Source organism: Lolium rigidum, chromosome 3 (genome assembly GCF_022539505.1).
Source record: "Lolium rigidum isolate FL_2022 chromosome 3, APGP_CSIRO_Lrig_0.1, whole genome shotgun sequence".
Taxonomy (NCBI): Eukaryota; Viridiplantae; Streptophyta; class Magnoliopsida; order Poales; family Poaceae; genus Lolium; species Lolium rigidum.
In genome coordinates this window covers 312,570,078-312,641,702 of record NC_061510.1, presented here as the reverse complement: position 1 = coordinate 312,641,702, position 71,625 = coordinate 312,570,078, and the positions used below count along the sequence as shown (strand labels likewise).

At 45.1% G+C, this 71,625-nt stretch overlaps 3 protein-coding genes across 4 annotated transcripts; all 3 read left to right on the top strand.

Moving 5' to 3' along the window:
• Positions 1-11,415: 11,415 nt before the first annotated feature.
• Positions 11,416-16,781, top strand: LOC124703724 (E3 ubiquitin protein ligase DRIP2). The gene is made up of 7 exons (XM_047235949.1): positions 11,416-11,544; positions 12,921-13,020; positions 13,988-14,321; positions 14,466-14,893; positions 15,005-15,055; positions 15,845-15,917; positions 16,208-16,781. The coding sequence occupies exons 1-7, from the start codon at positions 11,448-11,450 to the stop codon at positions 16,379-16,381; spliced, it is 1,257 nt and encodes a 418-aa protein (XP_047091905.1). The 5' UTR covers positions 11,416-11,447; the 3' UTR covers positions 16,382-16,781.
• Positions 16,782-20,346: 3,565 nt separating this feature from the next.
• LOC124699876 (probable prefoldin subunit 4) lies at positions 20,347-22,543 on the top strand. Its single transcript, XM_047232104.1, has 3 exons — positions 20,347-20,369; positions 20,506-20,616; positions 22,263-22,543. The coding sequence occupies exons 1-3, from the start codon at positions 20,361-20,363 to the stop codon at positions 22,521-22,523; spliced, it is 381 nt and encodes a 126-aa protein (XP_047088060.1). The 5' UTR covers positions 20,347-20,360; the 3' UTR covers positions 22,524-22,543.
• A 30,087-nt stretch (positions 22,544-52,630) lies between these two features.
• Positions 52,631-55,617, top strand: LOC124703723 (protein WRKY1-like). 2 transcript variants are annotated; one of them, XM_047235947.1, is made up of 4 exons: positions 52,631-52,771; positions 53,182-54,034; positions 54,125-54,253; positions 55,005-55,617. In XM_047235947.1, the coding sequence occupies exons 2-4, from the start codon at positions 53,283-53,285 to the stop codon at positions 55,147-55,149; spliced, it is 1,026 nt and encodes a 341-aa protein (XP_047091903.1). In that variant the 5' UTR covers positions 52,631-52,771; positions 53,182-53,282; the 3' UTR covers positions 55,150-55,617. The 2 variants fall into 2 exon arrangements, with proteins under 2 accessions (XP_047091903.1, XP_047091904.1); XM_047235948.1 differs by lacking the exon at positions 52,631-52,771 and having other exon boundaries at positions 53,019-54,034.
• The last annotated feature ends 16,008 nt before the right edge of the window (positions 55,618-71,625 follow it).

Sequence of the window (71,625 nt, the reverse complement as noted above, 5' to 3'; positions counted from 1 at the left end):
ACGTAACGTAGCAACCGATGATAGATTTGTCGAGGTCGCGCAGATTGAACAGCCGGAACAATTCACTCGTGAGGAATTTGTACCCAAGAACGTTTGAAGTGATGCACATATTTAACTTCCGCATAGATATAGTCTTTGGCGTTTTCATGTTTTATGTAACCCTTGTACCAATTTAGAAGACCTTTCATTTGTCGAGGTAGATCCTCTTTCCTGCGAAGCTCGATGAGAGGGCCATTCTTCACATATGTAAATACTACGTCCTTCATTGGCGCCTCATCAAGGCCTAGCAAGTGCACGAAGAGTGATACCCAACTCGGCCGCTTGTTCTCTCGGCACTCGTTACAAGTCAATCCATGAAGCTGCCGGCAGCTGCTATGATATCGGGGGCATCCGGACCGGCGGCTTGCACTATGAGCGGGGCGATCGATTGTTTACTTTGTTCCCCGAGCTGGGCAACTTCTTTCCCCTTTCTAATTTTGACTCGGCCTCGTCCTTCAAGGCTTTCTTCTCCGCCAACTCTTTCCTCGTTCTTGAACGCGAGTGCTTGCCTACGAAGTTCACGTAAATAGTCGTCAGCAGATTCTTCGCGGCTTGGGACGGTGTGTTCAAAAATGACTTAGCCCATCGCTTTTCCTTGTCAGAATATACCGGCTTGGGCTCGCCCTCTATTTTCTTCTTGACGCTCGCCTTCCATTTCTCTAAATCAGCATCCGCGCCCGCCTCGACTTTCTGGCACTACTTTCCCAAGACCTCCTCGGGGAGAGGCTTCGATGGATACCTCCGGTACCTTTGTTTTCTTAGGTACGTAAGGGTCCGGGCTAATAACCCGGGACTGCTTCTGCTTCTTCGCCGGAGGTGGATTGGGGGCGGTGTCCGCTGATCACCCGCCGGACGAGGACTAGGGGCGGCGTCTCGCTACCCGCCGGACGAGGATCGGGGGCGGCGGTCGGGCCGACGTGAAGGAGGTGTATTAGGTGAAGCACCACCACCACCGCCGCCACCGCCACCATCACCGCCACCGCCACCGCCACCACCACCACCGTACGGGGGTGGACTTGTTGGCGCCTCGCCTGGAAACTTGATAAACTTCTTCTGCCATAGAATGAACTGGCGCTTGACATCTCCAAGTCTTTTCACCCCTTCAGGTGTAGCAATGTCAATGTCCAGGTCCTCAAACCCTTGGACTATCTCCTCCACCGTCACACGAGCATAGCCATCTTGAATGGGGTTGTTGTGGTGGAGTGCCCGTGTGGCAAAGCACCGCCGATGGCTACCTTCATGGACATGTTCCCGATAGGATAATACGGATGACATGCTTTCATCTCCTTTATATCGTCCACGGGGTAGCGAGGAGGCTCCGGTGCAGTAATCTCGACCACCGCAGGCTCCGGTGCAGTAATTTCTATCGCTCGGTGCACCAGCCCGGTGAGGCCTCCGTGGAAGCCACGCCGCTTCTTCTCCGCCGCTGGCTTCCGAGATCCATTGGATGATCTTCAGCATGCTGCGCCCGAGCCGCATCTCTTTCGGCTGACTAGTACACTCACGGTTTTCTTCATCACATCCATTTCCGTTACCAACTTCGCCACAACATCCGCATCCCGATCCATCTTTCTCTTACGGCTTCTGTAACCGTACGGGTCATCGTTCTGGGGGAACCCTATTTTCCACGGAATGGGCCCCATGCCTCGTATACGTCCTCCGTGTTCAGGATTCCCGAGGGCTTTTGTCAGGGCGTCGTTCTCTCTGTTGAACCTGATCCTCCCCTCTTGAGCCTCCCTCATTGCCTCAATAAGCTTTTTGGTGGGTGTAATTATTTTGCCCCGATAAACACACTCCCCTGTCTCCGGGTTCGACGATCCCCATGCCCGTACCACCAGCTTTTGGCCCTTGGGTCCCATCCCTCCGTACTCGGACGGATTCCTCGCGCCCTCGGCTCGTTCTCCGTCTTCTCCCACTTAGGCTGCCAAAAGCGATACCCTCCCGGCCCCATTTTATGATTGTACTCCTTCTTGGCCGCATTTTCCTTATTTTTTTTCGATAGTTCAAGGAACCGCTCCGATTTCTTTTGCTTCACAAATTCTGGCCAATCATGTTGCAGCTTCTCATATTGTCCTTTGAAATTCGGAGTCTTGCCCTGGTTGACAAAGTCATGGGCTAGATTTTGCTTGTATTTCCGGAATGCGTTGGCCATCCTAGAAAGAGCGAATCGTTTGACTAGCTTGCGCCTCTTCTTGTTTTCCGCAATCTTGTTACCCTCCTCATCGTATTTGCGGTATTCCGGAGGTAGAACGAAATGTTCCATAAGCTTGTTGAAGCAATCTTTTTTTCTCTTATCGACAAAAGTGAAACCAACACGTGCCTTCTTTGGCTCATTCCACTCTCGGCGGGTGATCGAGACGTTGTCTCTAACAACGGCTCCGCATTGGCCGACAAACTTGGTGGCGTTCTTGTCGGGCTCCAGCGGCCTCGCCGGCTGCTTCGTCGACAACATCGATGGTGCATGTTTCTCCTGCTTTCATCGTCTTGGTTGCGCCACGCTTTGACGACGACGTACTCGATTTTTTCGACGATCCGGCCGAGGGCTAAAATAAGAAAGAGAGTCTCGCGCGCGTTAGTACACACACATTTATTCAAATCAGTTAGTTGTATCACCAGACGCTCAATATGTATATATATATACCTCGGCGCCGGAGGTGGTTGCTACTTCCAACTGAAGATTATCGTCGTTTATCGACGTTCCTTCGGCACCATCTTGCCGACCATGCCCTTCATCTTCACCCTCAAAGTTCGGATAAGAATCGATATCATCTTCTTCTTGTCCGGTCGGCACATATAGAACATCGCCTTTTATGATGCCGAAGATTTGTTCTTCAGCTTTCGGATCATAGTTGTCCATAATCGGGTCAGCTCTATCGTCCGCCATATGTCAGTCCTGAAAACATGTAGTCAAAACAAATTAATTGTGTATATGCATTATCACATCTCTTCTACATATAAAGAGAGAAGACGACGAGGGAGGCGAGAGGGGGACGCAGTGACCGCGTGACCGAGAGACCGGTGGCGGTGGCGAAAGGGCGGTGGCGGTGCCGAGGACACATATATAACCCTCGCGGTGGCGGTGCCCCCTCCGTATACGCGTGGTGGTTAAGTTATTTTTGTTATTTTAAAAGTGAGGCGAGGACGAGCGCGTTGGCGCGTTGACGGCGTTGGCGTTGGCGCGTTGAATAGAGGTAGCGTGTTGACGGCGTTACATTTTTATGAATAGAGGTAGCGTTGGCGCGTTGACGGCGCGTTGGTATTGGCGCGTTGGCACGTTGACGGCATCGCCGTTCAAATATAAAACAAAGTGAAATTTTAGTTCATTTTTTTATTAAGTCAAAATTTTAGTTCATTTTTTATTAAGTCAATTTTTATTAAGTCAAAATTTTAGTCATTTTTATTAAGTCAAAATTTTAGTTCATTTTTATTAAGTCAAATTTTTTAAGTTGTAGTTGTAGTTGCATTTTTACTAGTTTTTAATTAAAAAACTTATAGTTACAAAGTAAAAAACAAAAAAACAAAAAAAAAATGGGCCGGCCGAGCGCCCGGCGCCGGCCCGGCCCTTTCTCTCTTCATCTCTCTCGTTCTCTCCGTGGGCAACGGCGCGACGGAGACGCACGGTAGGCGCGCGGCGACGGCGGGAGACTCGTAGGCGGCGACGGCGGCGGACGACGGCGACGCACGGCGCGCGTGCAGCCGGGCGTCGAGCGGCAGCGGAGCGTCGAGCGGGAGGGGCGTAGGGCGGCGTCTCCGCGGCGGTGGGGAAGAACGGCGCCGGCGGCCGTGCGCGCGACGCACAGTGGTAGGGGCGGGGCGCGGCGACATACGGGATGGTGGCGCGACGAGAGGGCGGCGGCGACGGCGAGACGGAGGCGACGGAGAGACGGAGGCGACGGCGAGACGGAGGCGACGGCGAGACGATCCGCAAAGACGGCGCGCGGAGAAGACGATGTGCGGGGGCGACGGTTCGGGCGAAATATTTATAGCCCCCCCTTTAGTCGCGGTTGGGAGGCGAACCGCGACTAAAGGGCACCCTTTAGTCGCGGCTGGCCAGACCAACCGCGACTAAAGGCTTTTTTCGCCGGGTTTTTCGTTCCCGCGCGCACAGACCTTTAGTCGCGGCCAACCGCGACTAAAGGTGTTTTTCAAATTACTTTTTGATTTTCAAAATGTTAAAAATACAGAAATACTCAGAAAATTAAAACTAATTCATTTCAAAATCATAAAATACAAATAATATATCAAAAAATTCAGAAAAATAAAACTAATTTATTTCAAAATCATAAAATACAAATAATATATCAAAAAATTCAGAAAAACAAAACTAATTCAATTCAAAATGTTAAAAATACAAATAATATATCAAAAAATTCAGAAAAATAAAACTAATTCATTTCAAAATCATAAAATACAAATAATATATCAAATAATTCAGAAAAACAAAACTAATTCAATTCAAAATGTTAAAAATACAAATAATATATCAAAAAACTCAGAAAAATAAAACTAATTCATTTCCCGCCACTTTCTTCCCGCCGGCTCTTTCCCCGCCTCTTTCTTCCCGCCTCTTTCTTTCTCGCCACTTTCTTCCCGCCTCTTTCTTCCCGCCAATTTCTTCCCGCCTCTTTCTTCCCGCCTCTTTCTTCCCGCCAATTTCTTCGCGCCACTTTCTTCCCGCCTCCTCGTCTTCCCGCTCCCATTTTTCCCGCCATTTCTCACTACATATAATGTAGCCCGGCTTGGTCGATATGCTACAATCTCTCATCACTCTCTCATGGCTTCCACCGCACCCACTCTAACCTACCAGCAGGTGGAGGAGCTTTGCGCCTCGAACTACCCTTGCCCTCCGGCTACCGCGTCCTCGCCGGCCGGAGCCTCAGCGCCGGCGGCGTGCCGGTCCCTCCCGTCCCTCGTGGTACCGCGCGCCGGCGGCCATCACGAACCACTACTACCTCGACCTCACGCCGGAGCAGCGGATGAATCCCCGCCGGCATCCCGATAACCAAGCATACTTGGGACGCCTTCTTCATCAATCGGCGTGAGAGGGCGCTCGCCGTGTATGAGGAGGACGGTCCGCCTCCCGGAAACTTCCACGAGGCCGGCCGTCGGCTATGGTGGTACGGCCGGACTCCGTAGAGCGTCATGGACTACATCACGGCCGGCGATATCCCTCGCCCGCGCTACCCTCGGCTCGAGCCACGAGCGCCGCCCGACGACAGCCGACGACAAGCAGCGACGACGACGCCGGCAACTTAGAAGGCGATGACTACCGAGTACAACGGCGGCGGCTATGAAGACTACGAGTATGCATATTATACGCCTAGGCAGGAGTATGACTAAATCACTCCAAAATTCATGTATGCAGGAGTATGACTTAGTCGTCACTCCAAATTTCCTATATGCAGGAGTATGACTTAGTCACTCCAAATTTCATGTATGCATGGAGTATGACTTAGTCACTCCAAATTTCATGTATCATCGGTGCTATCTCGAGTCAATTGAATCATTCGAAAATGGACACCAAACACATCACGGGTAATATAATTCACATGATTCATTCAACAAAGTTTGGTACAATAAATTATTACACATCATTTCTTCCCTTGTGTCCCCGCTTGCTTACGATTGTGCCGTATCCATGGAGCATCCTCATCATTTAACTTAATGCTTGGGTCGGTGTTCACTTTGAAGGGCGGAATTTCAGCAAACATATTATAATCTTCTCGACATGTCCGTCTTGTCCTCCACTCCCACGATGTTTCTTTTCCCCGAAAGAACAATGTGGCGCTTTGGATCATCGCATGATGTACCGATCGTTTTCTTATCTTTCCGTTTCCTCGGTTTGCTACTCATGTCCTTCACATAGAAAACCCGAGCGACATCTTTCGCTAGGACGAATGGTTCGTCAAGATAACCAAGATTGTTGAAATCCACCATTGTCATTCCGTATTGCTGGTCCACCTTTACCCCACCTCCTGTTAGCTTGAACCATTTGCACCGGAACAAAGGGACCCTAAAGGAGGGTCCATAGTCAAGTTCCCATATCTCCTCTATGTAACCATAATATGTGACCTTTTGCCCATTCTCGGTTGCTCGCATCAAAGCGGACACCACTGTTTTGGTTGGTGCTCTTTTTATCTTGGGCGATCGTGTAAAATGTATTCCCATTTATCTCGTACCCTTGGAAAGTCGTTATAGTCGAAGATGGTGTCTTGGCCAACATGTACAGCTGATCTACAACCTTATTGTCACTCATTAAATGTTTTCTCAACCAACCGCCGAAAGTCTCCATGTGGGCCTTCCTAATCCAGGATTCGAAGCTTCCCACGGTTGTCCGAGCGTAAAATATTCTTGTGTTTCTCAAAGTACGGAGCCACCAAGCTGGAATTGGTCGAACCGTGTGGTGTGCTTCAGCCGAGAATGGCCGTCCATACATATCATTGATTTCCTTCCGATCGTGCCTTTTCCACTTAGTCTCCCCTCGTGCCGCGATTGAGGAAGACCAATCGGCTTAAGGTCGGGAACAAAGTCAACACAAAACTCAATTACCTCCTCATTTCCATAGCCCTTGGCGATGCTTCCTTCCGGCCTAGCACGGTTACGAACATATTTCTTTAATACTCCCATGAACCTCTCGAAGGGGAACATATTGTGTAGAAATACAGGACCGAGAATGGAAATCTCATCGACTAGGTGAACCAGGAGGTGCGTCATAATATTGAAGAAGGATGGCGGGAACACCAACTCGAAACTAACAAGACATTGGATCACATCGTTCCGTAACCGTGGTAGAACTTCCGGATTGATTACCTTCTCGAGAGATTGCATTGAGGAATGCACATAGCTTCACAATGGCTACTCGAACATTTTCCGGCAGAGCCCCTCAAAGCAATCGGAAGCAATTGCGTCATAATCACGTGGCAGTCGTGAGACTTCAGGTTTTGGAACTTTTTCTCCGCAATGTTTATTATTCCCTTTATATTGGACGAGAATCCTCACGGGACCTTCATACTGCTCAGGCATTCAAAAAAGATGACCTTCTCTTCTTTGGTCAGAGCGTAGCTGGCACGACCTTGAAACCGTTCCGGATGCCGGTCATCGTGGTCTTTCAAACTTTGCCGGTCCCGCCGTGCTTCCTTTGTATCATTTGACTTCCCATACACGCCCAAGAAGCTTAGGATGTTCACGCAAATATTCTTCGTAACGTGCATCACGTCGATTGCGCAGCGGACTTCTAGGACTTTCCAATATTCTAGCTCCCGTAATATAGATTTCTTCTTCCACATGGCTACGTGCCCGTCAGCTCCCTTCGGAACCGATTGTCCGCCGAGACCCTTTCCAAAGATGACTTTCAAACCCTTGACCATATCAAATACCTCAGCACCGAGTAGTGTTCCGCAGGCTTCGGCCGGTGATCTGCCTTGCCGTTGTAATGCTTGCCTTTCTTTCTTACTCGGATGACCTTTCTGAAGAAATCGACGATGCCCAAGGTACACGTTCTTCTTACAATTTGGCAAATGTACACTTTCGAGCCTCATGTAAGCAGTGCGTGCATGCATTGTATCCCTTATTTGACAGTCCCGAAAGGTTACTAAGAGCAGGCCAATCGTTGATGGTTACGAAAAGCAACGCTCGTAGGTCAAATTCCTCTTCTTTGTGCTCATCCCACACACGGACACCAGGTCTGCCCCACAGTACTGTAAAAGTTCATCAACTAATGGCCTTAGGTACACATCGATGTCGTTGCCGGGTTGCTTCGGACCTTGGATGAGCACCGGCATCATAATGAACTTCCGCTTCATGCACAACCAAGGAGGAAGGTTGTAGATGCATAGAGTCACGGGCCAGGTACTATGGCCGGAGCTCGCTCGCCAAAAGGATTCATGCCATCCGTACTTAGACCAAATCTTATGTTCCTTGCGTCAGCCGCAAAATCTTTGAACTCTCTGTCGATCTTTCTCCATTGCGTTCCATCCGCGGGGTGTCTCAACTCCCCGTCCGACTTACGGTCCTCTTTGTGCCATCGCAACAACTTGGCATGCTCTTTGTTCCCGAACGGACGTTTCAACCGTGGTATTATAGGAGCATACCACATCACCTTGGCGGGAACCCTCTTCCCGGGTTTCCGGCCCTCAACATCGTCACCGGGGTCATCGCCTCGATCTTATAACGCAATGCGAGTGCATACCGGCATTCATTCAAATTCTCGTATTCACCGCGGTAGAGGATGCGATCGTTGATGCATGCATGTATCTTCGTAACCTCTAAACCTAGAGGGCGGACAACCTTCTTTGCTTCGTACGTAGTGGCGGGCAACTCGTTATTCTTTGGAAACATATTCTTCAACATTTTCAGCAAGTTTTCAAATGCCGAGTCAGCTACACCTGCCTCGTGCCTTCCATCTCAAGCAAATCCAGTGTGCAGCCCAGCTTTTTCGTACCATCATCGCATCCGGGGTACAGCCGCCTTCCCGTGATCCTCTAACATGCGATCCAAATTCTCCCTCTCTTTTTCGGTCTCGCAGCGTCTCCGTGCATCAGCAATGGTCCGACCAAGATCATCAACGGGATCATCACGTGCCTCTTCTTCACCTTCCCCTTCACCTTCAAGCATCCTCCATGAAAGTATCACCGAAATGAGAAAGATAGCTTTCATCATTGAAATCATCCCCTTCTTCATCTTCTTCCATTATAACCCCTCTTTCTCCATGCTTGGTCCAATAATTATAGCTTGGCATGAAACCGTGCCGAAGCAGTGCATGTGAACATCTCTTGAGGAAGAGTAACCCTTCCGATTCTTACACTTAACACATGGACAGATAACAAAACCCCCTGCTTGTTCGCATTAGCCACTACGAGGAAATCTTTCAAACCCGTATCGAACTCGCCGGAGAGTCGGTTACCGTACATCCATTGCCGATTCATCTCGCATTATTATAATATAAAATATATAATTAACCATCATGCATTTGTTAAACTAACTAGCTACAAACAATATAAATTAAACAATGAACTACACACACATGCATATTTTATCAATGACACATCAAAGGTTCAAGTTGCTAACCGCGATCGAGGAGGAAAAAATAAATGAGAAAGCTCAAGTGTGACTCCAACACTTCATATCATGTTTGTTTCATGCTCTTGGGGCATTTCATCAAACACCTTATGTGCATAAGAGGAACCAAAAGCAAACCTAACACTCACTTGTGAAGTTTGTGAAGAGAATGGCTCCAAATGGCTAAGTGTTGGCTCGCTGGATGGGTATATATAGGGGAGGGGCTTTAGTCCCGGCTGGCCCGGCCAACCGCGACTAAAGGCCTTCGGCACCTTTAGTCGCGGTTGGGCTGGCCAACCGCGACTAAAGCCCCCCACGTGCACCAGCCGGCCACCGTGCGCCCGGGCCCAGGCCTTTGGTCGCGGTTCGCCACACGAACCGCGACTAAAGACCCCATTAGTCGCGGTTCCTTTACCTTCGCGACTTATGGGGCTTCCCGGAAGCCTGTTTTTCCACCAGTGAACGGAGGTCCGCACACAGATATTTAGTGTTCGTTGTTATTCGCGTAGTCTAATGGTGAGACGACCTCAAAAACAAGCTTTGTCGCTGCCGCCCAAGAAAGGGCAGATGCACGGGCAGTCGCCGCCCAAGTTTTTTTTTTACCAATGGGTAGGAGCTCTGCCTTTTCATTAAGAAGAGGAAAAATGATAAACTGGCAGAAAAACGAACAACACAACACAACGGTCCCGAGACCGCGCACCACATGAGCCGACGACTCTACCGCTCTAGCGGCAAAGGCGACACCCTAAAGCAAGACAACCAACCGGAGCCACCGCTCCGATATCCAACCTCTGCAACACACACACCGGTCCCAAGACATCCCCCCAACGAGGCCGAAGACACCGCCACCCAAGCGGCCAGTATCAACACCTCAGAACGTCGACGAAGGCCCCACAAGCAACAAGTTCAGGCCCGCACTAACACCCCGAGGATATGACCACCCAAGCTGCGCTCATCATCAAAGGCCAGGCCCTGACCGACGCACTGGCAACAAGCTCGCACTCTTCTGCAAACAAGCCCCCGCGTGTCCCGGTTCTCGAGGGACACATCGCAGGATGTCGACGAGTCTTTCCCGGACGTGCCAACATGTCCAACCATAGACCCCAACACCCCAGCGAGCGGCTTGTCGCGGAGGGCTAAGGAAGCCCGCAAACCGCTTGTCACCAGACAACGCCGCCTTTCCCCGCAACTTCTTTCAAGGAGTGCCGACGCGACCCGGTTTGCCCTGTGACATGGTATGAATCTCTTTTGCTTCCATCTTTGCCTCCATAGATTTACCATGCTTGCGTTTGACTTGACAGCATATGTACCAGCGAACTTTGAACTACCATGTAGTGCTACTTAATTTGCTATCATATTCGCAAGATCGAAATGCAGACTTTATAAATCGATGAACATGACCATTACGAGTAGAAAGGCACATGTCGCTATGGCACGTGGATCGAGGGGCGTCATCTATCCACCACCTCTAGACTAACATCCTTGCCATCTAGTTTGTCTGGCCCCAGCGCACCGTAGATAACTATGACCTCAGGCTCCGCGCAGAGAAACTAGTATCCCTAGATTTGAAGAACAACGAAAGACCAAACTACCGATCTAGAGGGTCGATGGGCACACAGACAGGATGCCATCAAATCCCATACGTTGCCCTTTAAACGTATCCAAAGCTACCCCACAGAAAACACTTGTCACGTGTGGAAAACAAGCTCGTCGGTCACTCTTGTCGGGAAAGAGAGCATATTGTTTACACGTAAACCCGTCGCACAGTTGCATGCCCATTATTAATGGCACTGGCTAGACCTTCAATCTTCAGCAGCAAGCCAGCAAGCAGGATCGAGAGCATCGCGATAAAACAAGGCGCACATCGGATCGGACACGTCGGCGCTGGCACTGGCACTGGCACGCCAACAACGAGGCGAACCACCTCGCGTCGCAGCGCAGCGCAGCGTAGCTCGCCCACCTTTTTCTTTACCTTGTCTGTCTTGGTCGCTCTCAATCTCACCACGCATCGACGTTCTCCACCCGCTCCCCCCAAGCCTCGATCTCTCCTCCTCCTCCCTCCCGCGACGACCCCCATGCCCATAGCCATGCAGCCCGCGCACGCATCGTCGCCGGGGGACGACAACCAGCCGCCGCCGGAGGCCCCCCGCGAGACCGACAATCCTACGCATGATGCGGAGATGAAGGAAGTTACGGAGGAGGAGGAGGCGCCTGCGGCGGTTGAGGTCCAGGAGGAGGCCAAGAACCAGGAGGAGGAGGATGGGGACGACACCAAGGGGGAGGAGGAGGAGCAGGGCGGCAGGGGCAAGAAGCGAGGGAGGGGCGCCGGCGGGGCCAGGGAGCTGCAGGTCATGGTCAAGCGGGAGCTGCTCGCCGCCTGCATGACGTGCCACATCTGCAACCGCCTCCTCCGCGACGCCACCACCATCTCCGAGTGCCTCCACACCTGTGAGTCCCCCTCCTCTCCTTCTCTGCTCCCTCCACGATTCGCTTCTCTCCGACACACGTCCCTCCCTCGCTCGCGCCTGATCTGGCCCCCACGTACGGCGCCTCCGGGACGTGGGATCCGGCGCGCCTCTCGCCCCCGCTGCCGCCGGCGTGGCTCCCTGACGTGGGCGGTGCCGCGTTCGACCGCGTTGACGCTGGAATTCCGCTCAATTTAGAATCTTGCCGCCCCGGCCCATGCTGGGTCATGCCGCCTGCTCTGTTTTACGTGGCCTCTGCTTCTGTTCTACAGTGCGCGAGACGAAACTGTTTCTTTTCTTACCATGTCAACCTTATTAAACACGGCATCCTCGATTGCTCGTACTAGTTCCGCTAATAACTGAGCTGTTTAAGCAGATGTCTGCTGTTTACTGCTACTCCTCCAGATTGCCATGATGCCTCAAGCCTCATCCAAGACTCGATTGATTAGGCTGAATAAAACACCACTAAGAGGGACTTAATTGGCCATTACTGTTCTGCTTTCGTGCCTTAGAAATGTCATCTTGCCTGAACTCTGGTCTTCTGGCGTCGATGCTACCCTTTAATTGGGAATCAAGGCAATGTGACATCTGAGATCTTTCGCCTCGCGATTTGGAAGGACGCTGCTGCCTGCCCAACTGCTTGCACCTTCAGCCTCAACTGTTCGGCGTCAGTAAACTAACTTTTTACTCAGCATGGAAGATGTTACCCATGCTATCTAAGTACACTCTGTAGTTCCTTCTGCAGCATTTCTGTTGTTTCTTGGGTAGCACTGTACTCTGTGTTTTATTGTTTATTCCAAGGTATGTTCTGCAGGTAGTCTGTTAGGTGTCTGACTCTGACCCTATAGCAGACTACAGAGCTCAGTGAGCTCCAGAGTAACATGAGTAGTGGGAACTGGGACATAAATTCAATTCGCCTGGGTGCATACGCCCCTCTACCAAAAAAACATATTTTGAAGTGTTAATTTTTTTTAAAAAAAATCTACATGTACAAAACCTATATTTTTTATGGTCTATGTAAAAAAGAGAAAACTTATCTTATGAAAAGTCTTATTTTTAGCACTGAATTTTGTCTTTTTTACACACGACAAGTTGTTTTTTCATGAAACGACTTTGTGGATGCATAGCACGTGAAGATGTGCATGCAAATTTTTTGTTTCAATTTTTTTACATTTTAAAATGAGTCTAAGATGCATTTTTAAATAAAGGGGAGCATATGCTCCCATGAGCCAAAACACTACTCCCGGGGCGAACTGGGAGCTAAATGTTCTGTTCTGTCTCGAATTCATTTATCATATACTACTGAAATTGTCTGTCATTGTTCATTACTTCAGAGCTCTAATTCTGCGTCTGATGCAGTTTGTAGAAAGTGCATATACAAGAAGTTCAATGATGAGGAGGTAGAATCCTGCCCAAAATGTGGGATTGATCTCGGCTGCACTCCAGTTGAGAAGCTTAGGTATACTTATGCTTATGACTATCCACTTTGTGTTGATGCAGATGTTAAGCTCAATATAACTGTGTGTTTGTGCTTCCAGATTTCACCCTAATATTCAGTTTTCCTGATTTTTTTCACAAAATAAATTTCCATTAGTACGTAGTACTTCAAGAACTTAGCAGCCCAGTTCCAATTCGGAATATTGACAAAATTTAAGCGAACACAATAGGAGGTAACACACTGGAATAAACTGTAGAAATGCTGAAACCTTAACTGGGAGACTTAATAACTAGTTGAGCAAGTCCCGTGGACACAAAGATTTGGGGCCCCTCACATTGTACAATATTGGATCCTCGCATGTAAAACTTCTTGACAATTCAGCAAGAAATTTGTGCAAAGTAGGGCACTAGGACTGTAATACACCGATGATGTTGCTTGAGTTGTATGCTTTCTATGCTGAGGATGTGAAATCATAAGGGCTTGTATCGTCCATAGACTGCCGTGTTTCTTTTTGGCTATCGTTGTGCTTGCTTTAATTCTTGTGTCCGTCGTTCATTGATGCCAATTTTCTCCCTCTCAATTAACTATACTGGACTACTGGTAGCCTGTGAAAATGTTGGTTGATGTCAAGTTCCATGATGCCTTGGAAAACCGTGTTGGATGTCAAGCTCATTAATAGCCTGCGAAAACCGTCTGTTGCTGTCAAGCTCATCGATAGCCTTTGAAACTGCACTGTTATAGTTACCGTAAAATATGTGGCATCCGAAATGCACCTAGCTAGTTTTGCAAAGACCCTAACTGTACATGTGTGTGTGTGTCTGCGTGATGGTTAGTGTCAACCAAAATCCGACTTCAGTATTCACTGCACTGTGTGAGTTGTTGTGTGTGTGTCTACGTTGTAGTCGGTATTTCTAAAAAAAGACACTGGTAGTATTTATTTTCTTTTATATGTCCTTCTTATACTTGTTTTTGCATTTTCTATATTCAGAGCTGATCACAGTCTACAAGATGTAAGATCCAAAATTTTCCCATTCAAACGCAAGAAGATCAACGCTGAAGATGCTGCATCTCCTATTTCACCTCCCAATAAAATAAAAGAGAGATCTATCTCTTCATTAGTGGTGCCTACACCTAGATTAACACCGACAGGATCGACTGGGCGGCGGTCAAGGGTAGTTACCAGGAAAGCTGCTGCTGCCTTGCGTGGAGTTGGTCCTACTACTGACAATGCTGTGAAAAAGGAAAATGATTCGAGTGACAAGAATGCTCATAGCTCAAGCGTGCCTGCTAATTTGGGCAAAGTGCCGAAAACAAAAAGACAGGTAAACAGGCACACCATAGCATCTTTATGCTAGTTGCGTTGGAGTTAGCTATGAAGTATGCATACTAAAAATCCCAAAATGAAAATAGAGTATTAGCTCATATAATGGACATGTCTGTAGTAACTTGGTCCTTTTCTTCTCCAGATTTTGTCAAATGAGGAGGCATCAAACCATTCCTCCATTAAAGATACTGAAGATGATAGTAAGGACATGACAGATAACGCCGAGCTCTGGAGGCCTTTGAATTGTTTGGTAGAAGCTGCAAACAGGACAAAGTCTATTAGGTCGAGTTTACAGAATTCAGCTGTTAAAAGAGAGCAGCTTAATGGTTCTCCCAGTAGTACATATGGTAACAAAACAAAGCCAAAAGAGCATCTGAAGAAATCCAAACTGGAGGATGATAAGAAAGATGCTCCAGTTACACCAGTGAGACTAAATAAGAAACTTCAAGGGACTGGGCGGAGAAAGAGAGGACTTCGAGCCCCAGTAGATGTGAAACCTGATGGTGCACTTACGCAGAACGCGAAGAGATTCAGCTCCATATGGTTTTCATTGGTTGCCTCATTTGAACAGTAAGCATTGTCAATTCATCATACTGTCATATTTTCACTTTCTTATAAATTCAGAAGCAGAAACAGCTCGTACAGGCTTGTATCTTATCTTCTTCTGCCATTTTTTGTCAGGAAAGGAGACCCACCTTTGCCACAGATTCCTTCACACTATCTGCGCATAAAGTAAGTTCATATTTTGCTCTTTTTTTCTTGATATTTTATGAATAATCTGATTAAAACAAATCCAGATCTGACGTTGACATAAAATCTTGTTTAAATTCACACGCTGGATTACAGTCAGATATATGACAATAAAGAAACCGAAAGAGTGAAATACTTATACTGAAACAATAGTTTCAGTATTGTTACTGAACTTTATCGAAAAAGGCAGTATTTGTACTGAAATATTTTGTTTCTTTAGTACTCCTTCCGTTCACTAATGTAAGACCTTTTAGCTTTTTGGTAAATGCATGTATCTAGATGCGTGTTAGTGGGTAGGTTCACTAATTTTGGTCCGTATCTAGTCCACTTTGAAATATCTAAAAGGTCTCGCAGTAGTAAACGGAGGGAGAGCGTGTACTCGGAGGGAGAGCCGTGTGCATCATCATGATGCAGAAGCCGGGGTCAAAATCCCCATTTCGAAAAAGTAAACGGAGGGAGTAGTATTATTTATCTGCCATGTCTTGACATGCTGATGCCTTGCATTGAAATCTGACGTTAACCTTTAAAACAGCACCTCCACTTTGAAATATCTAAAAGGTCTTGCAGTAGTAAACGGAGGGAGTAGTATTATTTATCTGCCATGTCTTGATATGCTGATGCCTTGCATTGAAATCTGACATTAACCTTTAAAACAGCACCATAAGAATATATTGTTTTTCTCAACTGTATCCTTTGAGAGCATGTGTTGTTATTTCTCAACTGTATCCTATGAGAGTTCCGTGTGGCTAATGCACTAACTGTTTTACTCAGAGATGCAAACATACCTGCTTCGTCTATCCAAAAGTACCTCGTGCAGAAACTCAGTCTCCCGAGCGAGTCCGAGGTAAGAGTAATATTATCTGTCATATATGATGTACACTTATTCTTTATACGCAATTGTAGATTTTTATTCTGCTACTGTTTATGTGCATTAGAACGTGTAGCTCCTCCCACATGTGGTTCATCATTTTTTTAAAGAAAATGCATGTGAAGCCTAAACTGCTACCTCTTAAGAACATTTTGCACATTCAAAATGTCAGGCCATTTGTTTGAGTTCTGTGCATGCCTCTGTAAGCTCAAATAAGCATGTTCACTTGTCCGAATGGTACCACTACTCAATCTCAATGTTTACAGGTAGAAATAAATTGTTGTGGGCAGTCAGTGGACCCTGCACAACCTCTGCGCAATTTAGTAGAGCTGTGGCTGAAGGGGCGATCGACGCAGGCAACACAGGCCACTGTAGGCTCCCCTGCAGAAGATTTCGTAATGGTGCTAACCTACGGACGGCCGAAGGCCATGGCGTCGTGAGTACACCGCGTATATTTCAACCAATTTGGCCGTTTCCTGTCGACTTAAGGTGGGGTCCCATTGATTCTGCCATAGCCAGCCATTTGCTGGGCCGATGGAAGAGGCCAGCCATCGGAAGTTGAACTCCCCGCTGATACACAGCCGCCTCGCATTGCGGCTGGCTCCCGAGGCAGCCAGCCCTCGGCGACATATTCATGTATTCATTGATGTTTGTAGATGGTGCTGCTGTTCGATTCTATTATGATGTATTTTTTTCTCTTATTTATTTATTATACACCAAAGATAGATGAAATGTGCTGTTTAGATGGGATATAAAGAGAGGAAACAGTTTCAACCGTTGATGCTTTAATTGTAACAGATCGACTAGAGTGGAGTGATAAATTAACATTTGGCTTTATCATGAGTTCATGACTTGCTGTAGTACCACAGCGTAATTATACTGTATGCACCCCTTCTAAAGAAAACGTGCACGGATTTTGAATTAAATTCTGTATTTAAGTTGCAAGGGCAACTTCGTACTGCTATTATGTTCGATCTGTACATTTTTTGGTCTTTGTATCTTTATGGTATCTTGAGAGGCCGGCCAGAGTTTCAAAGCTAAGTTGTATCCTGAATCAAAATTTATTTTAAGGGTTATTCGATATAAAATAAAATAAAAACGCAGTGGCTATTCAGCCTTGATTTTTTATTTATTTTAAGGGCAGTATCCTGAATGATATAGCCGTTGGTAAATGTTTCATCAATTTGCATAGCAGCAGAATACTCACGGGGAGGCTACAGAAAACAGTGGAAATAACAACTTTCAAAACAGGAAGTCGGTTAATGCAGTACAAAACTCCAAATCAACCAACCAATCATGTCATAAAAGCTCAATTTATGTTTTGAGTTCCGTGTTTCTGACCAAATTATGTATTATTTTTGTACTAACAGAGTGCAACGAAAAGCTGCACTAATGCAACAGAAAATTTACATATATACCAAATACACATATGCACCAATGAAATATACAAAAACGTAAAAAAAACAACATGTGTATGCAATATAAATTATTTATCAACATACGTATCTTACCACAATTCTAACAAAAACTACAGTAACAGAACAACATTTGTCGTAGTTTATGAGCACATATAAGACAAGCGTAACAATTATCATCATACATCAACATTGATATCTTATCTCCACTACTTATAAAAGCGCGAAGTTGGCAGGAACAATTGATCTCCGCCGTTTATTGCTCCACATCTAATGGTGTACGTTGCTCCAATGACGTTGTAAATTTTCTCTCCTTCTCTGTTTTGTACCTCGCCACTAATTACGGATTTTTAGGCTGGGCAGTTTTTTCTATCTCCATCTCCATCTCCACTACTTATAAAAGCGCGAAGTTGGCAGGAACAATTGATCTCCGCCGTTTATTGCTCCACATCTAATGGTGTACGTTGCTCCAATGACGTTGTAAATTTTCTCTCCTTCTCTGTTTTGTACCTCGCCACTAATTACGGATTTTTAGGCTGGGCAGTTTTTTCTAGATTGAAAGTTCGCTTCTCACTTTCCAAACTGACGTTCGCCGCAGCCATCTCGCCACACCCCCACGCAGCCGAAACGACGAGGAGGAGCATGAGCCCCAACCAGAGAGCGAGGCGAGCAGGCAGGGCCGCCGCCAGCGGCTCCCGTAAACTGCGCCGCGGTGTGCCGCTGCTGCTCTCATGTCGCTGTTGCCGGTCGTGCTGCTTGTCGCGGTCAGGCTGCCCTCAGACCTTGTGCGGGCGGCGAGGCTGAGACGGTGCGGGCGGCGAGGCGATGATCGCGATCAAGGCCACGTACACTGGATGAAGAGGAGGAGGCGGTGCGGGCTATCGCGAGGGGCGGGGAGGCGGAGGCCGCGTGGAGCTGATGCGGTAGATCTGATCACAGGCTCGCGCAGCACCTCCGACCGCTCCAGCATCTGCCCCTCGCCGAGGGCCAACGCCTGGAGACGACAGCGACATCAGCTTCTCCCTGTCGAGTGTGCATGTTTATTGTATTGTACGGAGTATTATTTTAACATCTTGATACAACATGTGAGCGGAATAGTAGCTTCATGAAGCCTGAAATTACAAGATTTGCTCCGAAAAACCTACAAGGCTACAACTGAAGGAGAACCTTCAAAGATTTTACCTGTGATATCCAATCACTTAACTGATGCTAATATGTTTCGTAGCTTGATGGCTTGTCACTGTTGATCTTTTGTAGGCTGCAGTCATTTGCTGATGAAGAAGAGCAAGTAACAATCACTTGTTGAACAAGAAGAGTAGGAAACTATTTTATTGTAAAAACGTGCGTTGCACGTACACACTAACTAGTCACAATAGTAACAAAAAATACGACAACAGAACAACAACGCCCACGTAAGAACTGCCTTTACCGGTCAACAATAAGCAAGTCAAAGACTGGGAGTGCTAGAGCTTAATTTTCCGATAACATGATTATATTTATCAAGACTGTCAATTACAACCTAAATTTGCAACAACATAACATCAAGAGCTAGTCGAGACATGAATAATGCACACAACCAACTTATTAGAACAAATAGAAATGAGCATGGACCCATCAAAGCAGACCACCAACAGTGGCAACACCTAGATTGCAAAATAGGCTCTCCAACAAGTATGTTTCCAAGAAGGGAACATTACACAATAATTGTCGTCACTCGATCCAATCGCCACTATAGCTAGTTCATAGGTTTTCAAATTCGAGATAGTCTGATCAATCTTGAGACAATGTCTTCAACAAGGAAACAACTAGAGATCCACCATTTCTAGACACTTCATAGAAGGCCATTTGGACCAACACCGACATGGCTCCAAAGTTGGCGGCCGCCCATCTTGCACATCTTCTAGTCATGCTATCTCTTTAGAGATACAAACAACAAGAAATGTCACATCAGCTCTAAATCTGAGGTTTCTGGTGTTTCCGCTAGTCTTAGTGGTGATGACAACAATAGGAGTTTCAAGTTTTCTCGAGTTTCATTCTTTTCTGCACGTGGAGTTCTTCTAAAGTAGTACGACCGGCAATTTATGGTTCTACAACCAACATTCCAAGGGCGTGTCCTTGTACGGAAGGCTTTTAACGATATTATTATATTAGGTTCTCATCTATTTGGGGGGGGGGGGGGTGATTCAATTGGCTCTTCAATACATTTGAGGTTAGTGCAACCTGTGTTCGTTTGGTGTTTAGCGATTTGTTCACCATGATCTTGGAGGCTTGTCAAGATGCAAAAAAAAAAGAGGCTAGAGATGATAACTTTGAAGAATTCCGCTGTAACTTCTAATTTTATCAGGAATCTTTGTGATTTACTTGTGTTATACATTATTCGATCAAGTGTACATTAGTTTATTTGACTTGTGTTATATGGTATTTGATTTGGTATACTTTGGTTTATTGATAAAGTTGAAGTCGTTCGTATTATCAGATGTTGAAATCATGAGGAACATTCACACTCTTATTGTTCAAGATAGCAAAACAGTAACACCTTGCAGCATTCTAGAAAATAGAGAAGCCAAGCAATTGCAAAAGGGATAATCGAGAAAAATGGTTTGAACACATTTTGCATGTTTTGTGATGATTTGTTGCGTATGAAAAAAGTGTGTGTGAATTTTTCTTTCATTTAGCGTGTGTACATATAGCAACCTATATGTAAGGGCTAACATCTGAAATATATTTACCAAAAAAAATGATTACAAAGAACATATATTAGTACTAGTACTAGTATACTAGTAAGTTGTAAACTTGTAATTAGTGTTTATGAAAAAAATATGAAAGTAACCTAATGGTGCCCCTTTCGGCCATCACAAGGAAATCCAACGGCCAATATTTCACCATCTCTGTCCTATTTTCTCTTTCATCCTTCTTCCTCTCCCACTGTTGCCCCCAAATCCAGCAGCCCCGCCGGCGCTTCTCATCCCGGGCCGACGCCGACGCAACCCGAAGGGCATCGGAGATGCAGCAGGTACGCAAGGAACAAACCCTAGCGCCAAGCCGATCTCCCAATGGCGAGGGGTTGTTCCTGTCGACGTTCCCTGTTTTGTGCGCCCGTGCTTCCGATCTGATGTGATTCTTGCGGTGTTGGTGGGCTAATCCTGCAGGGCGACGGCACGGAGGCGCAGGTGACATGGGAGGACCAGCAGAACATCAACCGGTTCGGCCGTCTCAACAACCGCCTCCACGAGCTCGCTGACGAGATCAGGCTTGCCAAGGTTTCTTTATCTGTTCCGCCCCCCTTCTGTTTCTCGGACTATGATGCACTTGTTGATATGCATCGTTTGAACTGTTTCCAACGAGATAAAAGACGAGATTTAGGCACTTGCCATTTGGATGAGCCGCTGAAGGGCTTTTGGGGGTTTCTAGCCTATTGTGGTTAGTTATAGAGACCTGAGTAACTAGTATCATGGGATCACAGGGATTTCTGGGTTACTAAGACTTGCAAAAGGCAATGCTTTGTGCTCTGTTGTTTATCTTTTGAGGAGGCGATTTTTCAGTGAGCTGTAAATTCCTGTTTCACTGTCATGTGAATGAACTGAACAAGCATCTGGGCTTATTGGTGTCTCTGCATCTGAATTGTTCTTCATCTATGATCACCTGCGATATTTCCTTGGTTGTGGTATGAAAACATGTCATTACAGTCTGTTTTAGGTATTTGATAGGTTCTCAATTTTCATGGCTAATATTAGGTCAGATGATGGAATTTGCTATGGGTATAGTTTATATGTATGTACGTTGTCTGTTACCTAGCAACCCATGCATAATAATATTGAGAACTGGGGATACTGCAGAAGTCTTCTTTGTGATGTTCGGGAGATTATGTGAAGTGTTTGAAAGGAACTAAATCTTCTCGTAAAGTTGTTACGTTCAGTTACCTCTGTCAGTACCCTTTGTTAAGCTCCATATGCTTTTATAACTGCAATGCTATTTTATATAAACAAGTGAACACAATAGGTTTAGCTCGTGATCAACATTTTGGTTAAATAGATTCCCCAGTTGAGGGCTCAGGGTCTTTAGCAGCTGGGACTACAATTCTCGAATCGTCACATAGTTGTCAAGTCATGACCAAAACTTCATCACTAGGCAGAGGAGTTGACCAACTGTGCTACTAATGTTGCTTACTCGTTCCGTATTTGTCTGTTGGGGGACTGGGAATTCAGTATGAACCGTGCTGTGACATCATGGCCTAACATGTGTTGTTGTGCTAAGTGCTAACATTCAGCCTCTTGATAAATATACAAGAAAGTTGCAAAATATTACTATTATGGTTGATTCATTCGGTCTATCTGAACTTAACTTGAGAGATGACATGTAAAGAATGAACATGAGTGCTAGGCTAAGAAATTACAGTGGTTAGACTATTATGATTCTTAGATATATATGTTCATTCCTCCAGATGCTGATTGATGTATGCACATGATACATTGTGATGTCCATTTTATACGCTAGCTGATTAATTTATATTAGGTGCGGACATGCTTACCTTTTATGTAAAAGTAAACACAACCTTCTGATCGTGGCATTACACTGTTTCTTTGTTTCGCATGAAATATTTTGCATGCCTAAATGAGAAACAGTAGATTGCCTAATGTGAGTCTTTCCGTATTTAGCAAAAAAATGGAAACTTGTGACTGCAGAGTGGCCATTTTTTGGCACTGGCTGTGAGAATGACATGTCAGTCCACTGAGACTCAGTCATTTTTTCAAAACTGCAATCTTTGTCCTTCCTGATAGATGCTGTGTTTTTGGCTACCAGTATTGCATGGCGTACAATATGCTCCTTTGCCCTTCGTGAATTTAAACCAGAATTTCTAAAACACCACAACCCTAAACGCTATTTGCCTGTTTCCTCTATTTTCCAGGAAGCAAATGAAAACCTTGAGGATGCTGGGAATGAACTTATCTTGTGTGATGAAGATGTGGTGCGCTTCCAAATTGGAGAGGTGTTCGCGCACATGCCGATGGATGATGTGGAAACCAGGCTGGAGCAGATGAAAGAGGACGCGGCTAAGAAGCTGGAGAGGCTGGAGGAGGAGAAGGAATCCATCCTTGCCCAGATGGCTGAACTGAAGAAGATCCTGTATGGGAAGTTTAAGGATGCCATCAATTTGGAGGAAGATTGAAGTTGAGTACTACTGGAGCCGTCTTCCAATGTTGAATCATATGACACCTCTGTTCTGGTTCAGGTGCTTTGTTTGTCCCGATACATTGTTCCTTACAGTGTGCTTGCTAATGTAACATATGGGAGTTAATTCTCTTGAGGTTAACATGCGAAAATGTTGTTTCTTGTTTGGTGACCTGTAGATTGATATGAGGGTATGTTAGTTCTATTGCTTGCCCTGTTAGCGGAAATGTTTGGTTCTCTTACGTTCATTCGAATATTGAAACTGTGAAGGCAGTCTATCGAGTTTTTAGTTTGTGTTTTATTCGAACATTGAAACTATCCGTGGAACTGGGGTGACAGCCTTTGCGTCAAACTTGGTATCACGGTTAGCCATTTATTGATTCATGATATCTGCGTTGCCCTGTTTATTGGAGGGATCCACGGACGGACGAAAATCTCTCCTTTTGGAGCTCCATCTCCGATCAGAGGAAAGTAGGAAACAAAAGCTCACCATCCATAGAGCCAAGATAGGATTCTTTTTTTTCAAAAAAAAAAAAAGATATACTATAGGATTTGCAACCTGTGAACCCAAAATGCACACCGCATCCATAGAGCAATATAACTACTCCTTACCATTAGTATAATGTCCGTTTTTCGGGTTTTTAGGAAAGTACAAACAACATATTTATTGACCTCTATATTCTATAGATTTACATCATTTTTTTTTGAACAGAATTTACATCATATTTAAATGATGATATTTAGAAATTGTTGATTGTTAGTGGTACGTGGCGCTGTCATGGAGATGAAGGTGCATGAGGCCGCGCAAGGTCCTCTGACAAAACTGTGGAGGCGGCCTTCGCTTCTCCTCCAATTTTTTCATTTGCTTAACAAGGTGATTTTTTTTTTCTATTTGTCTATTCATGAATGAGTATATGCTAATATGTTGTTCAATTGTTCATGTTTCAAATTTGAAGTTCTAGTGAGGGCTTTGTCTTAAATAACAAAAAGGAGAGGCCTAAAATACACAGATCGAGGAGGATGACGAATTGGAGTTGGCATGGAAAGCTCGGGCCACTCTTGATGTAAGGTGTGGAGTTAAGCAACCGACGGACATATTTTGAAAACAAATCGATTAGCGCTTTAACAAGGAGAGTGGAGATGATATAACACAATCATCACTCGAACATAGGTTTCTGACAAACATGATCGGTGACACAAGAACACAATAAGAAGATAGAAAACTATGCAGAAACTCAATTCGGCTCCCGGGTGCGTATGATCCCTCTACCATAAAAACATATTTCCAAGTGTTAAAAAATTTTGACAAAATTTTTACATGTACATCTCCATAATATATGTGTATTCGTGAAGTTTCACGAAAAAATGATATTTTTTGTAGTCTAAGCGAAAAAGAGAAAATTTATCTTGTGATAAGTCTTTGTTTCAGCACCGAATTTTGTCTTTTTTACACACGCCACATGACATGTCGATTTTTCATGAAACGACTTTGTGAGTGCGTAGCACATGAAGATTTACGTGCGAATTTTTTTTTTTTTTTAGAAACTACGTGCGAAATTTTTGTTTCAATTTTTTTGACATTTTAAAATATGTCTAACATTATTTCAAAATAAAGGGAGCATACGCTCCCATGTGCCAAAACATCACTCTCAAAACTATGCTAGGTTTGTATGAACTATGTGCTATAGGTTATTGGCACACCACGCATAGGGTGTTTTGTGCCACCGAACTGTGCATCCATCCTGCCCAAACTTGGTGCGCGGCGCCATCTCCAGCAGACGATCCAACAACACTCGCTACATATATCCTGTTGACATCATCAGGTGAGCATGCATAGGTAATGAAGACAAAGACCTCACTTGGATAAATTGTCGTGTATGGCCCGATTGACTAGCTAGCGATACTAGCTAGCTACTCCATTGTCGACCCTTCGGGTGGCGGCTGGCCGGCTGCGCCACGACAGTGCAGTGGTCGGTGTCAGGGCGTGATCCATCCGTTCCTTCTGGGCAGCCAGGTTGCATTTGCCCACGCATCTGGAGCTCGTCTGCATTTGGGTCGCACGTATCCACGGATGAATGCAACTGTTGGTCGCATGCAACCGAGGCCCCTGCCTCCTTGATCCACCTCCTGTTGCCCGGCCGGTACACGTGTGCGCGCGCCGCAATTGGCGACGTCGCCGGCCCCTAGCCTCCTCGTGATCTTGTCGATCGCATGCGCCTATACGGCCCTACCTATACGATTGGCAGTTCACCAGCTGCGTCCGTTGCCGTTGGTGCATGCAAAAACTCGATCTACATGTATGTCCAAACTATTCGTATAGGAGGTTGTAATGTTGTATACTACACTATATATATTCGCATTTCAGCTGTATAGATAGGATACACCACTGTTGGTTTCCTGGGAAAGTATATACCGTATTAGCTCTGAAGACGAACCATGAAATACCACGCGCCGGAGTACGACGAAGGCGACGAAGAGGACAGCGGCGACAGCCATGGCAGCCGAGATCGCCGGAAGATGACCGGCGACTGTCCCTCTCAGCTCAGCGACGAAAGGTGATAATATCACGTCCTCTTGTAGCGTAGACTGTAGGTCGACACTGCATACGTACTAGTACAAGCTATATTTAGCTGACTACATACACGTTACTACATATTTATCTACTGCAGAACGGAGCTGTTGGAGCTGCAGTGGCGTGACGGGTGCCCCGTGGAGCAGCCCGTTCTGGACAGCCGGAGCAGCGACAGCGACGCCGCCGGCGACGCCTCTTCGCCTGCAGGCGAGAAGAGGAGCAAGGCGGGCGACGCGATGGGAGGCGAGCCGGTGGAGGAGTGGTGGAAGCTGTGGCGCGAGGGGGAAAGCTGTGGCTATGCCGCCGCGGCGGCCGCGAACGGCTACCCGCAGCAGTTCGTCGACGATTTGTCGTCAGTGAACGCCAAGGTGGCACCACCGAGCGCCGGACCGAACTACCAGACGAGCACGGAGGCCGACGAGACGGCGGACGAGCTGTGGAGGCTCTGGAGGGAAGGCCATGGCAGCTCCGCGCCTCAGGTTGTCTACACATGTTCACTAGATCCTCTTACTTTGACCCACCGCATTCGGACTAAAAACGGCAGCAAATTTTTCTCGTAAAATTCACACTTCGTGTCCGAAGTGCGCGCAAGGCTGCTACTTCAATCTAGACCTTCTAATCCTAATAAAAGGTGCAACTTTGATTAGGTGACTAACAGAAAATTATTGTTTTCAGCAGGATTCTTCGTGCAAGAACTCGGCGTTGAAAGGCAAAGACTCTTTGTTACCTAGCTCGGCGGCGTCGAGAGGCGGCGGCCGTGCGCAAAGGCATTCCTCCGAACAGGTTTCTGTACTGAACAGAACAGTCCATAATAATCTATATATGCAAACCTAAACCTGCACCAGCTTACAGCTTAATAATACTAATTACAATACTGATCCTCAGTTCGATCAGCAATGCTCTCAGCTGGACCATGCCATTGAGTACATGAAGTCACTCCAGCAACAAATCCAGGTGGTTAACTGCTCTAGCTTTCTAAATCCGCTCGTACACTACGTCGCATGTACGTGTGTTTATGCGTCAATTCGTTGCAGGTGCTATCCACCGGCGGGTACGGCATGCAGCCGCTGCTGTTTCCGTGCGTCTGCGGCCAGCAGCCTCCTCGTCCTGCTGTAATTCCGGCGGGGACGGTGCCGCCCCTCTGCCCAGCGGTGCCACCGCCGCCGCCACCACCACCAGCCACCGCGGCGCCGCATCTGTACCAACCACTGCAACCACCGCGGCCTGCAGCAGCCGCAGCTGACCTGAACCCGAATATGGTGGCAGCCGGAGGAGCGCCGGGCAGCGTGCCCGGAATGATTGGCATCGGCACCGGCTTGGGAGAAGAGATGGCGTGGAGCACGTCAGAACTGCCGTTTGGTGGCTGCGCGCGCTGCAGCTTTCGTCGTCGTGCAGGAGATTGCTAGTACTGTTGGGAACTTAATCGGGACTTCCGGCAACGCGCGGCTACTATTATGTTGTTGTGAAGGCTTTTTCTATACTCCCCCCACCCTTCACAAGATTTTGTTAAGTTCCAAGTTTTAAGTTATACTCCGTAGATTAAGTTGTAGAAATGTATATTTGGTTTTCTTCCGTACGATACTTTTTTTTGCGAGGTCTTCCCCACTAAATTGATTTCCAAGAAAGTATAATACTTGTGTTACCCCCTCTCCCTCCGGTCCATAATAAATGTCAGAGTTTAAGTGCAAAATCGCTCAATGTTGAACCAGGGGTTTAGTTCCAAATTTCTCAAATTTAAACTAAACCCCCAACAGTTATTATGGATTGGAGAGTAGCTAAATACACGTGTATTGCTAAGGAAATAAAAAATTTAAAAATTAACATAGTTCTTTAGAAAAAATGTGTAAAGACATTTCAAGCCGTTATAGGTATGTAGCTAGCTTGAGAATTCGATTAAACACCACAATAAGTATACATATCCATGTCGCCGGGTTTTTTCTCCAAAATGAACACGTTTATACATGTGTCCGAACTTTGCTGATGACTCTTTCCTGCCTACATAGGAAAAAAAATCACACCTAGTTTCTTTTTTCCTTGCAACCATAAGACATTTTCTCGTGTTTATTTCTTTGTTGCTCTCTTTTGTGGGTAGATCGGATGAGGGGAAGGTTGGATGAACGGCCGCCATCATCTCTCCCTTGATCATACTTTGTTCATTCTAAATTAGTTGATGTAGCTTTAGTAAAATTTGGTCCAGACACAACATATTTTAGTGTGTACATGTTCACTCATTTTAAAGAAAAAAAAAGGGTGCATCAAATAATTTGGAACGGAGGACTATTAAAGGAAAAAATATTTTGTTATTTTAGTTCCCCACTTGTTTCCCTTAGCCTTTTGGCTATTGAGACGAGAGGACCAATTTATCAATGCCCAAGATAAAGATGGTAATCTAGAGAGGGGTGAATATGTTATTACAATTTTTATCATTTTTTCACAATTTTTAGGCTATGTGCATAAATAAAATGTTCCCAAGTCCTAACAACTAAGTGAAACAACCTACCCCTCTGTCCCAGTGTATAGGTACTATGCGTATCACTGGATCATCAATTTGACAAATATAATATAAATGGCACAACACAAACATTATGTCATAGAAAGTATAACATGTGAAGTTCTTAATGATATATGTTTTATAATATATACCTTGTATTACATTGGTCAAACTAATGATCCAGAGATACACATAGGACATATAAACCGACAGTGGTGAAGCTAGAGCATAGTACTATTGGGTTCAACTCTATTGTGTATGGTATGATCTTTCACTAAGAGTCAATGGCATGACTAAATCAATGAAGGATTTGGCAAACAAAACATTGGGTTGATTTGCACCAATCGTTGTATACCAGCTCCACCATTGTACACCTATGCAAAGAGAGTATATGACGCAATAAGATACTTCAAGCATGAAAGCTGCCACAAAAGGTAAATACACAACTCAAAGAGGTCGGATGGAAATAACAGAGGGCACGCGGAGATGAAGATATATCCCGGTTTTCACTTCCTTGGCGGGTACGTCACGTTCGAGGGGTGCGGGTTACCATGAAGGACCCCCAAACACTACGAAAGATTACCACTTCTCCTTGGGCCCTCCATGAAGTAGGGCCATAATCACTAGTGGTAGATCTTAAGGTAATCTCCAAACCCGCCCAAACTTTTCTCTAAGCAAATACACAACTCAAAAACTCAAAACCTAGGGTTTTTCACAATCCCAAGAGTAACAAGCTAGATTGATGAAATCAAGTGAGATTCACTTTTAGCTCTTAGCCCGTCAACCTACCCTTTCGGGAAGAAGTGGGCCTTTATAGCACAGTTGAAAATGTTACCGCTTGGAGAAAAACTAGGCGGTCTCAAGTCAGCCGGACCTTGGAGAAAAACTAGGCTGTCTCAAGTCATCCCGATCAGGCCTGGGACAGAACCAATTTAGTTGACTTGACGAGCCGATAAGGAATAGTAATGTGTACAATCCACTTTAGGTCTAGTATCTATGCAATTTAAATAGATCTAGCCAGTACAGCTCCAACACATGTCCAAGTGGAACAAAACCAGATGCTTCAAAATGTGTCAAAAGGTAACTTTTAAGTAGACTACCGTCCTCTTTCCTCTCAATATGGTGAACATAGTTGGCACACACATGTGAAACTCATGTATATGTGACCAGAGGGGGTGAATACGAGCTAGCAATCATTCAGTTTTTTTTTTCAATTTTTAGGCTATGCAAGAAAGTAAATGATTAGTGCAAGGTGAGCAACCTAAATGAAGCAAGCAAAGGATAACCAACAAGTACAAGTAACATGAAGTAGCAAGGTGAAGGAACAAGTAAACCGTCAGGGAGACACGAGATTTGTTTCCGGTTGTTCCTTCTTGTTTAGGGGAAGTATGTCTACGTTGGAGAGGTGTGGCACCACAAAATACCACGAACTCTACAAAGGCTTAACACATAATTACCATTAGTCCATCTCTAGCTCGAGTTTTAGCTTAACCAAAACTAAATTAGATGCAAAATACTCTTACAGTCTCCCCTTTTTTGGTGGAATATGAGAACGCGAGCTAGAGTTCACAAAATAATACTCCCTTCGATCCATGTTAACTCTCGCTAATTTAGTACAACTTTGTACTAAATCGGTGATAATCCCCAAGAGCAGAATCACCATAACACAATTCTATAAATATTCAAACCCACAAGGATCTAAAGGTAAAATATATATTCTCTAAATCCCTATAACCCACTTATATGGCCCTTCGTTAAATTAAGTAAAGTAAAATATGCAAGGTTTTTATTTGTTGATACTACTAATTAGAAAATTGTAAACTAAAACAACTAAATATTGCAACTAGAGATGCAAGGGAGCTTATGCAAGGTTGAGTGGATGAATGTAACTCAAGGGAGAAAACGTTCTAGGCATATGGTTGTTTTATTTTTTTGGTTGTCACAATTAGTGAAGGGCATGTTTTATACAAGCTATATGCATAAGTACTAAATACCATGAAGCATAAAGAACTCGATGATTAAAACCCAGGGCCTAGAAACTAGAACACGCTGGGTTAATTAAGGTAATGTATTTATCGTCTACCCATCTAACTATCACATATAACTGTTAGAAAGACAATTATTTTTTCTTCTAGAGAGGAGCCACAAATAGGTGCAGCTACGAACACGAGCAAATACATCCCAAGTGATTGCTACAAAGTCCACGTACATGAAAAGCAAGGGATTTAGTAACAAATAAATTCCAACCAGCATTTAAGTTTAAATGTCCCCATTAGTTTATCCCCTCGTTGATTAACACGTTATTAATTGCCATACATCTAAAAAGCAGGACACGGTTTCTATCACCTTCGGCCATCCCTAACCTCTAAACACAGGCAATGGTGACAACCTTATGCATTTCCCCAACATATGTGTGCACGCATACATCAATACATAAGACCATCATAGAATATAATAAATTTGCATGCAACCATAAACAAATATTTCACAACAGCTATGAACAGTTGCTGTTGGCGTGGTAGTTAACACACGTCCGTTGGGAACCCCAAGAGGAAGGTGTGATGCGTACAGCAGCGAGTTTTCCCTCAGTATGAAACCAAGGCTATCGAACCAGTAGGAGTCAAGGAACACGTGAAGGTTGTTGGTGACGGAGTGTAGTGCGGCGCAACACCAGGGAGTCCGGCGCCAACGTGGAACCTGCACAACACAATCACAATACTTTGCCCCAACTTAACAGTGAGGTTGTTGATGCGTGCAATTAACACACGTCCGTTGGGAACCCCAAGAGGAAGGTGTGATACAGACAGTAGCAAGTTTTCCCTCAGAAAGAAACCAAGGTTTATCGAACCAGGAGGAGCCAAGAAGCACGTTGAAGGTTGATGGCGGCGAAATGTAGTGCGGCGCAACACCAGGGATTCCGGCGCCAACGTGGAACCTGCACAACACAACCAAAGTACTTTGCCCCAACGTAACGAGTGAGGTTGTCAATCTCACCGGCTTGCCGTGAACAAAGGATTAACCGTATTGTGTGGAAGATGATTGTTTGCGAAGAACAGTAAAGAACAAGTATTGCAGTAGATTGTATTTCAGATGTAAAGAATAGACCGGGGTCCACAGTTCACTAGCGGTGTCTCTCCCATAAGATAAATAGCATGTTGGGTGAATAAATTACAGTTGGGCAATTGACAAATAAAGAAGGCATAACAATGCACATACATATATCATGATGAGTACTATGAGATTTAATCAGGGCATTACGACAAAGTACATAGACCGCCATCCAGCATGCATCTATGCCTAAAAAGTCCACTTTCAGAGTTATCATCCGAACCCCTTCCGGTATTAAGTTGCAAGCAACAGGACAATTGCATTAAGTATGGTGCGTAATGTAATCAACACAAATATCCTTAGACAAAGCATCGATGTTTTATCCCTAGTGGCAACAGCACATCCACAACCTTAGAACTTTCGTCACTCGTCCCGCATTTAATGGAGGCATGAACCCACTATCGAGCATAAATACTCTCTCTTGGAGTCACAAGTATCAACTTGGCCGAGCCTCTACTAGCAACGGAGAGCATGCAAGAACATAAACAACATATATGATAGATTGATAATCAACTTGACATAGTATTCAATATCCATCGGATCCCAACAAACACAACATGTAGGATTACAAAGAAACGATCTTGATCATGATAGGCAGCTCACAAGATCGAGCATGATAGCACAATTAGGAGAAGACGACCATCTAGCTACTGCTATGGACCCATGGTCCAGGGGTGAACTACTCACACATCAATCCGGAGGCGATCATGGCGATGAAGAGTCCTCCGGGAGATGATTCCCCTCTCCGGCGAGGTGCCGGAGGCGATCTCCCGAATCCCCCGAGATGGGATTGGCGGCGGCTGCGTCTCCGGAAGGTTTTCCGTATCGTGGCTCTCGGTACCGGGGGTTTCGCGACGGAGGCTTTAAGTAGGCGGAAGGGCAGGTGAAGAGGCGCCACGGGGCCCCACACAACAGGGCCGCGCGGGCCCCTTGCCGGCCGCGCCGCCCCGTTGTGGCGGCGCCTCGTGGCCCCACTTCGTCTCTCCCTCGGACTTCGGAAGCTTCGTGCAAAAATAGGCCCCCGGGCGTTGATTTCGTCCAATTCCGAGAATATTTCCTTACTAGGATTTCTGAAACCAAAAACAGCGAAAACAACGAATCGGCTCTTCGGCATCTCGTCAATAGGTTAGTGCCGGAAAATGCATAAATATGACATATAATGTGTATAAAACATGTGAGTATCATCATAAAAGTAGCATGGAACATAATAAATTATAGATACGTTTGGGACGTATCAAGCATCCCCAAGCTTAGTTCCTACTCGCCCTCGAGTAGGTAAACGATAACAAAGATAATTTCTGAAGTGACATGCTATCATAATCTTGATCATACTATTGTAAAGCACATGAGATGAATGCAGCGATTCGAAGCAATGATGAAGATAATGAGTAAACAAATGAATCATATAGCAAAGACTTTTCATGAATAATACTTTCAAGACAAGCATCAATAAGACTTGCATAATAGTTAACTCATAAGCAATAAGTTCTTAGTAGAAAGCTTTGAAACAACACAAAGGAAGATATAAGTTTCAGCGGTTGCTTTCAACTTCAACATGTTTATCTCATGGATAATTGTCAACACAAAGTAATATAACAAGTGCAATAGGTAAACATGTAAGAATCAATGCACACAGTTTATACAAGTGTTTGCTTCTAAGATAGAAAGAATAGGTAAACTGACTCACCAATAAAGTAAAAGATAGGCCCTTCGCAGAGGGAAGCATGGATTACTATTTTTGTGCTAGAGCTTTTCATTTTGAAAACAAGAAACAATTTTGTCAACGGTAATAATAAAGCATATGAGTTATATATAAGACATCTTATAAGTTGCAAGCCTCATGCATAGTATACTAATAGTGCTCGCACCTTGTCCTAATTAGCTTGGGTTAACACGGATTATCATTGCATAACATATGTTTCAACCAAGTGTCACAAAGGGGTACCTCTATGCCGCTCGTACAAGGATCTAAGGAGAAGGTTCGCATTGGATTTCTCGCTTTTGATCATTCTCAACTTAGACACCCATACCGGGACAACATAGACAACGGATAATGGACTCCTCTTTTAATGCTTAAGCATTCAACAACAGATAATATTCTCATAAGAGACTGAGGTTTTATGTCCAAACTGAAACTTCCACCATGAATCATGGCTTTAGTTAGCTGCCCAATGTTCTTCTCTAACAGTATGCATACTCAAACCATTTGATTGTGAAAACCGCCCTTACTTCAGACAAGACGAACATGCATAGCAACTCACATGATATTCAACAAAGGTAAAAGAGTTGATGGCGTCCCCAGAAAACATGGTTACCGCACAACAAGCAACTTATTAAGAAATAAGACACATAAGTACATATTCTTCATCACGATAGTTTTTAAGCTATTTTGTCCCATGAGCTATATATTGTAAAGGTAAAGAATGGAATTTTAAAGGTAGCACTCAAGTAATGTACTTTGGAATGGCGGAGAAATACCATGTGGTAGGTAGGTATGGTGGACACAAATAGCATGGTTATTGGCTCAAGGATTTGGATGCACGAGAAGAATTCCTCTCAATACAAGGCTAGGCTAGCAAGGTTGTTTGAAGCAAACTCAAGTATAAAACGGTGCAGCAAGACTCACATATAAACATATTGTAACTATTATAAGACTTTACATCGTCTCCTTGTTGTTCAAACACCTCAACCAGAAAATATCTAGATTTAGAGAGAACAATCATGCAAACCAAATTTTAACATGCTCTATGTAGTTATTCATTAATGGGTACAAGGTACATGATGCAAGAGCTTAAACAAGATCTATATGAGCACAACAATTGCCAAGTATCACATTATTCAAGACATTATACCAATTACCACATGCGGCATTTTCCGTTTCCAATCATATATCAATGAATGAGGTAGTTCAACTTTCGCAATGAACATTAAAGATAAAGCTAAGAACACATGTGTTCATATGAAACAGCGGAGCGTAATATCTCCAATATAAAGAATGCTAGGATCCGACTTTATTCAAACAAAACAAAAACTAAAGCAAACAGACGCTCCAAGTAAAGCACATAAGATGTGACCGAATAAAAATATAGTTTCATTAGAGGAACCTGATAATGTTGTCGATGAAGAAGGGGATGTCTTGGGCATCCCCAAGCTTAGACGCTTGGGTCTTCTTAAAATATGCAGGGATGAACCACGGGGGCATCCCCAAGCTTAGACCTTTCACTCTTCTTGATCATATTGTATCATCCTCCTCTCTTGACCCTTGAAAACTTCCTCCACACCAAACTCGAAACAAACTCATTAGAGGGTCAGTGCATAATTCATATATTCAGAGGTGACATAATCATTCTTAATACTTCCGGACATTGCACAAAGCTACTGAAAGTTAATGGAACAAAGAAATCCATCAAACATAGCAAAACAGGCAATGCGAAATAAAAGGCAGAATCTGTCAAAACAGAACAGTCCGTAAAGACGAATTTTAAAGTGGCACCAGACTTGCTCAGATGAAAATACCCAAATTAAATGAAAGTTGCGTACATATCTGAGAATCACGCACGTAAATTGGCAGATTTGTCTGAGTTACCTACAGAGAATTCTGCCCAGATTCGTGACAGCAAGAAATCTGTTTCTGCGCAGTAATCCAAATCTAGTATTGGCTTTACTATCAAAGACTTTACTTGGCACAACAATGCAATAAAATAAAGATAAGGAGTGGTTGCTACAGTAGTAAACAACTTCCAAGACTCAAATATAAAACAAAGTACTGTAGTAAAAACATGGGTTGTCTCCCATAAGCGCTTTTCTTTAACGCCTTTCAGCTAGGCGCAGAAAGTGTGTATCAAGTAACATCAAGAGACGAAGCATCAACAACATAACTTGTTCTAATAATAGAATCATAAGGTAACTTCATTCTCTTTCTAGGGAAGTGTTCCATACCTTTCTTGAGAGGAAATTGATATTTAATATTACCTTCCTTCATATCAATGGTGGCACCAACGAGTTCGAAGAAAAGGTCTTCCCAATATAATGGGACAAGATGCATTGCATTCAATATCCAAGACAACAAAATCAACGGGGACAAGGTTATTGTTAACCATAATACGAACATTATCAATCCTCCCCAAAGGTTTATTTTTAGCATTATCAGCAAGATTAACATCCAAATAACAATTTTTCAATGGTGGCAAATCAAGCATATCATAAATTTTCTTAGGCATAACAGAAATACTTGCACCAAGATCACATAAAGCATTACAATCAAAATCATTGACCCTCATCTTAATGATGGGCTCCCAACCATCTTCTAACATCCTAGGGATAGAAGTTTCAAGTTTTAGTTTATCTTCTCTAGCTTTTATGAGAGCATTTGTAATATGTTTTGTAAAGGCCAAATTTATAGCACTAGCATTAGGACTTCTAGCAAGTTTTTGTAAGAACTTTATAACTTCAGAGATGTTACAATCATCAAAATCTAAACCATTATGAGCTACAGCAATGGGATCATTGTCCCCAATGTTGGAAAAAAAATTCAGCAGTTTTAGCAATTTCAGGTAATTTTGCACGCTTTGCACTAGGAGTAGAAACATTGCCAACACCAATTATTTCACCATTGATAGTAGGAGGTGTAGCAACATGTGAATCATTATCATTACTAGTGGTGGTAATAGTCCAAACTTTAGCTACATTATTCTCTTTAGCTAGTTTTTCATTTTCTTCTCTATCCCACCTAGCTCGCAATTCAGCCATTAATCTTATATTCTCATTAATTTTAACTTGGATGGCATTTGCTGTAGTAACAATCTTATTATCAATGTCCCTATTAGGCATAACTTTCAATTTTAAAAGATCAACATCAGAGGCAAGTCTATCAACCTTAGAAGCAAGAATATCAATTTTATCAAGCTTTTCCTCAACAGATTTGTTAAAAGCAGTTTGTGTACTTATAAATTCTTTAAGCATGGCTTCAAGACCAGGGGGTACACTCCTATTATTGTTGTAAGAATTCCCATAAGAATTACCATAACCATTACCATTAGCAGAAGGATATGGCCTATAGTTGTTACCCAAATTATTCCTATAAGCATTGTTGTTGAAATTATTACTTTTAATGAAGTTCACATCAACATTTTCTTCTTGAGCAACCAATGAAGCTAAAGGAACATTATTTGGATCAACATTAGATCTACCATTCACAAGCATAGACATAATCACATCAATCTTATCACTCAAGGAGGAGGTTTCTTCGACTGAATTTACCTTCTTACCTTGTGGAGCTCTTTCCGTGTGCCATTCGGAGTAATTGACCATCATATCATCAAGAAGCTTTGTAGCCGCCCCCAAGGTGATGGACATAAAGGTACCTCCAGCAGCTGAATCCAATAGGTTCCGCGAAGAAAAATTCAATCCTGCATAGAAGATTTGGATGATCATCCAAGTAGTCAGTCCATGGGTTGGGCAATTCTTTACCAAAGATTTCATTCTTTCCCATGCTTGAAATTCATTATGCTACTTCTCAAAGATATAATTTTAGCAGGAGGATAATATCTACCAATAAAAGCATCTTTACATTTAGTCAATGAATCAATACTATTCTTAGGCAAAGATAGCAACCAATCTTTAGCTCTTCCTCTTAATGAGAAAGGAAACAATTTAAGTTTTATAATATCACCATCTACATCCTTATACTTTTGCATTTCACATAGTTCAACAAAATTATTAAGATGGGCAGCAGCATCATCAGAACTAACACCAGAAAATTGCTCTCTCATGACAAGATTCAGTAAAGCAGGTTTAATTTCAAAGAATTCTGCTGTAGTAGCAGGTGGAGCAATAGGTGTGCATAGGAAATCATTATTAATTATTAGTGTTTGTGAAGTCACACAACTTAGTATTTTTAGGAGTATTCATTTTTTAGCAGTTGTAAATAAAGCAAACTAAACAAAGTAAATGCAAGTAACTAATTTTTTGTGTGTTTTTGATATAGAGAGCAAGACAGTAAATAAAGTAAAGCTAGCAACTTTTTTTGTGTTTTGTTTAAGTGCAGCAAACAAAGCAGTAAATAAAATAAAGCAAGACAAAAACAAAGTAAAGAGATTGGAAGTGGAGACTCCCCTTGCAGCGTGTCTTGATCTCCCCGGCAACGGCGCCAGAAAAAGAGCTTGATGCGTGCAATTAACACACGTCCGTTGGGAACCCCAAGAGGAAGGTGTGATGCAAACAGTAGCAAGTTTTCCCTCAGAAAGAAACCAAGGTTTATCGAACCAGGAGGAGCCAAGAAGCACGTTGAAGGTTGATGGCGGCGAAATGTAGTGCGGCGCAACACCGGGGATTCCGGCGCCAACGTGGAACCTGCACAACACAACCAAAGTACTTTGCCCCAACGTAACGGTGAGGTTGTCAATCTCACCGGCTTGCTCGTGAACAAATGATTAACCGTATTGTGTGGAAGATGATTGTTTGCGAAGAACAAGTAAAGAACAAGTATTGCGAGTAGATTGTATTTCAGATGTAAAGAATAGACCGGGGTCCACAGTTCACTAGCGGTGTCTCTCCCATAAGATAAATAGCATGTTGGGTGAACAAATTACAGTTGGGCAATTGACAAATAAAGAAGGCATAACAATGCACATACATATATCATGATGAGTACTATGAGATTTAATCGAGGCATTACGACAAAGTACATAGACCGCCATCCAAGCATGCATCTATGCCTAAAAAGTCCACTTTCGAGGTTATCATCCGAACCCCTTCCGGTATTAAGTTGCAAGCAATAGACAATTGCATTAAGTATGGTGCGTAATGTAATCAACACAAATATCCTTAGACAAAGCATCGATGTTTTATCCCTAGTGGCAACAGCACATCCACAACCTTAGAACTTTCTATCACTGTCCCAGATTTAATGGAGGCATGAACCCACTATCAAGCATAAATACTCCCTCTTGGAGTCACAAGTATCAACTTGGCCAGAGCCTCTACTAGCAACGAAGAGCATGCAAGAACATAAACAACACATATGATAGATTGATAATCAACTTGACATAGTATTCAATATCCATCGGATCCCAACAAACACAACATGTAGGATTACAAAGAAACGATCTTGATCATGATAGGCATCTCACAAGATCGAGCATGATAGCACAATTAGGAGAAGACGACCATCTAGCTACTGCTATGGACCCATGGTCCAGGGGTGAACTACTCACACATCAATCCGGAGGCGATCATGGCGATGAAGAGTCCTCCGGGAGATGATTCCCCTCTCCGGCAGGGTGCCGGAGGCGATCTCCCGAATCCCCCGAGATGGGATTGGCGGCGGCTGCGTCTCCGGAAGGTTTTCCGTATCATGGCTCTCGGTACGGGGGTTTCGCGACGGAGGCTTTAAGTAGGCGGAAGGGCAGGTCAAGAGGCGCCACGGGGGCCCCACACAACAGGGCCGCGCGGGCCCCTTGCTGGTCGCGCCGCCCTGTTGTGGCGGCGCCTCGTGGCCCCACTTCGTCTCTCCCTCGGACTTCTGGAAGCTTCGTGCAAAAATAGGCCCCTGGGCGTTGATTTCGTCCAATTCCGAGAATATTTCCTTACTAGGATTTCTGAAACCAAAAACAGCGAAAACGACAAGCGGCTCTTCGGCATCTCGTCAATAGGTTAGTGCCGGAAAATGCATAAATATGACATATAATGTGTATAAAACATGTGAGTATCATCATAAAAGTAGCATGGAACATAATAAATTATAGATACGTTTGGGACGTATCAGTTGTCAATCTCACCGGCTTGCTGTAAACAAAGGATTAAACGTATGGTGTGGAAAATGATGTTTGTTTGCGAACAACAGTAAAGAACAGAGTTTGAAGTAGATTGTATTTCAGATGTAAAAGAATGGACCGGGGTCCACAGTTCACTAGTGGTGTCTCTCTCATAAGATAAATAGCATGTTGGGTGAATAAATTACAGTTGGGCAACTGACAAATAGAGAGGGCATAACAATGCACATACATATCACGATGACTACTATGAGATTTAATCAGGGCATTACGACAAAGTACATAGACCGCTATCCAGCATGCATCTATGCCTAAAAAGTCCACCTTCAGGTTAGCATCCGCACCCCTTCCAGTATTAAGTAGCAAACAACAGACAATTGCATTAAGTATGGTGCGTAATGTAATCAACACAAGTATCCTTAGACAAATCATTGATGTTTTATCCCTAGTGGCAACAGCACATCCACAACCTTAGAACTTTCTGTCACTGTTCCAGATTCAATGGAGACATGAACCCACTATCGAGCATAAATACTCCCTCTTGGAGTTACAAGTATCAACTTGGCCAGAGCCTCTACTAGCAATGGAGAGCATGCAAAAACATAAACAACACATATATAATAGATTGATAATCAACTTGACATAGTATTCCATATTCATCGGATCCCAACAAACACAACATGTAGCATTACAAATAGATGATCTTGATCATGATAGGCAGCTCACAAGATCTAACATGATAGCACAATGAGGAGAAGACAACCATCTAGCTACTGCTATGGACCCATAGTCCGGGGGTGAACTACTCACACATCAATCCGGAGGCGATCATGGTGATGAAGAGTCCTCCAGGAGATGATTCCCCTCTCCGGCAGGGTGTCGGAGGCGATCTCCTGAATCCCCCGAGATGGGATTGGCGGCGGCGGCGTCTCTGGAAGGTTTTCCGTATCGTGGCTCTCGGTAATAGGGTTTTCGCGACGAAGACTATAAGTAGGCGGAAGGGCAGAGTCGGAGGGCTGACGAGGGGCCCACACCATAGGGCGGCGTGGGCCCCTCCCTGGCCGCGCCGCCTTATGGTCTGGCCACCTCGTGGCCCCACTTCGTATCCCCTTCGGTCTTCTGGAAGCTTCGTGAAAAAATAAGACCCTGGGCGTTGATTTCGTCCAATTCCGAGAATATTTCCTTTGTAGGATTTCTGAAACCAAGAACAGCAGAAAACAACAACTGGCTCTTCGGCATCTTGTCAATAGGTTAGTGCCGGAAAATGCGTAATAATGACATAAAGTGTGTATAAAACATGTGAGTATTGTCATAAAAGTAGCATGGAACATAAGAAATTAAAGATACGTTTGAGACGTATCAAGCATCCCCAAGCTTAGTTCCTACTCGCCCTCGAGTAGGTAAACGATAACAAGGATAATTTCTGAAGTGGCATGCTATCATAATCTTGATCAATACTATTGTAAAGCATATGAGATGAATGCAGTGATTCGAAGCAATGGTAAAGACAATGAATAAACCACTGAATCATATAGCAAAGACTTTTCATGAATAGTACTTTTAAGACAAGCATCAATAAGACTTGCATAAGAGTTAACTCATAAAGCAATAAATTCTTAGTAGAAAGCTTTGAAGCAACACAAAGGAAGATATAAGTTTCAGCGGTTGCTTTCAACTTCAACATGTTTATCTCATGGATAGTTGTCAACATAAAGCAATATAACAAGTGCAATAGGTAAACATGTAAGAATCAATGCACACGAGTTGATACAAGTGTTTGCTTCTAAGATAGAAAGAAGTAGGTAAACCGACTCAACATAAAGTAAAAGAATGGCCCTTCGCGAGAGGAAGCATGGATTACTATTTTTGTGCTAGAGCTTTTCATTTTGAAAACATAGAAACAATTTTGTCAACGGTAGTAATAAATCATATGCGTTATGTATAAGACATCTTATAAGTTGCAAGCCTCATGCATAGAATACCAATAGTGCTCGCACCTTGTCCTAATTAGCTTGGATTAACACGGATTATCATTGCATAACATATGTTTCAACCAAGTGTCACAAAGGGGTACCTCTATGCCGCGTGTACAAAGGTCCAAGGAGATAGATCGCATTTGATTTCTCGTTTTTGATAGATCTCAACAAGGACATCCATACCGGGACAACATAGAAAACGAGATAATGGACTCCTCTTTAATGCATAAGCATTCAACAACAGATAATATTCTCATAAGAGATTGAGGATTGATGTCCAAACTGAAACTTCCACCATGATTCATGGCTTTAGTTAGCGGTCCAATGTTCTTCTCTAACAATATGCATACTCAAACCATTTGATCATGAAAATCGCCCTTACTTCAGACAAGACGAACATGCATAACAACTCACATGATATTCAACAAAGATGTAAAAGTTGATGGAGTCCCCAGAAACATGGTTACCGCTCAACAAGCAACTTATAAGAGATAAGATACATAAGCTACATATTCTTTACCACAATAGTTTTTAAGGCTATTTTCCCATGAGCTATATATTGCAAAGACAAAGAATAGAATTTTAAAGGTAGCACAAGTAATGTACTTTGGAATGGCAGAGAAATACCATGTAGTAGGTAGGTATGATGGACACAAATGACATAGTTTTTGGCTCAAGGATTTGGATGCACGAGAAGTAATCCATCTCAATACAAGGCTTAGGCTAGCAAGGTTGTTTGAAGCAAACTCAAGTATAAACAGGTACAGCAAAACTTACATAAGAACATATTGCAAGCATTATAAGACTCTACACTGTCTTCCTTGTTGTTCAAACACCTTAACCAGAAAATATCTAGACTCTAGAGAGACCAATCATGCAAACCAAATTTTAACAAGCTCTATGTAGTTCTTCATTAATAGGTGCAAAGTACATGAAACAAGAGCTTAAACATGATCTATTTGAGCACAACAATTGCCAAGTATCAAATTATTCAAGACATTATACCAATTACCACATGAAGCATTTTCTGTTTCCAACCATATAACGATGAACGAAGCAGTTTCAACCTTCGCCATGAACATTAAAAGTAAAGCTAAGAACATATGTGTTCATATGCAACAGCGGAGCGTGTCTCTCTCCCAAACAAAGAATGCTAGGATCCGATTTTATTCAAATAAAAACAAAAATAAAAGCAAACAGATGCTCCAAGTAAAGCACATATGATGTGACTGAATAAAAATATAGTTTCACTAGAGGTGACCTGATAAGTTGTCGATGAAGAAGGGATGCCTTGGGCATCCCCAAGCTTAGATGCTTGAGTATTCTTAAAATATGCAGGGATGAACCACGGGGGCATCCCCAAGCTTAGACTTTTCACTCTTCTTGATCATATTGTATCATCCTCCTCTCTTGACCCTTGAAAACTTCCTCCACACCAAACTCAAAACAAACTCATTAGAGGGTTAGTGCATAATTGAAAATTCACATATTCAGAGGTGACATAATCATTCTTAACACTTCTGGACATTGCACAAAGCTAGTGAAAGTTAATGGAACAAAGAAATCCATCAAACATAGCAAAATAGGCAATGCGAAATAAAAGGCAGAATCTATCAAAACAGAACAGTCCCTAAAGATGAATTTTTCTGGGGGTACTTAACTTGCTCAAATGAAAAAGCTCAAATTGAATGAAAGTTGCGTACATATCTGAGGATCACGCACGTAAATTGGCAGATTTTTCTGAGTTACCTACAGACGGGTCTGCTAAATTTCGTGATAGTAAGAAATCTGTTTCTGCGCAGTAATCCAAATCTAGTATCAACATTACTATCAAAGACTTTACTTGGCACAACAATGCAATAAAATAAAGATAAGGAGAGGTTGCTACAGTAGTAACAACTTCCAAGACTCAAATATAAAACAAAAGTGTTGTAGTAAAATAATGGGTTGTCTCCCATAAGCGCTTTTCTTTAACGCCTTTCAGCTAGGCGCAGAAAGTGTGAATCAAGTAACATCAAGAGATGAAGCATCAACATCATAATCAGGGGAGTTGGGGGTTTTTTTCAACAATGCATTGTATCTTATCTATGTAAGTTTCAGAGGCCCCTTTTTCATTGCTCTTAGGATTGCTATTCTCATCAAACAAATTTTCAGGAACAATCCAATCATAATTCTTTTCTAGTGCCTCGCACATTCCTAAGAGCTTGCAAGGTATTGATGTCTTAATCTCCCCTTCACAATTAACTTTATTAGTGTACTTTAATCTATCTTTTTCCATTTTTTCAAGGGTACTAGCAAAATTGGTATAAAAGCCAAGCATCTTATATTTAATAAAGACTTTTCTAGCTTCTCTTGCTACATCACCAAATTCTTTAAGAATGGTTTCTAAGACAAAATCTTTATTTTCTCCTTCCTCCATATCACAGAGTGTAAGAAACATATGTTGCATTACGGGGTTGAGATTAACAAATCTAGCTTCCAACATGTGTACTAAAGAAGCGGCAGCAATTTCATAAGTAGGAGCAAGTTCTACCAAGTGTCTATCTTCAAAATCTTCAGCTGTACTAACATGAGTGAAAAAATCTTCTATATTATCCCTACCAATGATAGACCCTCGTCCTACCGGTATATCTTTCAGAGTGTATTTAGGAGGAAACATGATGAAATAAACAAAAGGTAAATAAAGTAAATGCAAGTAACTAATTTTTTTGTGTTTTTAATATAGAGAACGCAAACAAGAAACTAAATAAAGTAAATGCAAGTAACTAATTTTTTTGTATTTTTGATATAGAGAACAAACAAAGCAGTAAATAAAATAAAGTAAAGCAAGACAAAAACAAAGTAAAGAGATTGGATGTGGGAGACTCCCCTGGCAGCGTGTCTTGATCTCCCCGGAACGGCGCCAGAAAAATCCTTGCTGTTGGCGTGGTAGTTAACACACGTCCGTTGGGAACCCCAAGAGGAAGGTGTGATGCGTACAGCAGCGAGTTTTCCCTCAGTATGAAACCAAGGTTATCGAACCAGTAGGAGTCAAGGAACACGTGAAGGTTGTTGGTGACGGAGTGTAGTGTGGCGCAACACCAGGGAGTCCGGCGCCAACGTGGAACCTGCACAACACAATCACAATACTTTGCCCCAACTTAACAGTGAGGTTGTCAATCTCACCGGCTTGCTGTAAACAAATGATTAAACGTATGGTGTGGAAAATGATGTTTGTTTGCGAAGAACAGTAAAGAACAGAGTTTGCAGTAGATTGTGTTTCAGATGTAAAAGAATGGACCGGGGTCCACAGTTCACTAGTGGTGTCTCTCCCATAAGATAAATATAATGTTGGGTGAACAAATTACAGTTGGGCAATTGACAAATAGAGAGGGCATAACAATGCACATACATATCACGATGACTACTATGAGATTTAATCAGGGCATTACGACAAAGTACATAGACCGCTATCCAGCATGCATCTATGCCTAAAAAGTCCACCTTCAGGTTAGCATCCGCACCCCTTCCAGTATTAAGTTGCAAACAACAGACAATTGCATTAAGTATGGTGTGTAATGTAATCAACACAAGTATCTTTAGACAAAGCATTGATGTTTTATCCCTAGTGGCAACAACACATCCACAACCTTAGAACTTTCTCATCATCTGTCCCAGATTCAATGGAGGCATGAACCCACTATCGAGCATAAATACTCCCTCTTGGAGTTACAAGTATCAACTTGGCCAGAGCCTCTACTAGCAACGGAAAGCATGCAAAAACATAAACAACACATATATAATAGATTGATAATCAACTTGACATAGTATTCCATATTCATCGGATCCCAACAAACACAACATGTAGCATTACAAATAGATGATCTTGATCATGATAGGCAGCTCACAAGATCTAACATGATAGCACAATGAGGAGAAGACAACCATCTAGCTACTGCTATGGACCCATAGTCCAGGGGTGAACTACTCACACATCAATCCGGAGGCGATCATGGTGATGAAGAGTCCTCCGGGAGATGATTCCCCTCTCCGGCAGGGTGCCGGAGGCGATCTCCTCAATCCCCCGAGATGGGATTGGCGGCGGTGGCGTCTCTGGAAGGTTTTCCGTATCGTGGCTCTCGGTAATAGGGTTTTCGGGACGAAGGCTATAAGTAGGCGGAAGGGCAGAGTCGGAGGGCTGACGAGGGGCCCACACCATAGGGCGGCGTGGGCCCCTCCCTGGCCGCGCCGCCTTATGGTCTGGCCACCTCGTGGCCCCACTTCGTATCCCCTTCGGTCTTCTGAAAGCTTGGTGGAAAAATAAGATCCTGGGCGTTGATTTCGTCCAATTCCGAGAATATTTCCTTTGTAGGATTTCTGAAACCAAAAACAGCAGAAAACAGCAACTGGATCTTCGGCATCTTATCAATAGGTTAGTGCCGGAAAATGCGTAATAATGACATAAAGTTTGTATAAAACATGTGAGTATTGTCATAAAAGTAGCATGGAACATAAGAAATTATAGATACGTTTGAGACCTATCAACAGTCACTACTCAATTCTAGACATAGGTTTACAATAGATCATGGGCAAACAGTATATTGCAGTCAACGTCATGTTTGCCAAATATTATAACAAGTAAATGGAGATGATGAAGGTGGTGTTGTTACAAATGTTGATGGTGGCCATGTCGGAGGAATGTGGAGTAACCGGAGGTGATTCCGACAGCACCCCCCATCAAATCTCCGCCGACCGCGGACTGGAGACTCTTTGTTTATATATTTTCAATCTAGGCCTCCGTGCATTATAAGCGCGATCGAGACCCTTTATTATAGAGGGTTTTAGGTCAACACGAAGACCGACGCAGAGACGGACGACAAGCGGCGATCGGAGCCCCAAATAGGCTCATTGGCGCGGCCATATCTCGACCCTCATTGATATCCTCCTGGCCCACTGTAGCTCGTTGGACGCGTCTTGAAAAGTCAGAAGCGTGCTCTTTGACCTTGCCCTTTTTTGAATCCCGTAGCTCCTGAAAAATCAAAAATACTAACAAAGGTTTTTCTGCCAAACATAGTTAGAACCAAAATAAAACGGTCTTTTGGAAAATCCCCAGAATCAGTCTAAATCAAGGTAGAAACTCATAATATGATGCGAATATGTTGGAATATAACACAATAAACTACGAATAACATAGATGCATTTTACATGCACCATTCAACGACACTTAATGTCATAGTTGTTAGGATCGTGATTCTACTATACAATTCTACGACTTTACGAACCAAATTTGGTGAAATGATTGTACGATCCTAATTATTAGAATCTGATATTTTACGATTCTAATAGTTAGGATTCTACGGTTTGCAATTTTACCATAGTGGTTTCGATTCTGATAACTTTGCTAATTATGGGCCGGAGAGGCGTATTACAATATGCTCAAGAATGATTCCATAAAGATATGAGTAGATCTCCCCGTAGATATGGACACCTTAGTTGATCTTCCTTTGAATGTGAAGTGCGCAAACATAAGAACATCACAAGATCCCCTATATCTTTGGGAAACATGATGACATGGAGAGCAAAAAAGTCATAAAGGATTATATTTGCAACATGAGCTAGTGAGTAAGCAAGAAAGAAACACTTAGCAAACCTCACTATCTCAGAGTGTGTGACATGGAAAAAGGATATACATGATGTGGACAATATAGCACATTAATAGCTAGGGATAAATAGCAGAAACAATGACAAGCAGACATAGATATTCATATGTTTAAATAAACAAATTTATCCACCACACATACAGAAAAAAAAGAAATAGATCCATGAAAGAAAAATAAAATACACAAAATCATAAGAGACGAATAAAGTTTTTGAGGCTTGTGAACACAACAAAGTACCCATAAAGGAATCCACATAAGATAATACAACTATATTACCTTCTCCCGCTCTGGCATCGAAACACTAGAAGAGAGAGGGAAGTAGTCGATGCGAGCACAAACAAACTATATTTCATCATCCTCGTTGCTTGCCCTCTTCACTTGAGGTATAATCATCTTGGCATACTTGTGTTCTTCATCAACCTCTTGTGCCTTGCAAGTAGACATAGGAGCCACATAAGAGGGAAATGCATCCACGAATAGGAAACCTCTTAAAGTTAACAAAGGGAGCGGGGGCCAATTCGAGATCATCAGAAGCAACATCGACATTAGTGCAAAAATCTTCATTGTTCCTACTTCTAATTTAATTGTTCATCTCATAGGAGTTGTGACTACTGAAATATGACTTCCGACACATCGGGCAAAGGTTCATGAACTAATTCGCAGCGCCAACTTTTTCCTCTTCATCACAGAATGGGCTGCTAGAGGCGCATATGACCTCAAAGTATCACAAGTCATGTCATCATGACACACATTGGTCCCATGTTCAACAAACATCATCTCACTAAGATCCTTGTGATGAAAGAAGAGAGGAATATAAATCAGTTCATGTCTCTCTCATTTACCAGCCATGACCTCCACATGCACCACATGATTGAGGAATTTCTGCACAACATCAATATAAATTGGATTTTTTTCCTTTGCATCATGGTTCTCTTCAAATCATGGAAGATGAAATGAACCACATATATCTTCTTCTAATGATCATGGTGATAGTGACACAATAGTTGATATGGTGGGCATGACAATTACTCAAGTCACCTACCTTGCTCATAATATTCTCACGAAGGATCCTTGCTAAGGAATGAGAGAAGAAATAAATATCCAAGATGGATGGTGGACCCTTGATGCATCAGGAGGATAACAAAAGGGAAATTTGCAAGCTTTCATGCCCTTGCTCCTTTGAATGCGGATGCCTGCACTTTTCTCACCATCATACCCTAAAGTTGTGGCGAAAGCACTAAAGTTCGATTTTGCCCGCCATCCAAGTATTTTTCCTCTCAGATTCATCATGAAAATAGAGAGTGGAAAAGAATAGGCATGCCAAATCACGGAAATGCCAAACTAATCTCGGGCTCATTTGATCCTACTATCTAAACCACTGGATTGCTCAAAGATTGGTACTCACTGCTGTATTTTAGTACTGTATATCGAATTCTCTATCCATTTTAAAGGACAACCTGGCCCACTGGTCTGGCCCAGTGGGTAATGCCTCAATCACCATTCCTTCCCCACGACGCCCTATCCAGAGTATGCTTCCATCATGGCTCACACCGCCACCCCCATCCCGCGAGCGCGCCCTAGTGCCTCCATTCCAGCTCCGCCCTTGTGCTTCCCCATTCGCTTCCCACAATAGCGCCTTCTCATCGGATCAGAACGTGCGGCCGCCACCCCTGCAACATTTTGATGTACCACACCCTCGAGCTAGCGACAACTCCACCATTAATTCATGCTCAAATATCTTATGTCGAGTCCTCCCTCCCATAAACGTTTTCCCTCCAAAGATTACACGAGGGTGGCTTTTTAGAAGCCATTCCTTTGTCATCTTTCTCTAGCGACTGGGGTGGTAATTCTCTGCCTTGGTGATAGAGCATTTCTTTGTGAGATGTTGCAAGCTTGGGACATGCTAGAAGCCAAATTAACGTTAACTTGTTAAAGCAACAATTTTTCCACAGATCTTGCAAGGGGTTTGTCACTGGCCATAGAGCGTTGAACCACGTTGGGTTTTCACCTCTTGGGTTAGTGACTCACCTGGCTTTGGAAGATCTCTAACTTACTCCACCTTTTCCAAGACTGGCTTCTATTGTTTAAAATGGAGAAACGTCAAGATGTAAGGAAAAAAGGTTAGAGATGTTATTTTGAATAATCTTGGGTGTGCCTTTTGAGTTTATTAGAGATCTTTGTAGTTAGGGTTTATTTCGGTTATTCCTGTATTAGTACTCCCTCCAACCCCTTTTAATTGACTCAGAGATTTAGTGCAAACTTTAACTAAAGTAAGTCAATTAAAAAGGATTGGAGAGAGTACTTTTTAAAAAAATTATTGAAGCCAAAACTTAAATCTAATGATTTTTTTTGTTTTTATGGAAGCAAACTTTTTAGTAACTATTTCCCGACGTTTACACAGGTGCACATGTATTTGAAGCTTCAACTTTTGACCAATAAAACTTGAGTTATGTGCTATAAAAATTTATAGCGCTGAATTCATATTCAAATAAAGTTTCCAATTGTCTCTTTATGACATAATTCAGATGTACTATTGGTCAAATTGATGGTTACATCTAGAAAGTGAGAGGGAAACATATCTATAGCACATTGCCTCAATTATGCGCAAATTTTAGTTTGACCAGTGATATATACCTAAGAAGAAAGAAAATTTGACCGGCGATTTAGCTTTCTAGCGGTCGTCGCTAAGCCTTCGTCGTCGATTCACTATAATATTATCTAGTGCACCAAAGAAAATTACGAGTGCAAGGCCGCATCGCTTCGATGTAGAGTGTGGGCACTCTCTTTTCCGAAAATCAGAGGAAATTATGAGTCGAAAACTCATTTGTGCTCTTGAGCACTAGCAAGCCCTTTATTTCAAAATTTTGAAACTCGCACTTTTGAATCTACAAAAAACGCGCCAAAATCATATAAGTAGATATATACATCCAGGTTGTACCCACATATTTAATTTAGAAATACATTGTATTTTGATAAATATAAATATACAAAATTCTGACAAAAATACTCGTATATAAACTGTCAGAATTTTTTTCTTTCTTTCTATAGCTAGAAATATAACGAGTTTTCTACCGAAACTTAAATTCCCCAAACTGTTTTGGATTTTTTCGAAACTCAAAGATACAAATGTCAATTTTTTTTAAAAAAACATAAGGGCACCTTGGTGCCCAGGTGGTGCAAATTCGTGTCCATTATGAGTGCTTTTGAGTGCATTGCTTGATAGCTCAACCAAACAAGGAGAAAAAAAAAAGGAAACTACGTGTGTGATTCCCTGCGGGCGGAGCTGTCATTTGACCTTTCGGCAACCGGGATGCGTAAACAGGATCATGTGATCCAGGCCCCCCGACGACTCACGTGTCTCCTACTGCTCCTTTATAGATAGATCAATCATGGTCTCGTAATAATGCCCCCTCCTCGTTTCCAGATAAAAAATCCATTATTGCAGTATCATGATGCAGCACAACGAATCAAGGATGCCCCACACGCCAAGTATGTTCTTCGGACAAGCATTCCCCATCTTATTTTAGCATAGGAAGTTGGACTCCGCATCTTTCTATTATCTGCATTCAATTCTTTTTGAACAGCGGGAGAATTGGATAGTGTTATATTAGGACATCTTCGGCGTCCAATTTATTTTGAACACCATTTGTATCCATTTCAGTTTGGACGACGTGGGCTTAGCCCAGTGCTTGGGGTCGCAGTGGCGCACCTTAACGACCGGAGTTCGATTCCTGTTAGGAATAAATTTCGGAATTATCATGTCAAGTTCCGCTTCTACTATATCAAAAAGTGTCTAGTTCCTCCTAGACATGATTTCATTTTTTTTTTGTATCCATTTCAGTTTGTTTGGGTTAGCACATGGATACTAAAATAGTCGTCCGGTCACGTCTATCTGTTTGGATCAGGGATAACCGCAACGACTTGACACATTTTGGTCCGACCAATCCATTTTAAATTAATTTCACTTTTATTTTCAACACAATCTCCTCATATGTATAGGAAACAAATCAAATAAATAGTTTTATACCTTTATTACATCCACATAAATGATATAGTTCAGATGCAATGTTATGCAGGAAATAACAAGAATTAAATAGATAAAAATAAGACGTGGTCACTGCTCCTCATTCTGACCTGCAAATACCCATTGATGCTCGACTAGACCCGCCTAAAGATGATCGTGAATATGGCTATCACGAAGCTCAACGTGCATACGGAGGAACTCCTCGAATGCAGGCTGCAACTCAACCAACATTGCCCTGAAATTGCCATCCTTGCTCATTGAGGTTGTCATCATGCTCTTGCTCAACATATCATCACCTCTCACATGGTCTGAAGGTTCCATGTTTTAGCATGGTGAACAATAGCCCACCGAGCTCGGAGTACACCAAATACCCATTCCACATCTTTCCTAGATGCATCTTGTTGTTTGACAAACCTCTTCATTTTCTTTGTTTGGGGACCACAGATCATCTTCACTAGTGCGCCCCAACTAAGATAGATGCCGTCAACAATATAATGTGACTTATCGTATGAATTGCCATTGATCCCATAGTGGACCACTAAAGCATTTCCTTCAACAAGCCTAGAGAATACCCAAGAGCGATGGAGCACATTGATGTCATTGTGGAAACCGGCCATGCCAAAAAAAAGTGCAAAATCCACGATTTCTGTTATGCAATTGCCTCAAGAATAACAGTGCATCCCTCCGCATGCTCGCTGTAGTGCCCATGCCATGCAAATGAACAGTTCTTCTAGTCCTAGTGCATGCATTAAATGTTGCCGATCATCCCTGGAAACCCTCTTGCCTCGTTGATTGGCAACAACAGGGCAATGTCGGCAACATTTGGCTCTCTCAAATAAACCTCGCCGAACACCGCGATCATGGCTCGACAGAACTTGTAAATTGTGTCAAGGAAGGTGGTCTCGCTCATTCGCAAGTACTCATCAATAGATCACCTGACACTCCATACACAAGCATACGAATAGCTGCATAACACTTCTGATAAGAGGTGAAGACTAGCCTATCAGTGACACCGGGCTTGCATCTGAAGTAGGGGTCGTAGTCCATGATGCCTCGTAGAATAGTCAAGAACAAGTCTATTGATATCCGAAAGCGATGTTGTAACATGGTCGCGTTGAAGAACGACTTCGTGGGGTGGAAGTAGACTCGTTGGAGCCAGTAGTGGCCACCCTCTCGATTGTTCTTCGCATTTCCCATGCGAGGCCTCGTCAAGCTCCTGCGCATCGGCTGCTGCCTCTCAGTGTGGTCATGGATGAGGGAGGCCGCAACAATCATGAACTCCGAAGAGTCGTCCGACTCCTCGTATGACGAGCTAGCCATGACGGTGTTGTAGAAGACCTCGATCGACTTGCCGAGGTCCATCTGCAACCAACAAGGATGGATCAATGGCCAGTCTAGATGGTGCAAATGGCAAAAAATGGTCCTAGTTTTGGTACTTTAGAATCGGCCTCGCAATTGGATGAACATGTCATGGGTGTCGATGTCGGTGCTCGGGTCAGAGTAGATGGGCGGCGAACATGGTTCTAGAACGATGCCGACAAGTGCAATCTAGGACACTGAGCACCGCTTGCAGCCTCCGGTGAGCTTCAGCTTGAACAGAGGGTGTCGGCAATGGAGGGTCCAGGTTAGACGACGGCGTTGCTCTATGGTTGCAAAAGGAGGAAGGGGCGAGATATGATGGCTACTGTGTTGGTGTCTCTAGCGAGCGGCCCTGGTTTAATTGAGGAGGACACACGCACACGCGGGTTGCTGTTCGCGCGATGCAATTAGAGCCCAAATTTGGGCTACGAATGCGTTGGCGCGGATAGACCAGTCACTATTCGTCGGGTCGTTGGGATAGGGTTTTACCCATTTTCTATCGACACAGACCGTAGCAGACACGTTTTTTCCGTTTACGTCGGCTGTTAGAAATGACCTTATCTACAAGCTACAAATATGCACGTATATAACCGAAAGTGCAACCTAAAAAAAGAAAGGAAAGGAAATCCTCATTTACATCAATGTATGTAAATCAGACATTAAAGATTTGGACAAGTTCCACTTCAAATTCGCTGCCTTGCTACTTTTGAAGTACATATCGTGACTGTGATGAAAAATCTTAAAAGAGCTCTCACTCATGTGAGTTAGGTAAAGTTAAGCTTGTCCAAATCCGGCGCAATAAAGTATGGAAGAACAAATCGTACGCATGTGAGCCGCGGAGCAATGGTCAACAATCGCACTGACTCGTGCCCCTTGACATTTTGACCCCAGCACAGCATCCACTCACCACTAAATCATTAAACTAAAAATCAACCCAAAAGCAAAACCCATCCCCAGCCGTCCATCTCCTAATCTCCTTTATCCCAACGGTTCAGATCCACCCAGCGGCCTAACTCTCGATGCAGCCCCTCAATAAACTAGGCCAAGTGGGGACGCTTTTTCAATGGTGGGAGGGGCCAGACCGCAATATTATATTAGCCGGCGGCCTCGGCTGCATAAAACTAATCTGGGAGAGAGATTAATTTCTTCTCCGCCTGCTGCCTGGTCTTCGCTCGCTTCTCCATTTCATACCTTCTACCACCACTAGTCTCCGGTGGGGGACGACCGTCCGTCGCCTCCGAGCTCACCGCGGTCGCAAATTCCGTATTCGCACGCCGCCCTTCCCCCACGCGGATCCACACCGAGGTGAGTTCGCGAGCTCTCGTGGTGTCTCTGCGTGGTTTGGCATCGCCGCCCGACGCTTGCTTGGGCGAGCTCTTCTTTCTTGGGAGGGGGGAATCTTAGGAGGATGTGGCGGTGGTGGGGTGGTTGCCATGCTTGATGCGGGTGCACGCAAGCTAGCACCTGGCCGCTCGCTTCTTGCCGCCGCGGATTCCATTTCCATCTCGCGCGCGGCCGTCCGTCCACGTCCGGCTTTGGTGCCCAGTCCTGCCTGCCGCGCGCTTCCGGACAAGTCTTCCTTCCCCGTTGATCTGTCCGGGAAGGCTTTCTTGTTCCTGAGTCTGGTGCTCCTCTGACGAGTTAGAAGAGCAGCTGTGGTTGAGCTTATCTTGAGATCTGAGTATAATTTTGCCTTCTCATTTTCTGCTCTTCAGATCTGCTGTGATGTGGTGAGAGCTGCCAAGAAGCTGAGCAGTGCTCGGGAGGAAGTTCACCAAGGGATTGTTTCTGTTTCGGTTTTGGTAATCACTAAATAATGGAGGAAGTGGAGGAGGAGAACAGGATAGCCGTTGAGAGCTGCCACAGAGTGCTGGGCCTGCTCTCGCAGTCGCAGGACCCGGCGCAGCTCAGGAGCATAGCTCTGGGGACGGACGACGCCTGCGCCAAGTTCCGCAAGGTGGTCTCCCTCCTCAGCAACGACGGAGGAGCAGCAAGCCATCCTAGAGCCAAGGTTGCGAGCAGGAAACAGGCCCCGGCCTTCTTGAGCCAGAAGGGCTTCCTGGACAACAACACCCCGGTGGTGGTGCTGAACAGCAGCGCCCACCCTTCCACCAGCTCCGCGCAGGCGTATCCTAGGAACAGCATTTTGGATTCGCAGAGCGCGCACCCGATCGGAGGGCCTCCCAAGCTGGTCCAGCCATTGTCCGCGCACTTCCAGTTCGGCAACGTATCGCGGTATCAGTTCCAGCATCAGCACCAGCAGCAGAAGATGCAGGCTGAGATGTTCAAGAGAAGCAACAGTATCAGTGGGATCAACCTGAAGTTCGACAGCCCCAGCGCGGCCACGGGGACGATGTCGTCCGCGAGATCCTTCATGTCTTCTCTGAGCATGGATGGTAGCGTGGCCAGCCTGGATGCCAAGTCTTCCTCGTTCCATTTGATCGGCGGGCCTGCTATGAGTGACCCGGTGAATGCGCAGCAGGCGCCGAGGAGGCGGTGCACGGGGCGTGGGGAGGATGGGAATGGCAAGTGCGCTGTAAATGGCAGGTGCCATTGCTCAAAGAGGAGGTAGATACTCTTATCTTAGTGTGTATGATTCTTGCTTGCTCTTCTATTCAAGGTAGAATACCATGAGAATTCTTCTGTTCCCTATTTCAGCAGGAAGTTGCGGGTGAAGAGGACGATTAAAGTTCCTGCCATTAGTAATAAAATTGCTGATATACCTCCAGATGAATACTCATGGAGGAAGTATGGGCAGAAGCCAATTAAGGGTTCACCTCATCCCAGGTATGAACTGAGCACTATCTGTTAGTGTAATTTTCTTGCACACATATTCTTGATTATACAGTGATGGAGTTAGTGGCAATGATGCTATAATCACTATGACTCATCAAGTTTCTAATTATTTATCATATGCGTAACTGCACGTATCCATCAGCTACTCAAGTGCCCCTAAATGATGGCTCATTGATACTCAGTACACTGTTTATCCATGGTATGCAGGGTGTTTTACATGCTCCTGATAATCAGAACACTCTTTATACAGTATAGTAATCAAAACTCTCCTTATGCAGGGTGTTTTGTATGTTCCTGAATAGTTACTTTGTGAATAATGTCTTTCATTCTTCTTGTGCACACTTTCTTAAAATAGATCAATCCCGAGTCTTAAAGTGGCCAGTGGCCACTTCGTAATTCAGTCTACCATGATTCAGTCTTTAAGTGGACATCTTTAATGCTATCGTGATTCAGTCTACTACCCTATTCATATCACTTTCCCACCTTGTCTATCTTAAATTTCCTGATGATAAAATACACAAATATAGCTATACGGTAATAGCAAACGCATGGGTATCTTTTCGAGAAAAAAACAAACACATGGGTATGGTTGTCTGAATTGAGAAAAAAACTTTTCCTCTTTCTAGCAAGCACTAGATATAGAAACACGATTCATGGTGCTTCTATTTTTATCTCCAATCCACAATGCTAATTCTGATGTGTCTCTTAAGACCAATCCACTGATTCCTTGAACATAATGCAGGGGGTACTACAAATGTAGCAGTGTCAGGGGCTGCCCAGCCAGGAAGCATGTTGAACGTTGTGTGGATGATGCGTCAATGCTCATTGTGACATACGAGGGTGAACACAACCACACGCGAATGCCGGCTCAGTCTGCACATGCTTAGGGAATCACTTTGATCATCACACCCTCTCCAGGGAATACCAACTCGCCTGCCCTTGTCGATGGCCGACTGCACTGTTCTTCTAAATTAGAATTACAAAGTGACAAAAACTGGGTTCCATTTGAGCAGTCGATGTGTTGATTGTCCTCCTGACCTACATGTTTTGTAGGGAGTGTCAGTGAGAGAATGCAAAAAATGTTCTTCTCCCTTAAGGAGGCATCAAAATTGATGACATTTTAGAACAAGATGTTAGCTAGGACACCTGCAATTGAGATTTTTCTCAGGAGGGAGTGCGGAGAGTTGGAATGGGAGATAGAAATTGGGGGTGACATGTATGTAAAGGTTGCGAAATTGAGAAAAATACTCGCCCTCCCTCCTTTTGTACTAAGACAACAAAAGCAAATGCTAGTTTCAAATAAAAAGGTGTTGAAATTGGGGATGTATGTTCTTTTATGGACATTGAGCTTAAGAGCATCTCCAGTCGCGTCCCCCAAACCGCGCCGGATCGAGCGTTTGGGGGACGTGTTTCGTTCGTGCCGCGTTTGGGGGACGTCGCTCCCCAGCCGCCGCCCCCAAACATTAAAAGTATTTTTTTTGGCTAGAAAGAAACTATTTAATAATATTCAAATCGGTTGAACATAAACAAATTATATATAAAACTTCGAAAAAATATAATTAAATACATATAAACTATCTACTTCTTCTTCTTCGTTGATGGCCCCGCCTCGTCGTCGTCATCGCGGTGGCGCTTCCTGCTCGTCACCTCTTCCGAAGAGGCGGTGTCGGCGCTCGACGCGTCGTCGTCGCCGGTGCTCGTCGGCTGCGCCTTGGCGGCCTTCGCCTTCGCACGGGCCACCGCCGCCGCCGCGGCCTCGCTCTCTTCTTCCTCCTCCTCCCAGCCCAGCCATTCCTCCTCGCTGTCAACTGGCGGCGGGGAATCGTCGCCGCTGCTCGGCGTCCCGGCTTTGTCCCACCAATGGCGCCGGCCGACGGGCTTTCCCTCGGCTGGAGGTGTCGGACGGGAGCCGGGAGATGTAGCTCATCGTCGCCGGAGGTGTCGGATGGAAGCTTGGATGAATGACGGCGTACGTACGGGTCTTATTGAGCGCGGATGAACGGCGGCGCGAAGTCGAAGAGAGCAGCGGTTGCTCTTCCGAGGAGTCGGCGCTCCATTCCGGCGGGGTTGGCGCGTCGTCGACGCGCTTGCCAATGCGACGGTTCCGCTTCTCGTCAACCGCACCGTCGCTACGTATGTGGCGGTTGAGCGTCCGAGCCGCCGACGGGTCGGCCCCGCGCCTCCTCGCCTCTCATTTCGTTGTGTCCGGCGTGCCCGGTGCGTCCCCGTGGGACGGGGACGGGCTCGGGACGCCGGACACCGTATCGGGGCGCGCCGGACAAAAAAGGGCTCTGGGGCGCGCGGCTGGGAACGTTTTTTTGTCCGGCGCGCCCCAAATCCCTTTGGGGGACGGTTTGGGGGACGCGACTGGAGATGCTCTAAGAAATTAAAGACTTGGTGAAGCGCACCTGCCCTAGAAAAAAACGTATGCAAAACAGTTCTGAAAACAGAAATTCGTTGATTTGTACCTAGGAATATGTGCATATTTGTGAGGGAATAGTGTTCATTTGTGTGTTGTAAAAAAGGAACATGCAAATGAACGTGATCTTACAAAACATAACTAGTACTACCATATATTTCTACATTTCTAAAGATTAGTAACATTTAGTTTTGCCTTCTGTTGCACAAAAGTCGCAATGACATAGAAAATATAATGCAAATATGCCTGCTTCAGAATTGGAGTAGGAATGTTCCATGGATTCTTTTACCCTACTAAACCTGGTCCGTCTTTTTTGCACGTAGTGCAAGAAAACTTGCCATTTTTGCATAAAAAGATATTTGTACTTAGAAGATTCGAACATTGGCATAAGGGATTTGTTTGAATTTTTTTTTGCAGCAACAATTTTTCTTAGGTCGGGAGGAATTTCCAACGACATAGGTTTTCTCTATTGAGAGACCTTTGAAGCAACCAAACGTCTTTGTAGATTCCACGGGGAGATAATTATGACAACTATAAAAAGGTCCATTATGATGCTTGTTGATTCTTAGACTCCAATCATTTTGCACTAGACTGAAAGAACTGAGCTTGTACCAACAGTGCAATTAACAAATCGTGAAAAGGAAACAGGATTCGATCTTTCTTTTTTGAGTGAAGCATGAGCATATGCCTGCTTAAGAACTGGAGTAGGAAAGCTCAAACCAGTGACGTTGTACTACTGCCCACTGCCGTAATGGACAGCAACATGCTTTAGCACATTCTTTTTGCAGACTCTAGTCCCAAGCAATGATACAACGTAATCATGGGATGGAATGTCTTGCGTGCACATTTAATTCTCCCGATCTTATTCGGAATAGTTTTCAAAACGATTGGGGAGTGCACCCATGCGTGCGTGTCTACTACTCTACTCTTGTTAGCCCCGTGACTTGCTGGGAAGGAAGTTTTTTTATAGAGCAACCCGTATTTCATTAATAAAAAAATCAAGCTGCCGATAGAATCATAAAGGTAGAAAATAAAGAACCATCGCTAAGATTTCCTGCACTCGCCGCTCGCCGGTGACCGCCAAACTCCAACACCGTATGGGCCCAACGTGGCACGTCGATCGGGAGATATCCCCTTGCTGCCTTGAGCATCCACCTCACCCGGCACCCAGTGATGTCGTGGATAACGATGAACGCCAAAAGCTGACCTCGCCAAATCTAAAGAACGGTGAGAATATCAACACTAGTAGAAAAAAGCCTATAACCGCATGGCGCCCCGCCTCCCACCCTGAAAGTTCAGAGATGGTAAATCTAGAGGGGGTGAATAGGTTTCTACAAATTTCAATTCTTTCTTTGCAATATTAGGCTTTGCGGAATATAAAGGTGAGCCTAATGCAAACTAGGTGAGGCACCCTATATGATGATACAAGTAACTCGAGCACGAAGGCTCTCACAGGCAGATATATCACACGTAAGAGTTCGGTTAGAAATAACTGATAGCACGCGGAGACGAAGGTTTATTTTCGTGTTCCCTTCCTTTGCAAGAAGGTACGTCACGTTTGGAGAGGTGGGGGTCCCACGAAGGATTTCCCAATGCCACGAAGGCTCACCTTCTTCTCATGAGCCTATCCCACGAAGGAATAGCTCTTCTCACTTGTGGTAGACTTTGAGGTAGCCTCCAAACCTTCACAATCTTGCCAGGAGCAAATCCACAGCCCGGATGCTTCCGGACTTCTTTTGCCCACCTAGGATTTCAAAGGAACCCTAGAGAGCAGGTATCTCGATGAATACAAGTGGGAACAAGATTTGGCTCGGTGGAACTATAGATCAAGGCCTCCTCTATCTTTTCCCCGGAGGGATTCGAGTTTGGGTGGAGGAGGAGCGAGATCTGAGGCTTTTGGTGTTTCTATCAATGGAGTATGAGAGAGAGAGCTCAAGAACAGTTTGTCATGTAGTGTGATACGTCTCCGACGTATCGATAATTTCTTATGTTCCATGCCACATTATTGATGATATCTACATGTTTTATACACATTATATGTCGTATTTATGCATTTTCCGGCACTAACCTATTAACGAGATGCCGAAGAGCCGGCTTGTTGTTTTCTCGCTGTTTTTGGTTTCAGAAATCCTACAAAGGAAATATTCTCGGAATTGGACGAAATCAACGCCCGGGGTCCTATTTTTGCACGAAGCTTCCGGAAGACCGAGGGGAAAGGAAGTGGGGCCACGAGGCGCCGACACAACAGGGCGGCGCGGCTCGGACCCCGGCCGCGCGGCCCTGGTGTGTGGGGCCCTCGTGTGGCCCCCGCGTTGCCCTTCCGCCTACTTAAAGCCTTCGTCGCGAAACCCCCGAGCACCGAGAGCCACGATACGGAAAACCTTACTCGAGACGCCGCCGCCGCCAATCCCATCTCGGGGATTCCGGAGATCGCCTCCGGCACCTCGCCGGAGAGGGGAATCATCTCCCGGAGGACTCTTCACCGCCATGGTCGCCTCCGGAGTGATGAGTGAGTAGTTCACCCCTGGACTATGGGTCCATAGCAGTAGCTAGATGGTCGTCCTCTCCTCATGTGCTTCATTGTCGGATCTTGTGAGCTGCCTAACATGATCAAGATCATCTATCTGTAATTCTATATGTTGTGTTTGTCGGGATCCGATGGATAGAGAATACTATGTTATGTTGATTATCAATCTATTACCTATGTGTTTTTTATGATCTTGCATGCTCTCCGTTATTAGTAGAGGCTCGGCCAAGTTTTTGCTCTTAACTCCAAGAGGGAGTATTTATGCTCGATAGTGGGTTCATGCCTCCATTAAATCTGGGACGAGTGACGGAAAGTTCTAAGGTTGTGGATGTGCTTGTTGCCACTAGGGATAAAACATTGATGCTATGTCCGAGGATGTAGTTATTGATTACATTACGCACCATACTTAATGCAATTGTCCGTTGTTTGCAACTTAATACCGGAAGGGGTTCGGATGATAACCTCGAAGGTGGACTTTTTAGGCATAGATGCATGCTGGATAGCGGTCTATGTACTTTGTCGTAATGCCCAATTAAATCTCACTATACTTATCATATCATGTATGTGCATGGTCATGCCCTCTCTATTTGTCAATTGCCCGACTGTAATTTGTTCACCCAACATGCTATTTATCTTATGGGAGAGACACCTCTAGTGAACTGTGGACCCCGGTCCATTCTTTTACATCGAATACAATCTCGCTGCAATACTTGTTCTACTGTTTTCTCGCAAACAATCATCATCCACACTATACATCTAATCCTTTGTTACAGACAAGCCGGTGAGATTGACAACCTCACTGTTACGTTGGGGCAAAGTACTTTGGTTGTGTTGTGCAGGTTCCACGTTGGCGCCGGAATCCCTGGTGTTGCGCCGCACTACATCCCGCCGCCATCACCTTCGACGTGCTTCTTGACTCCTACTGGTTCGATAAACCTTGGTTTCTTACTGAGGGAAACTTGCTGCTGTACGCATCACACCTTCCACTTGGGGTTCCCAACGGGCGTGTGCTTTACGCGACATCATAGTGCCTAAGTGTTCTGAGCTAAGTGAAGGGGTATTTATATGGTCCTTCGAAATCCAGCCGTTGTAACTTGTCCAGCTCAGCAAATGGTCGAGGGAGCCGGTCAGCCGGGCCTGGGGCCGGGCCTTCTAGCGCAGAGGCCGGTCCAACCGGGCCAACGTGCGTTGGGCCAAGACTGGGGCGGGTCTTGGGCTTACAATATATGCCCTCGGATGTCACCGGAGCAGGAGCCTACACGCGCCGGGGAGGCCGGTCCACAGGCCGGCGTGACCGTGCGTGAGGACGGACCGGCCGGTCCAAACCGGATCGTGCGCCGGGCCAGCACCGGGCGAAGGTGTTGGCGTTACTCGATCGCGCCCGGATGGCACCGGTCCAGGGCCGGTCGGCGCCGGGCCAGCAGGTGCCACGGCCGGTCCAACCGGACCTCTGGTCGGCCAGAGGCTGAACAACCTATCTTCATTTTTGTCGAAGTGGGGGGGGGGGTCTCCCTTTACCTTCTTGTTCCATTGATACACCATTATGCCTATTTGGCTAATACCTGGGAATAATCTTATAGACATGTATTAGTCCGATTACTCTAGTAACAGTGTCATTGTTGCCAAAATAATGGATAAGGGTAAAATACCCTTACAATCCCCCTTTTTGGTATACGATGACAAACCGAGCTAGAGTCACATATAAATATTATGATAAGCTCAAACCTTGATTCCATATAAGATATTAAGACAACTCCCCCATAATGTGTGCACTTGGAGAGTTTGCATTTGATTGCAAAGTGCACCATTTGTAGAATATGAGAAGCTCCCCCAATATCTTTAGGAAACAAGCATGGTATGGACATGTATATATCAAGATATAAGCATAAATCATAATCATCCTAACATAGAGATTAAGCATACAATAACTTTTCCATACACAAATTATTCAAAGTAGCAAATGGTTCCGGAAATGAAAGCAAACAAATAGCACAAGCAAAGTAAGAAGCAAATAAAGTATCAACGACATGGCTTGTGCAACACCCAAGGAACCCCGTGATCCTAGACTCTACTCTCTTCTCCCCCTTTGGCATCGGAATACCAAAAAGGTGAAGAAAAGAGTAGGGATGCTAGCGCTCCCATCAATAGAACTCTGTCCCAGTGGGTGGAGAGTCCTCATCACCATCCTCATCATCATCTTCTTCATACTCTTCATTATCTTCATCATCATCTCCATATCCAGCAGCCTCATGAGTATGAGCAGATCTAGTGCTAGGAGGAGGAGCACCACCATGAGCAAACAGAGAGAGATCAAAGTTCTGGAGAATTTCATAATCAATGGGAGGCATCTCCCAAGTTGGTGCAACCACAAGCTCCATCTCAGGTCCAGCTGGAGGAACAGGATGGTTTCTTGCAGCCATGAATTTATTTTGGCGCCTCCTAGTCTCTTGGTTCAGGGCAAAGCTTTGATGAGCAACATCATTGGTATTCCTGCACATCTGCCATAGGCTAGCCAAGAAGCAAGAGGCACCCCACTTGGGGCGCATAGAAGAGCTGGAGCTAGCTGCAGGGTCATGCCTTTCCTTGGACCGGCGCTCAAAAGGCATCATAGATGGGATTTCTAGTTTATTTACCCGTTGAGGAATCTTGAACGATTTCATCCTGATCAGTTGATCTTTCTTGTTGTGGTAGCTGGCTCAACTGTATTGATGAGCTGCTGAACATACTGAGCATAGTTTGGAGTCATACGGTTGCGAACAGAGTGCCTCAGCTCACAGTAGAGGAAGTCACAGCCATCAATTGTCCTAATGTTTTCAGGACGACATTAGTGCATGAGGTTAAGATGGTAGGCTCGGCATTCACTTGAGTCTCCTGACTTGCTGACGAGACTCTCACGGAATATCTTGGCAAACACCAAATAAGAGTAGTACATCCCGGAGATGGTTGGAGGAGCATGTGTAGGCTCCGGAGGATAGCAGAAAGCAATGTCCCATGTGTGAATTGCTCCTGAGAGTGAATCTGAAAACCATGAGCATGGCCACTACCAAATCCCATGGCTTGACAGAAGTCAAGGTAGTTGCAAGTGTACTGCTCCTGTCCAGTCATCCAAGTCATAGTGCGAGCAACAACATCATGAAAGAAAACAGTGCAGTGGAATTGACGGACAAGGATTGGGCAATACATCCCAACTCCATTTGTACTGCCAGGCTTCAGGAACACAAGATCAAACAGCCCCATCTCCTGCAAGGTATCAACCACAAAGCGGTACTGAGTGGCTTGGAGCATGGTAAGTTCTTCCTTGTTGATGGCCTTGGGATGCACAATGACACCATTTCTCATGCAATCTGAGCAGTTGTAGAAATCATCCCATATATTCAACTGAGTGTTGGTCCAGAATTCCCTATCTCCACTGTTGTAGGTTCTTGATGACCCACAAGTATAGGGGATTGCAGCAGTCTTCGCGGGTAGTAAAACCCAATTTATTGATTCGACACAAGGGGAGACAAAGAATACTTGAAAGCCTTAACAGCGGAGTTGTCAATTCAGCTGCACTGGAAACAGACTTGCTCGCAAGAGTTTATCAGTAGTAACAGTTTTATTGCAGTAGCAGTAGTGAAATAACAGCAGCAGAGTAACGGAGACAGCAGTAGTGATTATAGTAAACAACAGGATTAAAATACTGTAGGCACGGGGACGGATAACGGGCGTTGCATGGATGAGAGAAACTCATGTAACAATCATGCAGGGCATTTGCAGATAATAATAAAACGGTGTCCAAGTACAAAGCAATCAATAGGCATGTGTTCCAATTATAGTCGTACGTGCTCGCAATGAGAAACTTGCACAACATCTTTTGTCCTACCAGCCGGTGGCAGCCGGGCCTCAAGGGAATCTACTGGATATTAAGGTACTCCTTTTAATAGAGTAGCGGAGCAAAGCATTAACACTCCGTGAACACATGTGATCCTCACATCACTACCATCCCCCCCGGTTGTCCCGATTTCTGTCACTTCGGGGCCATTGGTTCCGGACAGCGACATGTGTATACAACTTGCAGGTAAGACCATAAACAATGAATATCATGATGAAATAATAACATGTTCAAATCTGAGATCATGGCACTCGGGCCCTAGTGACAAGCATTAAGCATAACAAGTTGCAACAATATCATCAAAGTACCAATTACGGACACTAGGCACTATGCCCTAACAATCTTGCACTATTACATGACCAATCTCATCCAATCCCTACCATCCCCTTCAGCCTACAGCGGGGGAATTACTCACACATGGATGGGGGAAACATGGCTGGTTGATGAAGAGGCATCGGTGGTGATGATGGCGATGATCTCCTCCAATTCCCCGTCCCGGCGGAGTGCCAGAATGGAGACTTCTGGCTCACGAGACGGAGTTTCGCGATGTGGCGGCGTTCTGGAGGATTTTTTTCGTGCGTTTTTAGGTCGAGGGCGATAAGTAGTCCGAAGGAGGGCGTCGGAGGCCGGCCGAGGGGGCCACACGCTAGGGCCGCGCGCCCCCCTCCTGGGCCGCGCCGCCCTAGGGTGTGGGGCCCTCGGGCCTCCACCCGACTTGCCCTTCCGGCTCCGTGAGTCTTCCGGGAAAATAGGGCCTTCGTATAAATTCCGAGGTTTTTCCCGAAAGTTGGATTTCTGCACAAAAACGAGACACCGAACGGTTCTGCTGAAAACAGCGTTAGTCTGTGCTAGTTGCATCCAAAACACACAAATTAGAGGCAAAACAATAGCAAAAGTGTTCGGGAAAGTAGATACGTTTTGGACGTATCAACTCCCCCCAAGCTTAGCTTATTGCTTGTCCTCAAGCATTTCAGTTAACAACTGAGCGATAAAAGAACATTCACGAACACATTTGTTCATATGATGTAAATATTCTCATGCTATGGCTAACACCTAGGCAGTTCATAATAAGATACATGCAAATAAGATCATCTAATAGCTATATCAATCATGGAAAGGTACCAACAATTAATAATAAGCATCATGAATCATGTATATAAGCAGGATTGCAATGTTCACAAAAGAGTATGATAGAGTGGTATCTCACTTGCCCATATTTGATTAGCAAAACATAAATGCTCAGGCACCTCTGAAGTTCATAGAAAGACTAGAAATAGTGATTGTCAAAGATAAAAGCATCAAAGTTATACTACAATCAATCATATTTTGAGACAAGCATATTATACTAAGAATGACAAGTTGTGCTCTCAAGAAAGTGCTCAAAGAAAGGATGGAGACACAACATAAAAGTAAAAGATTGACCCTTCGCAGAGGGAAGCAGGGATTAACATGCGCTAGAGCTTTTCATTTGTAAAGCAGGAGTAAAATTATTTTGAGAGGTGTTTGTTGTTGTCAACGAATGGTAATGGGTACACCAACTACCTCGCCAACCGGACTTTCAAGAGCGGCTCCCATGAAGGACGTTATCTCTACCAGCAAGGTAGATCATTCCTCTTCTCTTTTGTTTAAACACGTATTTTAGTTTTATTATGGGTGACACTCCCCCCAACCTTTGCTTACACAAGCCATGGCTAACCGAATCCTCGGGTGCCTTCCATCAATCACATACCATGGAGGAGTATCTATTTGCAAAATTAAGTTGCTTACCGATGAATCGAGCAAAACATGTGAAGAGAATTATTAGTAAAGTTTGATTAATCGGGGCCGGGAACCCCATTGCCAGCTCTTTTTGCAAAATTATTGGATAAGAGGATGTGCCACTAGTCCATATGAAAGTCCGTCAAGAGTAAATCACAAGGTTGAAAGTTAAACACCACATACTTCCTCATGAGCTATGAAACATTAACACAAATTGAGAAGCATTTTGAAGGTTTAAAGGTAGCGCATGAGAATTTACTTGGAATGGTTTGAAATGCCATGCATAGGTATTTAGGGTGGACACTTTGGAATAACTTGGTTTTCATGTATTTGGAAGCACGAGCAGCGTTCCCGCTCAGTACAAGTGAAGGCTAGCAAAAGACTAGGGAGCGACAAATCAAGAGAGCGGTAACTGTCATAATCATGCTTGCGGCAAAATAAATTAACTGAGACATAAAAGTGATACAAGAACTCTGAAGCAATGTAAATCATCGAGGCTTAATTGACTCTTGTTCAGTCATATGCATGCGTGAGCATGTGCCAAGTTAATTCAAACAAATTATTCAGAGGAGGATACCACAATATCATACCTATTTATGAATAAAACAATGCAAGCAAACATCCATGACATGCTACTCATATTAATAAATTGGAGCTAAACATGAGAGATCATGAACTACTAGACTTTCTTAAATGACATATACCTCACATGAACCAACTAAGCATGCTCACATGGATGAGTATATGTACAAAAATGAAAACAAATAGAGTTCATACAAGCCTCTCACCAAAATCAGATTGTCGTAGATCGTCATTATTGCCTTTTCACTTGTGTAGCTTGGATAATATGAAATGAAAACCACGCTCCAGCCACCGAAGACCATTGAACTCATAAAGAACTTTACAAACCAAAGAAGAACAGCAAATATTTTTGGTGTTTTCGAATTTGAGAACAAGAATAAAAGGAAGCAAGCAAACAAAGCAAATTCTTTTTGGGTTTTCTTATAGCAAACTAGCAATAGCAAATAAAGCGAAACAAATGCAAGAAACCAAAATAAACAAATGGTGAAGAGAAACAACAGAAATATTTTTGGTCTTTTTGTGTTTTAGGAAAGAAACAAAGCAAAAACAAGAAATGGCAAACTAAAAGAAACACAGAAAAGCGAGATGGCAGAAATCTGCCAAAACCTGACAGCAGTACAGAAATCGATTTTTTGCAAAAATCTTCCGTTGCTCAGCTAGAAAAGTGTTCAACTAATGAAAGTTAGATAACAACCTCGGGAATATGCAAAAAAATTGGCAGCTCAAAATAACGTTCTGGCTGTGCGCACGAATTTTTCTAGTAACAGTCCAGAATCTGTTTTTCAGGCAGCACTTCCCCAAATATCATCTCCCTCTCATTAGAAAACCACTCAAAGAAACTAAACAAGTATATACAAGTATCCAGCAACCATAATATGCAAAGAATGAGTGATGCCGGTATACCTCCCCCAAAGCTTAGGCTTTTGGCCTAAGTGGAGATCAACCCCAACGAGGGTCTGGGTTCCATGCCGGTGGATCGTACATGGAGTAGTCATAATAAGGTACCGATGCAGAAGAAAAGCGTGGAGGCTCCTCATGCCCAACTTGTTGATGCGAAGAGATTGCTGCATCTAATGACGAGTCGAGGTGTTCCTCGACCTCATCCGTGTTGTCTCTTGCACGATGGCCATCTCTCTCTATGTATCCCTTCAGTTCACATTCCGTGATTGACCAATCCTCCCTGGAATCAAGGTTAAACAGAGCAGGTGCAGGCAATCGTACTAATTTTTCAGTTTTCTTAGTTATTGTCCAAGATTTCTTGTAAAATGTTATTCTATAAGACAGGTTGCTCAAATTAGACGAATCAGAAACAAATTCATGCTTAATCATGGAGACTATGTCAAGTTTCTCTATGGGGAGCTGAATATCAAGATGGTGAGGTTCTACATTATGCATAGCTAATAAGCGAGAGGCGATGAGACCTCCACAAATTCCTCCCTTCTCACGGTTAGTAGCAAGTCTATTGGCTATCAAAGCACCCAAGTTGTAAGTCCTATCACCTTGTAATGCAGCAGCTAGAAAGGCTAGATCCTGGATAGATATTTTACTTCCATTCTTTCTTGCTAGAACGCACTTGGTGATGAAATAAGCAAAGTAACGAATAGCTGGGAAATGAATGCTACTGATTTTACCACCATCCTCTGAGAAGCTTCTCCCATGGCAAATCATCTTGAAGAGATCCAAGAACTCTTGCGGCGATCCCCTTATCTTCTCGCATGATCCCCATTGCGGTACTTTGATTGCTGCACAAAAATCATTGAATGGCAAGTTGACAGTTTTATTATAAATTTTGTATTGGACCATGGGGTTAGATCGTTACCAATTGAATTTAAAATCCTGCACTACTGACATAGTCAGTTTTGCATATTGGCATGGTTCACCATCAACAAAATCATCCAACCCTGCACGAGAGATTAGACTTTGAACATCCTGCAAGATCCCCGCACTTCTCATAAAATCCACGCACGGGTAGTAAGCGGGGTATACTCCTTCTTCTCGGTGAACTCTCATGACCTGTTGCACCTCCAATTTCTGTTGGTTGAGTTGGTGCCTACTCCCTTCTATTTTCTGAAATTTTTCAACAAACAATATAAAACTTGATTTGGTGACATATAATCGAGGGAAACTACCATAGGAACTTGCTAGAGCACTAATCATGCATCAAAAATAGTTTCTACCACTTAGAACAAGCATGCAAGCTCACTAAACATGTTACCTACAGCAGCAAAATATGCAAGATATACTCCACCAAACAAAATTCTACTTGGATAATCGAAGGAGTCACATACCGAAGAGCAAATGTGCCAAATTTCGGACGAAATCTGGGCTGAGCAAAGAGATCCGGAAATCTGGAGTTCTTGAGCAAAAACGCGAGTGAGAGGAAGCTGGTGTCGATTTTTTCGGGAGAGAGAAGAGTGTGGGAGGAAGAGATGCTAAAGTGGGGTAAAGGGGGGCCCACACACCAGGGTGGGGCGCCCCCCTTGCTGGCCGCGCTAGCCTGTGGGGTGCCACCCTGGGGTGCCCCACTGGTCATCACCAGGTGCTCCCAGGTGCCTCGTTGAAAAATAGGACCAACGATATAATTTTTGCGAATTTTTGAGAACTTTGAAAAATGCACATTTCTGGGTATTAAGTTTATTATTACTGGCCAGGAAATTTTTTGAAATCTCTAATTAACTAAGGAACTTTGAAAAATAAAAGTGCTACGGCAAGTAGAGCAAGTGGAGGAAGAAAGAGATGTTGTTTACCTCCTCTATGCATATAAAAAGTATTTGTTAACAAGGTTGATCAAGTCTTGCCACCAAATAAATTTTACATAGCATAAGAAGAAATAAACCTCAAATCAATCATGTTACCTTGAATTGTATTGATATGGATCCAATCATAAGAGTTTGATATTCTTCTTTAGGCTCATATATAGGACAATCGATAGTTCCAACTTTGATAGTTCTCACATTAGAAATAGTATTAAGTCCACATGCTTTTTCAATCCTCTTGGGGAAATAGACGGTGTGCTCCCTATCATCAACATTGAAAGTAACCTTTCCTTTATTGCAATCAATAACAGCCCCTGCGGTGTTAAGAAAAGATCTCCCAAGAATAATAGACATATTATCATCTTCAGACATTTCCAACACAACAAAATCAGTTAATATCAAGCAGTTATTAGTAACTTGAATAGGAACATCCTCACATATACCAACAGGAATAGCAGTAGATTTATCAGCCATTGTCGGGGGGAAGACCCCGGGTAGGGCAATGGACGCGGAGCAGCCGGCTGGCCACTGGCCGGCTCGCGGCAAAGGCCGGCTGAGGAGCAGCCGGCTGGCGCCGTGGCCGGCTGGTTCGGAAGCCGGCTGGCTCTAGGTCCTAGTCGGCCCGGCTACGGCCGCCAATGCTGTAGCCGGGCCGGCTTCTACAAGCCATATCCGACCGGGGGTCCGTACCTCGGACCGACTCGAGGCTGGCGAGTCTTGCACTCGGAAGGAACCGGGTTGGTGATCCGGGTTCCCAAAGTCCACGCTGACTTCATCTTCCGTAAAGCGCGGGGCACTGTGGAGCAATAGTGCCACGCGCCGGACAGGCCATCATGGCTTACGACGCGCCGTACGGGCTACAGTGGCGGACGGCGACAGGGACGCTTCCTCTCCATACCGCTGACCAAGGCAGCCGGATGGGACAGGCCATGACGCCTCAACGGCTCCTGACGTCACCGCCTCGGGAAGGAGCGGAAGCCGAAGCCGGCCAAGCCGGCTAGTAGACTATAGGGTCTTATGTGTAAAGTGCCGGTGCCTATATAAGCCGCACTACCCCTCTCGTGCAGGGGAGGATCGATCACTTATTGCTTTTCACCTACCTACGGCCGCTGCCCGTGAGAGAGACCTTCGTCTCCCTTAGCCTCCCGAGGGCAAGCCGGACACAGCTCTAGGAGCACCATTGTACTCGTGTGATTACCATATACACTCATAGCAGGAGTAGAGGTTTTACCTCCACCGGAGGGCCTCGAACCTGGGTACGTCGCCGTGTCGCTCGTGCCCATACCCGCTTCCGGATACCGCCGTGAGATCTCTCGGGAGCCCCTTCGATTAGCCACCCTATGGCATATGCCGTGACGATACCACGACATTTGGCGCCCACCGTGGGGCATTCAGCATCCTCGGCCGGTGTCTTCATCCGGACGGGCCTCACCATCACCACCGGCGAGCGAGTCGCTTCAGGCTTGATCCGGAGATTCGGCTCCCTCGACTGCGTCAGCGACAACGCTGGCTGCTTCGCCGACCGGCCCTTCCCAGCCGGCGGCAGCGTCATCTCCTTCGGCGGCCACGACGTCTACATCGCCACCGTCGCACCGCCGCGCTACCCGCGGCAGGTGCTGCGCTGCGCTAGCCCTCCTCCGCGAGCCGGCAGCAGCGTTCCCGCCAGCCCCGCCGTCGTGCAAGTCATGATGGCTGGCGAGGAAGTCACCAAGAACCCGCGCACCCGCGGCCCCAACCTGGAGCGCAACGTCGACCCCAACGCCTCCGGCTCGGGCCCAAAGGCGCCACCACCACCGTCCCGGCTGGAGCAAGTCCGGGCAAAGCTGAGCACCCCGCTCACCAGCGGCGCCGGCACCGACGCCGCCGCCGTCGAGGCAGACCTGGAGGCGCACCGCGTGCTGCTCCTCAAGCAGACCGAGGAGCTGGCTGCTGCTAAGCGCCAGTGGGACATCACCCAGCGCGAGTACAACCGCGCCCACGGCCTCACCCCAGGCGGCGACAACCCCAGTCGAGCCGGCGAGATCCGCCGCAGAGGCCGCGACCTAGGCGCCGAGATCGACCGCGACGGCGCGGACGAGCCGGCTCCATCCATGGAGCTGCCCATCTACAACACCCCCGACAAGAACATGCTCGCGGCCGAAGCCGCCGCAGAAGAGCTGCACCGCCTCGAAGGCGAAGAGCTACGCCGCCAGACCGCGCGGGTGGCTGATTTGGTGAAGGCTGCCAACAGGCAGTCGAAAGACCCCAGGTACGCCCGAGACCCTAGGGCTCCTCACGCTCGTGGTGCCGCAGGCAATGCCAGGGACACGGCCGAATCCGCCTCCCCGGCACCAAGCCGGCGCAGCGACTCCCGCGCCACGCGCGCAACCCCGAGCCGGCCGAGCCACCAACCAGGCGGCGGCAGCAGCCGCAGCCGGGCTCCACCAAGCGGGAACCGGGAGCAAGACTCCGAGCCTCGACGCCCACATCGGCCGGCTCCGGAAGCCGGCGGCGCTCGCCGGCCGGCCCACTCCCGGCTGGGCCCGCGCATCGAGCCCGCCGACGCCAGAGACCGCCTCGACCGGCTGATCGAATCCCGCATCGCGGAAGAAGAGGCGCCGGCTTGCCCCAAGTGCTTCGGGCCCCGCATCGCCAACGAGCCCGTGCTCGACGGCTTCCAGCTCCCCCGCGACACGCCCAAGTACGACGGCACCGCCAAACCGGAGGACTGGCTGCTGGACTACTCCACCGCAGTCGGCATCTCTCGGGGCAACAAGCGCCGGGCTGTGCGCTACTCCCCCTCATGCTGCTCGGCTCCGCCCGCACGTGGCTCAACAACCTGCCGGCCGGCAGCATAAACGGCTGGTCTGGACTTCGAGGCCGCCTTCATCGGCAACTTCACCGGCACCTATCGCCGGCCGGGTCGCCCTCGGCAGCTTGAGATGTGCAAGCGGGGCCCGGACGAGACGGATCGCGCGTACCCGACGCGCCGGTGCGAGATGCGCAACTCTTGCGAGGGCGTGCACGAGATGCAAGCCATCAGCTTCTTCATGGGAGGCTGCCGGCCCAACACCATGCTGTGGCACAAGCTACGCCGCAGCGAGCCCAAGACGATGGCCGCCTTGATGGCCATTGCCGACAAGTACGCGCTGGCCGAGGAAGCCGGCAAGGCGCCGGCTGACGTTTCACCAGCCCCAGCAAGACGGGACAACAACAAGCCGGCTGAGCACAAGCCGGCCGAGGGCGGCTCGCATGGCAGCCGGCGGGACAACTACCGCGGCAAGCGTCACAGCGACCAGCCGGACCGCCGGTACGGTTCCGCCCATGTGGCAGCCGTGTCGGACAACGCGGCAGGCGGCAGCCGCCGCCAGAAGCAAACAGACCGGCAATGGAAGCCGAAGTACACCTTCGAGCAGATGCTCGACTCGCCGTGCAAGTACCACGGCGGCAAGAACCCCTCCAACCACACCA

Coding starts and splice junctions, on each gene's coding strand:
- LOC124703724 (XM_047235949.1), top strand. CDS start 11,448: ATGGTCAAGCGGGAGCTGCTCGCCGCCTGCATGACGTGCCACATCTGC. Junction 11,545..12,920: donor CTCCGAGTGCCTCCACACCT/GTGAGTCCCCCT, acceptor CGTCTGATGCAG/TTTGTAGAAAGTGCATATAC. Junction 15,056..15,844: donor TCACACTATCTGCGCATAAA/GTAAGTTCATAT, acceptor TGTTTTACTCAG/AGATGCAAACATACCTGCTT.
- LOC124699876 (XM_047232104.1), top strand. Junction 20,617..22,262: donor ACGAGATCAGGCTTGCCAAG/GTTTCTTTATCT, acceptor TCTATTTTCCAG/GAAGCAAATGAAAACCTTGA.
- LOC124703723 (XM_047235947.1), top strand. CDS start 53,283: ATGGAGGAAGTGGAGGAGGAGAACAGGATAGCCGTTGAGAGCTGCCAC. Junction 54,035..54,124: donor TGCCATTGCTCAAAGAGGAG/GTAGATACTCTT, acceptor TCCCTATTTCAG/CAGGAAGTTGCGGGTGAAGA. Junction 54,254..55,004: donor AAGGGTTCACCTCATCCCAG/GTATGAACTGAG, acceptor AACATAATGCAG/GGGGTACTACAAATGTAGCA.